The 72,089-nt window shown below is 40.7% G+C and overlaps 2 protein-coding genes and 1 pseudogene across 4 annotated transcripts; 2 read left to right on the forward strand and 1 right to left on the reverse strand.

Moving 5' to 3' along the window:
* The first annotated feature begins 34,200 nt into the window (after positions 1 to 34,200).
* LOC122912648 (olfactory receptor 52I2-like) lies at positions 34,201 to 35,202 on the forward strand. The gene has a single exon (XM_044258676.1). The coding sequence runs from the start codon at positions 34,228 to 34,230 to the stop codon at positions 35,200 to 35,202; it is 975 nt and encodes a 324-aa protein (XP_044114611.1). The 5' UTR covers positions 34,201 to 34,227.
* A 994-nt stretch (positions 35,203 to 36,196) lies between these two features.
* On the reverse strand, positions 36,197 to 48,243 carry TRIM68 (tripartite motif containing 68). Of its 3 annotated transcripts, none has more exons than XM_044258674.1 (7): positions 48,195 to 48,243; positions 44,863 to 45,336; positions 43,133 to 43,228; positions 42,038 to 42,292; positions 41,622 to 41,644; positions 40,955 to 41,055; positions 36,197 to 40,757 (listed from the first exon to the last, which is right to left on the reverse strand). In XM_044258674.1, exons 2-7 carry the CDS (start codon positions 45,286 to 45,288, stop codon positions 40,207 to 40,209), a joined length of 1,452 nt encoding a protein of 483 aa, XP_044114609.1. In that variant the 5' UTR covers positions 45,289 to 45,336; positions 48,195 to 48,243; the 3' UTR covers positions 36,197 to 40,206. The 3 variants fall into 3 exon arrangements, with proteins under 3 accessions (XP_044114609.1, XP_044114608.1, XP_044114610.1); XM_044258673.1 differs by having other exon boundaries at positions 42,038 to 42,298; XM_044258675.1 differs by lacking the exon at positions 48,195 to 48,243 and having other exon boundaries at positions 42,038 to 42,298; positions 43,162 to 43,228; positions 44,863 to 44,948.
* A 1,762-nt stretch (positions 48,244 to 50,005) lies between these two features.
* Positions 50,006 to 54,826, forward strand: LOC122913504 (annotated as a pseudogene).
* The last annotated feature ends 17,263 nt before the right edge of the window (positions 54,827 to 72,089 follow it).

Raw genomic sequence — 72,089 nt, forward strand, 5'->3', positions numbered from 1 at the left:
GAGCCACCCAGGCACCCCTGAAAATATTTTTCAAAGTTCTACAGCGCAGTATCACACACAAGTACCTCCAACATGAAGTCGAAGGCTAACCCAATTAGCACCACAGGGGTAATTGTGAAAGATTAAGACTGAGCCTCCTGAGCATCTGAGAAGGTCTTTCCAGGTGTGAGGTCCACAGGGCTCTTAATCTTAAATGGTAGACCAGTATAACTGCTGGCTGCTTTCCAAGATCAATCTCAAAGGTTTCTACCCTAAATGGGAAACTAAGACAGAAATTGAAATTCTGGGGGAGGTTGGGATGGGAAAGAACCAGCAGGTTGGGGACAGTAACTTTGGCCTGAGATAGAAGAGAGACCTCCAAGCATGGCTGTGGGAAAATGCAATCAATAACAGACAGCGGGATCTTGGGTCTTGTTCTTCCCCTGCATTGCCTTGGAATAAGCAGTGTCTAGTTAACACTTGTTTGTGTGGACTCCGTTGTCCTCAGAAGTCCCATCATAGAGCAGCTCTGTGCTGATGAGGTCACATGAGAAACAGGTAGGGTACAACTAACCTCAAGTACCTGCATCCCTACCCTCTGACATTCTCAAAATTGACAAGTTACCCAAGGAGACTTCTCCTTTAAGTCTTCTCCCTAGGGAACACAGAAGGTTTAGACTTTTGTGGGAAAGGACAAGATTTACTATCTAAATTTGGCACCTTGGGCACTTGTTTTGGGGCTTATACACCTGCTCATTGGTGCTGGGAATCTGCAGTGCCATGTGAATCACATATTGTTTGATAGTAGCCAATACTACCAGGGAAGTGAACTCACAGGGCAGATGTTGTTTAAGAAACAACTAATCCAGTAGGTAAACAACCCACTGAAGTAGGATTAGGGCAGATGAACCATTACTAGCAGCAGTCACACACACTTGGATTAGTATCTTCATAAGGCAAAATAAATTTTAACCTGGCATAAAGCAGCTCACCATGCTCAATCCCACTGGTACATTCTATATCTGCAGCTTCTTGGATCCCACATACCCACAGGGGTATGAAGAGTTGTTAAGGATGATGCTGAAACGTTATATTCCATCTTGGTATAGATCACAGCATAGATTTCCTATGAGAGTCTTGTTATTTCAGCTATACACATCCAAGACCAGTCTCTCAGGCCCCCCCAAGTCCAGGTATAGTCTCAGACAGCAGACTCCTAAAGAAGACCATGAGCTCTTTGTACACAATATTTTCTTAACTCAATAAGGTCACTTACTGAAAGGAGGGCTATTCAATTAGTCCAGCTGGGGAAAAAATCATTTACATAGAAAGTAAATTTTTTCCATATGTAAAAATATGACTACTTTATTCCATATGTAAAAATACTACTTTATTCCATATGTAAAAATAAGCTCCACATATTAAGGATTTATATATGAAAATAACATTTCAATTCTTGGTAATGAAATATGTATAAGTTTCAGGCCTTGGGATCGATGAACTTTTCAAAAAAGATCTACAAGAAAGTTAGAACTTCTGACTAAATTCTCAAGAACTGCCTTAAATTGAGAGGTTACAAATGGAAACTCAGGATATACACAAATGACTTATAAAGAACTACCATGAAGAATCAATATCAAGAGACAAAAATGACAAGTTATTTCACAGAGAAGAAAATCTTTAAATACATGAGAAGTGACTCATGCTCAGAAATATACATCAAAATTGTAGTGAATTAGTTTTTGAAAATTAAAGGTCTAAAATTAAAAGTTGGAGAGGATGTTGGTTCAGAGTTTCCTCCTATGGTGTAAGTTAATGCAAGGACTTTGGCTGATGGTTTGGTATTGTCTCCTGAGACTGATTTTGTTTACGCTATACCTTGACTTCTAAGAGTGCCAAGAGGCCAACATGTATGGTAGTAGACATGTAAAGATGCTCATGGCTGCACTTTTCAGCTAATACTTGTCTCCATGTTGCAAATCTACTTCTCATTCTGAAGATAGAAATTTTTCCTTTGGATAAAGGCAATTAAGCACAGGTGGCTATCTCAACCACCAGGTGAATTTAGGATGAGGCGGCCAGAAGTGCTATTAAGTTCTTCATTATTGTCTATCTTGATAGCCAAGTAGATATACCCATTACATGCATGCTAAGTGTATAGTATTTCTGTATTTGTAATCTCTAGTAATTTGTAATCTCTAGTAATTTGTAATTTCTGTCTTTGTAATCATGACTGTTGCTTGTCATGTGCATCACATGCTAGTATTTATTCAGAACTTCTCTCTTCTACCTTTGTAGAGAGGTTCTGTTGCCAGGACATTGTGTTTTTCTGTTTTCCTGAGACTTCAAAGCAGAGTTGCAGCTAGACAATACAAAGCCTCAGAATCCTAGCTGCAGGATGCTAAATTTATGGGTATCTCCGATTCTTATGGGTAGCTCATATTCTTCAACCAGAATCTCTCAGACTAAGTTTAGTTATAAGGAAGACTTTCCCAGTTTGGAATGGGTTTAATGTTATCCATGAAAGATAACTTATCTGACATTAGGAAATGCTCTGATCCAATCTGGCAGTGACCCATTTTATTTATATTGGATTGCAAGGAGTTCTGGGAGATGGTATTGTAATTGGATCACTTGTTTCAGGGTCATACAACCTCTTTCACAGAATTAAGCAAGCATCTCCTGCCATAATAAATGTTATTAGTTTGTAAAGTACTCTGAATATTGCATTGGAACAAATTTGATTTAAATTACTTGACTTCCAGCCCCTGATTTTTTTTTAGACTCAGATTATGTAGTAGACCCGTGTTTCATTAAGGCTCTTGGCAAAATGCCACCTTTCTTGGTTTTAGTAGGTTTTTTGTTTTGTTTTGTTTTAACTTGACTCCCACCCTCATTACAGTCTAGAGCTTTGAAAACGCTATGGAGGACAATTTCAAGTGCAGCTTAAAGCACTCCAAAGACCTGTATGCTAGTTGCCCCACGGTTACCTAGAGATTGTGGAATTGTGAACAATGTGCCTCTCACAGGAGGACTTAAGCCATTAAAAAAAAATAAGTAGAACAAACAAGTGTGCTAAAGAGCAGCAGAGAGAGAATCCTCAAGCACACTTCTCCCTGCCCCCTGAGTATGGAACCCAAAGTGGGACTTGATCCGAGGTCCCTGAGATCATGACCTGAGCTGCAATCAGGAGTTGGATGCTTAAGTGACTTAAACACCTAGGCACCCCAACATTTATTTTAAATACCTTATCTGTGCTCCTTAGCACAATGTGTTTACATAGGAGTTCCAAGTCTTACCCTGTATGAATTCTGCAGACTACAGCAAATAGATAGCTTGTCAGAATTGACAATTGCAATCAATGCACATTTAGTTCACATGTCAGTGTTACCCAACTGAAGGAACTAAGAGGATATTCTTTTTTTTTTTCCAATTTATTTATTTTCAGAAAAACAGTATTCATTATTTTTTCACCACACTCAGTGCTCCATGCAAGCTGTGCCCTCTATAATACCCACCACCTGGTACCCCAACCTCCCACCCCCCCACCACTTCAAACCCCTCAGACTGTTTTTCAGAGTCCATAGTCTCTCATGGTTCATCTCCCCTTCCAATTTACCCAAAAGCACATACCCTCCCCAATGTCCATAACCTTCCCCCCTTCTCCCAACCCCCCTCCCCCCAGCAACCCACAGTGTGTTTCGTGAGATTAAGAGTCACTTATGGTTTGTCTCCCTCCCTATCCCATCTTGTTTCATGGATTCTTCTCCTACCCACTTAAGCCCCCATGTTGCATCACCACTCCCTCATATCAGGGAGATCATATAATAGTTGTCTTTCTCCGCTTGACTTATTTCGCTAAGCATGATACGCTCTAGTTCCATCCATGTTGTCGCAAATGGCAAGATTTCGTTTCTTTTGATGGCTGCATAGTATTCCATTGTGTATATATACCACATCTTCTTGATCCATTCATCTGTTGATGGACATCTAGGTTCTTTCCATAGTTTGGCTATTGTGGACATTGCTGCTATAAACATTCGGGTGCACGTGCCCCTTTGGATCACTACGTTTGTATCTTTAGGGTAAATTCCCAGTAGTGCAATTGCTGGGTCATAGGGCAGTTCTATTTTCAACATTTTGAGGAATCTCCATGCTGTTTTCCAGAGTGGTTGCACCAGCTTGCATTCCCACCAACAGTGTAGGAGGGTTCCCCTTTCTCCGCATCCTCGCCAGCATCTGTCATTTCCTGGCTTGTTGATTTTAGCCATTCTGACTGGTGTGAGGTGATATCTCATTGTGGTTTTGATTTGTATTTCCCTGATGCCGAGTGATATGGAGCACTTTTTCATGTGTCTGTTGGCCATCTGGATGTCTTCTTGGCAGAAACGTCTGTTCATGTCCTCTGCCCATTTCTTGATTGGATTATTTGTTCTTTGGGTGTTGAGTTTGTTAAGTTCTTTATAGATTTTGGACACTAGTCCTTTATCTGATATGTCGTTTGCAAATATCTTCTCCCATTCTGTCAGTTGTCTTTTGGTTTTGTTAACTGTTTCCTTTGCTGTGCAAAAGCTTTTGATTTTGATGAAATCCCAAAAGTTCATTTTTGCCCTTGCTTCCCTTGCCTTTGGCGATATTCCTAGGAAGATGTTGCTGCGGCTGAGGTCGGAGAGGTTGCTGCCTGTGTTCTCCTCAAGGATTTTGATGGATTCCTTTCTCACATTGAGGTCCTTCATCCATTTTGAATCTATTTTTGTGTGTGGTGTAAGGAAATGGTCCAATTTCATTTTTCTGCATGTGGCTGTCCAATTTTCCCAACACCATTTATTGAAGAGGCTGTCTTTTTTCCATTGGACATTCTTTCCTGCTTTGTCGAAGATTAGTTGACCATAGAGTTGAGGGTCTATTTCTGGGCTCTCTATTCTGTTTCATTGGTCTATGTGTCTGTTTTTGTGCCAGTACCATGCTGTCTTGATGATGACAGCTTTGTAATAAAGCTTGAAGTCCGGAATTGTGATGCCACCAACTTTGGCTTTGTTTTTCAATATCCCTTTGGCTATTCGAGGTCTTTTCTGGTTCCATATAAATTTTAAAATTATTTGTTCCATTTCTTTGAAAAAGATGGATGGTACTTTGATAGGAATTGCATTAAATGTGTAGATTGCTTTAGGTAGCATAGACATTTTCACAATATTTATTCTTCCAATCCAGGAGCATGGAACATTTTTCCATTTCTTTGTGTCTTCCTCAATTTCTTTCATGAGTACTTTATAGTTTTCTGAGTATAGATTCTTAGCCTCTTTGGTTAGGTTTATTCCTAGGTATCTTATGGTTTGGGGTGCAATTGTAAATGGGGTTGACTCCTTAATTTCTCTTTCTTCTGTCTTGTTGTTGGTGTAGAGAAGTGCAACTGATTTCTGTGCATTGATCTTATATCCTGACACTTTACTGAATTCCTGTATAAGTTCTAGCAGTTTTGGAGTGGAGTCTTTTGGGTTTTCCACATAGAGTATCATATCATCTGCGAAGAGTGATAATTTGACTTCTTCTTTGCCGATTTGGATGCCTTTAATTTCCTTTTGTTGTCTGATTGCTGAGGCTAGGACTTCTAGTACTATGTTGAATAGCAGTGGTGATAATGGACATCCCTGCCGTGTTCCTGACCTTAGTGGAAAAGCTTTCAGTTTTTCTCCATTGAGAATGATATTTGCAGTGGGTTTTTCATAGATGGCTTTGATGATATTGAGGTATGTGCCCCTAAGAGGATATTCTTATATTCCAAGTAGTTAAAGCTGTATGTTCAGTTAATTAGCAAATATACATTTGGAGGACTAGTTATGCAGTTAGTATTTTGGTCAAGATTCAGCTCACATACTAGCTAATATGTATGTACTGGTACATATAGTGGGTTTCTTTGTGTTAAGCAGGTTTAGAAGTATGCAAACCTGTTATTTCAGATCCTGGCAGGGAGATTATGGCTTTGCCTAATTATACACCCAAACACGACTCCAGGAGACAAACAGTAATTTCCATATCCTTAAAGTTTCTTTTTCTAGAAAGCTAGAAGTTAGTGATACATTCCATATTTAGAGGAGAATACTGGGGCTCAATTGATCTCTTGTCAGAAAACCAGAATTTTTAAAACTAGTTTTAGAAGACTTGCTTCCTCCATAAGCAACTTTACACAACTGCATTCTTTATAGGAGTTTGTGTTAAAAGCAGAGTTTGGAACATTGGATGTTAATATCACTTGTTAAAGTATAACTTCTGTTTATAAGAAAACCAAAATACCAAAAGCCTAGAATATCAAATTAACTGTAGCTCTTGTGTTGCTTATCATGGCTGTGAACTGTAAACACTTCAAGGAAGAAGTGAGTGTATCCTTTTCACTTGGAGCAGATCCCAGACTTGACTATACATACTCAGTAAACCTATTGAAAGTACAAGTTGAACCCTATTGAGCTCGCTTAGGGGAGTCTTACATGGGTTGAGAAAAAAATCAATGTTTACTATAGATGCCATAGGTGATATTGGCCTAGCTGGTCTAGTTTTTGGTAATCAAAACTCATTTTCAAAGAAGGATACATATTTTTACAGTTCAGGTAGAAAACGCTTTCAGGAAGTAGCCATATTTGACCCTTTAAAAATGGCAAATACTTTTAAATGCATTTCAGTAATGGGGTGCCTGGGTGGCTCAGTCTGTTAAGCAATGGACTCTTGATGTCAGGTCCTGAGACTGAGCTCCCTGATCACACTCAGCACAGTGCCTGCTGGAGATTCCCCTCCCCCCTTCCTCTCCCTCTGCTCACATCTAAATAAAATCTTTAAAATGCACTTCAGTAAAAAGCTCACAGAGGCCTTCATGTTGACTAAATGAAAGCAAAATAATCCTTTTAAACTTACCTTATTACATGTGTTTAACAATAGCTAGATTTCAAATTCGGCTAAAAATTTAACTTGAGAATCTTTGAGTATGAGATTTCACAGCCAGTTCCACATAATTCAAAAACTCCCGGTTAGAATGGCCAAAATTAGCAAGACAGGAAATAACATGTGTTGGAGAGGATGTGGAGAAAGGGGAACCCTCTTCCACTGTTGGTGGGAATGCAAGTTGGTGCAGCCTCTTTGGAGAACAGTGTGGAGATTCCTCAAGAAATTAAAAATAGAACTTCCCTATGACCCTGCCATTGCACTCCTGGGTATTTACCCCAAAGATACAGATGGAGTGAAAAGAAGGGCCATCTGTACCCCAATGTTTATAGAAGCAATGGCCACGGTCACCAAACTGTGGAAAGAACCAAGATGCCCTTCAACGGACGAATGGATAAGGAAGATGTGGTCCATATACACTATGGAGTATTATGCCTCCATCAGAAAGGATGAATACCCAACTTTTGTAGCAACATGGACGGGACTGGAAGAGATTATGCTGAATGAAATAAGTCAAGCAGAGAGAGTCAATTATCATATGGTTTCACTTATTTGTGGAGCATAACAAAAAGCATGGAGGACATGGGGAGTTAGAGAGAAGGGGGTTGGGGTAAATTGGAAGGGGAGGTGAATCATGAGAGACTATGGACTGAAAAACAATCTGAGGGGTTTGAAGTGGCGGGGGTGTGGGAGGTCGGGGTACCAGGTGGTGGGTATTATAGAGGGCACGGATTGCATGGAGCACTGGTAATGATACTGTTATGCTGATAATAAATAAATTTTTAAAAAAGCAAAAAAAAAAGCTCTCGTTTTAGAAAAATTCTAAGAAATTATTCTAATTTCTTAGAATAAATTCTAAGAAATGAGTGAAGAATTAATTACCCAAATCGAGGGCCTGCCTATCCTCTGAGCTCTAGGCAAGCCATGCCTATGTCTTTGTTTACCAGGTGAGGGAGGCGGGATGGGGGGACATTTTGGACCTCACTTGATAATGTGGCTTAGGGTCGGGTTTTGGATCACACTTATCTTGATCTCAAGAGGGACAGGAGACTGAATTTGGTCACATGAGCAGTCAGTCTGATCTATGTGACCAAGCTCTAATAAAATCTCTGGACACAAGTTTCCGGGAAGTACCCCTGTATAGTCACATTGTTCCCACGAAAGTTAGTGCTGTCTCATTCCACTGGAGGGGGCAACTGGAAGCTCTGTGGGTAGCCTCTGTGCATGTAATTATAATTCTAGGTTAGAGGACAGCACTGAACCATCATTAGGTAACAGAATATCCTGGCTTTGTCCCCAGAAACTCAGCAACTGTACTTCAAGTGTCTTGGTTAACTTCATGGGGGATGAAGGTAAAGAAGTTACCCTTAACTTGTAGGGAGAGGGAGAGTGTGGAGGAAGAAAGCATATCCTGGGGTCAGAATCCTCTCTTCTTCAGACCTTGGATTGAATGGGCAGTCATACTTTCCTAGGGCCTTGAGTCCCACATGGAGTGTAGGAGCCTAAAAACTTCAGTACATCTGTTTTAAGGATTGGCAGAAGGATTTTTGCCAACAGCATAGTTCTCCTTACCGCTTTTAAGCCAGGATTGCATTTTCAAACAAAACATTTTAAAACATTTTAAACAAAACAAAAAAATCAACTGAGTTTCATGTGCTCTAGAAATCAATGGTGTATGGGACTCCAAGTTTCTAGAGCTATGCACAAGTAGGCAGTATTATATTAATTGGTCCAAGTTGTTTATTGATTTGAGAGGCTTTTTAGGAACAAAGGAATCAAACATCACAAGTTTGAATACATAAAAATAGTTGTTTAGGAAGTAAACTACTACTAAACAATTAAACAAGTTGTTTAGTATATATTTATTTATATAATATTTATATATAAAATATTTATATAATATATTTAGAATATATAAAAATAGTTGTTTAGGAAGTAAACAACTACTAAACAACTAAACAAGTTGTTTAGTAAGTCACATTAGAAATAGGAGTATCCGATTACCCAGCTGGTAATCCTAGTCCCTTCTAGAGAGAAATAAAATGGAACAATTGTTATTAAGCTCAGTAGTTGGAAAAACAAACGGTTTTGGTCAGGAGAGCAGGAAGAAACCCCTGTTGCCTGTCTTTTGTGCTTTCTCCCATGAGGGTTTCTTTCCCAGAAATGAACACTTTTGCTCCTTCTTGGACTTATTCCTTCCCAAGAGGAAAATATTTGATTGTATGTTAATAAAGCTGATGCTCTATTCTGATCTGGTTGCTTGTGCTGATTCCATTGTCAATGACAACCTCTGGAAGGAGAGGTTTTGTGTTCTGGGAGGGCTGATAACCTCTATTCCCACCTGTTTAAGGAGTTACTCTGTGCAACATCATGAAGTCTGCTCAGCTGTTTGATTTCATCTGTTCCTTTCAGATTATGGAACACAGAGAGCTTAGAATGGCAAAGACGCTGATTTGCTCCATTCTTATGTGGCAGGAATCACAGGATCCTAGATATGCTTGATGAAGGGCCATCACAGCCCGACACAGAAGATTTCATTTGAGTTACTCTGGATCCAGAGAAGTTTGCCAAAGGAAGGTAGCTACAGGTGAGGACAATCTAACCCTGCTGGGTCAACAGTCTCCGGAAGTGTAGAAAGCCATTTGTGAGCTGCTGTATTTAGGGATGAGGGGGTTCTGGAATTTCTTAACAAAATACAGTTATGAATCTGTTCCGGAATTTGAGTCTGATGACCTAGGTCAACCTGTAGGGGCCTACTTAGCCAGAGCGACTCCATCTCGGTTAAACAGCCATTTTGTTGTTTGTGCAGTAAAACTTAAACTGACCCTGCCCCCCTCCCCCCAGATGAACTTACTTAAAAGCAAGTCTGGGAAACCAGTAAAATATGCTCGACCAGTCCCTGATAACAGAGCCCAAATACAAGGACAGGTCAGGTCAGGTGGAGATAACAAAGCCCAGAATGTAAGGACAAGTCAGGCCAAGTGGAGACAATCTCATTGGCCAGGCTTGACCACATGGCCTTTGCTCTATAAAAGCTAGTCTGTGAAGCTGGGGGTGGTCGCCGTCTCTGTAAGAGACGGCCTCGGCCGGTTTTTGATTCTTGGTGCTGGTGCAAAATAAAGCCTTGCTTGACCTTTGCTTCGTATCAGTCTAGCTCCTTGGATCACGGGCCCCTCAAACCCTTAAATATTCAGGAAGAATTAACTTTTCATGTGCTTCAAGGAAAACTACTTAGGACCTTGTTGCTAGGAGAGAACCCATAATCAGATGGGAAGGCTGAAGAGCATGATGCCAATTTGGGTGTATAACTAAATTCCTTAATCATTTCATTTCTCCTGATCAATTAACCCTATAAACTTTAGCTAACTAGTTTAGTTCAGTACTACAAGGTGGTTTGATTTTCCCAGACTCCCTACTAAATTACAGATGTTGTAGTTTGAGTTGCCTCCTGAGGGGGAAATAATTCTTGGAAACATAGGCTTTTAAGCCTCAACTACTGTATCACACTCTCAACAGCATAACATAGCCCTTTCCCCAAGAGACAGAGTGGTTGTATCTCAGACCTTCCCGGACCTTCCCCTCCTATCCCAAACTCTGTGCTGCCCCACTATCCCATTAAACAAGGTATCATTCTTGACCTCTCATTTCTGGTCTTGTGGTGAGATACTCCTGCATTCGTTTTCACACAGACAATATATTGAAATATATTCTGCCACTACAAGGTTTCAGCTATTGGTCATATAGAGGTGAACATATCTCACAATAGGAATTAGTCTAGCAGGAGAAAGGGCCTCAAAAAGACATGCTTCAAGCAAGGTTTCTTCAAGTGATAGCTGAAGGCTAAGTGATAGAAGACAAAATTACACCTATTAAGAAATCTTCCAGGGATGCCTGGGGGCTCAGTTGGTTAAGCAGCTGCCTTCAGCTCAGGTCATGATCCCAGAGTCCTGGGATCAAGTCCCACATAGGGCTCCTTGCTCGGCAGGGAGCCTGCTTCTCCCTCTGCCTGCCATTCTGCCTGCCTGTGCTCGCTCTCTCCCCCTCTCTCTCTCTGATAAATAAAATCTTTAAAAAAAAGAAAAAAAAAGAAAAAAAAAGAAGAAATCTTCCAGACTGAAGAAACTGGAAGTGTGAAGATATGGAGAAGGACAGAGCTTGGTATTTCCCAGGAAACAGAGTTGGTGTGGATAAACTATAGAAGAGCCGGGGTTCCCAAGTGATAGTTACATTCCTTCTCCTATAGGTGCTTAAACAATTAGCAGCTGTGAACCAATATTTTAGTGCCTCCTATCATTTAGATACTCTAAGCTCTTTATATCCATTTACTCCCTTGGTTTTCATGACCATCTTGTAGTCTCAGTATTATCACCCTGTTTCACAGGCACTGAGGAGCAGAGGTTAGTTTCAGAGGACACACAAGTAGGAGAGCTGTGAATCAAGCCCAGATAGTCTGGCACCAGCATCCAGGCTTCTAACAAACAATTGCCTCACCATAAGAACTGAAGTATTGGTTTGATGGATTCAACTGAATTGGAGTATGGGAACAAGACCTAAAGCCATTCACTACCCGTCTGCTTCTCAATCCAAAAGGATAGTTTAGCGGGCTGAGCAAAACACTAGTCCACTTCGTGAAGAAGTCCTTTTAAAAAAAAAATATTTATTTATTTGACAGACAGATCACAAATAGGCAGAGAGGCAGGAAGAGAGAGAGAGAGGAGGAAGCCGGCTCCCTGCTAAGTAGAGAGCCTGATGTGGGGCTCAATCCCAGAATCCTGGGATCATGACCTGAGCCGAAGGCAGAGGCTTTAACACACTGAGCCACCCAGGTGCCCCAAGAAGTCCCCTTTTATTGCAGGCTACAGATGGCACCACAATTAGATGTAATGGCTTAGAACAGTGTGGACCAGTACTTGGCTTTTGCCATCTCCATGAAGCTGATGGATTGATAAGCATCCCTTGTGAAAGGGCCAGTGTGGTGGAGAGGAGTCACAGGTGGTTTCCAGTGCTGCTCCCTTCATGGGGGTGAAGAGGTCAGACTTCAGGGACATGGTGATTAAGTGGTCATCTTTTCATTGATCCAGCAGTGGAGGCAAGCAAGAATGGGATTCCCGTAGTACACCAGAGTTTGTGCATTCAGAAGACTAGAGACTTAAGCAAAATTCCAATTTCAGGAACCACATGCAAAGTTCTAAGAGAACCTCATTAAGTCTGAAGATGATTTTTGTGGCCAAGGATAAGAAATGTTTTGAACATTAGGCGTCCATCACTGATGAAAGGACTGCTTATAAGAGCTACTGTTAAAAGGATGGGTGTTTGTGTCTTGTGATTTGACAATGTGATAGAGAATATGCATTATTAAAGTAATTGCAGGATTACAAATATGACAAAGCAACAAGTAACAGCAGCTGGAAGGAAAAAAAATGTACTACATTTGTATTATGTTCCCACCAACACATCCTTCATGGTTGTTAATGCCACCAGCTCTATAAAAACTTGGAGTAAAGCACATAATCACAAGTCTGCTTTTAGGAACAGAGAGGAGAAAAATAACTTGCATTATGAGTTTTTCTCCTATGCTAGTTGAATATAGCCTGAAATCAAGCATTTTTGAAGGTGAGAAGAATGGGTTCAAAGATACATGTACTGCAGTCATTAGTAAGGGCTACAGGAAATTCAGGTATCTCACTGCAGAAAGGCCTTTAGTGTAGGTCTGTGAAGGGAATCTGGGCTTTCCTGTTTCCAGAAGGACTGCTTCCTATCTCCATCTACTCAAGCGAAGTCTTAGTACAAATGCAGGATATGCAAACCCTGGGGAGCCTTTGAATGGGACTTGGGATTGTCCATGACAGAACACAGCAATGACAGCTGAAGGAAGATGCGGTCACCATGGCCATGTTTTCTGAAACTGACCATTCACCTTGCCCTGACCTTGACTGTTGTCATAAGACCAAACAGCCCAGGTATAAGAGTGCTTTAAAAAGCATCCTAGGGGCACCTGGGTGGCTCAGTGGGTTAAAGCCTCTGCCTTTGGCTCAGGTCATGATCTCAGGGTCCTGGGATCGAGCCCCACATCGGGCTCTCTGCTCGGCAGGGAGCCTACTTCCTCCCTCTTTCTCTCTCTCTGCCTGCCTCTCTGCCTACTTGTGATCTGTCAAATAAATAAAAATATTTAAAAAAAAAGCATCCTAAACTGAATCCAGCTCAGGAGCCATCAAGTCAGAACTATAAACAAAAAACTCCCCAGGGGACTGGAATAATTTTCAGCTGAAGACCTTACTCAGGTACAGAAATCTAGTGAACCATCAATTGGACCATCAACCTTCAGTTCGTAAGGGGGAAAAAAAAAATCCTATGGTAAGACCAAAGCAATACTGGGAACCAGTGCGGAAACAGGAAGATCTCCACTGGGATGTAATGTCTCTAAGTGTCAGCACTAGGATGTGTTGGGTTGAGCAGCAATTCCAGGAGCCCTGCTGCATTTCCCCAAGGGAATCCTTGAGACACTGACAGCCATGGTGCCCCACTACCAGGAACACCTCCTGGAGCCAGCAGGGTTGTCCCCACCCTTGTCTTCCCTGCTCCAAACTCCTTCAACATTTGATCCAGGTTTTTAACACCTTCCTTCCCCGCCAAAGGTCAGCTCGCACTTTCTACCACTCTAATTGCCATTGTTAGGGGGTAGTTTGTCTGCTGTAGGACATCTTTAGATCCAAACCTCTGACAATTACTAGGAAATAGATCCTAAGATATTTCTATCATGAGTCACAAAACAGGAATTTTCATTTTACACTGAATCAGCATAAGCTCTTCAGGGAAGCAGCCACAGTGAGGTGATCCAACTCTGCTGGGTTGTCTTGTTAATGAGTGATGAACAGCATCCGAGTTTCTGAATTAAGGACACAGCTCATCCCTCAGACAGGAGTAAGTGCTTGTATACTTCAAGGAAAAAATAACCTTAAAATGCCCTATAAAGGACAAAAGATTTCTTCTATAGGAAAGGGCCCTTAGAGTTCACCCCTCAATAGGTTCTCAATACATTTCATGGCTACTTCTGCTTGTATCAGGATTCATGCCCTGTGTACAGAAGTAGCATGAGGGAACGAGAAAAGTTTTAGGATCAGCATCACAATCCCATCTCCTGGTTCAGTTCCATCACCTCTACAGCTCATAAACGTTATGGGAATCTTGTTGCTTAAATCAGTGTTAAGTGGAGACCCTTTAGGCTGAGCAATGTCTGAATACAAAGCCCTAGGAGAAAATGGAGTTCTCAGGCAGATTTTTGAAGTATCTGTAGGTTCAACATGAGGAAGTAGGAAAGGGAACTCTTGGGTCTAGGATCCCACAAAAACACTGAAGACTGGACTTTAAAGGACTGTTATGATCTACTGTCATCTAAACCCCAAGGGCAGGAAAGATTGGAATGAGGCCACTTGAGACGGAAATAAAAGCTCAAGGACTAGAACAGCTAGGGGCCCAGGAAATACACAAGAGGGACCATATACTTTTATGAGGACAAAATAAATACCAAGTCAGGAGCTTCAAAGAAAGGGAGAACTGAACAGGAGTAGAACTAGGTCCCAGTAAAAGCCATTCATTTAGAGCCTGCCTCTCAAATTCCAGCAAGATGAATCAGAACCTAAGTGAACACCAAAGTGTTTCTCTGGTTTCAAGCTACCTGATTGAGAGGAAATATAGAATTAAGGAATGTTCAAACAGTCCAGGGGTCCTGAGGAAAGGATTTGTAAAAGATCTCAGACAAGGCAGTTATCCTATAGCTTTCTCTAGACATTATGAATCATTCCTCAAAGAAGATTAGGATGGCTTGGAGACAGAAAGTAGCTATAAAGCCAGCCTACTGAAAGCACCAGGAGGATAATGGGCTACAGGTAAAGCGATCTTCTGACGTGAGATATTTTAAGTCAGAATAGGAAAGATAACAGCCAGTAACACTATCAAGAATGAGGGAGGGTCGCTTTAAGAGATTATGCCAGAGTTAGAACCAAAGATTGAAACAACTAAAGAAAGTCCTTCATGCAACCTTGCATTGTAAAACACAGTAAATCTAGGAGTTAGAAATACATCTTCCTAATAAAAGGGGGGGTTCTCTTATCCCAACCGGTAGCTAGCATCAACCTCCAATGTTCTTTAGACACTGTTCCCTGTCCCAGGTTTTCCAGCAACCCCATAACAGCAAAGTAAAGGAAGCCTGGATAGGAAAATGAGCTCCATCTGGTCTAAAATGGTTTCTAGTATTTGATAAGCTCAAAGCGCTTCTCTCAACTCAATACCAAATTTTGCTCCGATGTTAGTGAAAATAAAGTACTGTTTACTGCTTAGTTCTCAACTAAATTTTGTGATTTAGTGAGATAAAGGGAATTGAGTCTAGGTGTCTCGTCCATCTTGCTTGTCTTTCCCACAGGAAATTAGACAGCAGGAAATTCCCGGTCTCTTAAGGCAGAAAGAGAAAAGCAGAGAGAAAGACACTAACAGAAAAGAAACTAACTGATAGATCCAGTCACCCACATCCAATCTTCACCTTAGTTAGCAGCACAAAGACCCTAGTGGACTCCGGAAGTCTCACTTAAATAGAAGGTGAAAGGACATGATTGGGCAGAGTTGGAAGCTGGACATGATTAGTCAGGCTGGAGCCAATGAGCTTCCTGTGTATTTTTAGCCTGTGTCTTTTTTTTTAAATTGGGATACTCCCCTCAGTATGTACACCTGAAAGATAATTAACTCTCCAGCATTTATTCTCAGGATTCACATGGGGGTAAAAATGCTGCAACTATCAGAAATAGGATTGAATCTGAAATTTGGTAGTAAAGAAAATAAACTCAATAAATAGTGATAGGACTCTATTCCACATGAAAAACAATAAATATTTTTTCCTTATTACTACAGATGACCCAAGTCATATAACTTTCTGTGTAAACAGAGACCACTGCCAACACCTTTTTAAAGTCTTTTCTTTTCTTTTTTTTTTTTTTAAAGATTTATTTATTTATTTATTTGACAGAGAGAGATCACAAGTAGGCAGAGAGGCAGGCAGAGAGAGAGGAGGAAGCAGGCTCCCTGCTGAGCAGAGAGCCCGATGTGGGACTCGATCCCAGGACCCTGAGATCATGACCCGAGCCGAAGGCAGCGGCTTAACCCACTGAGCCACCCAGGCGCCCCTTTAAAGTCTTTTCTAAGAAGACTAAACTTCTTCCTCCAGAAACATATTTGGACAAAACAAGAATGTGGAAGTAGTGGCCATCCAGTCACTTTGCGGTCTCAAGCAGATGGCTTCTCTTGATATCAAAACCTACTTTTCATGTCTGAGACTTTCTCAACAATAAATCCACGTCCTCAGCACTGAACTTAGGAAAATTGGTGAAATCTCTAAGGAAGGCAGCAGGAGTACAATTATTATCTGTACTTATTCATGCAATTCATTTTTCTAAGTATTCTTGGCAGGTTTCAGACAAGAATAAAGAGATCTCAGGTGTGGTTACTATATGGTTATTTTAAATCTATGATTTATTTTTCCTAGGTTGCAGAAAGTTATCAGAGGTTAGGTGTCCACCCAGAGAAGACGTAGATGCATCTTATTTCAAAAGGTTTCTGTGGGGGGGGGGGTTCACAGCTGCCAGGGATCCTACTAGCAATACTTAAAATTCCCCATATATGGAAGCTTAAACCTTGTTGCACCTGCCCTCTTAGATTGGGGAATTATGTCACCACTCAAGAAAAGTTTAAAGGGGCATCTGGGTGGCTCAGTGGGTTAAAGCCTCTGCCTTTGGCTCAGGTCATGATCTCAGGGTTGGGCTCTCTGCTCAGCAGGGAGCCTGCTTCTCCCTCTCTCTCTGCCTGCCTCTCTGCCTGCTTATGGTCTCTATCTGTCAAATAAATAAATAAAATCTTAAAAAAAGAGAAAAGTTTAAAAAGTAACAAGCACGAATTTTATGTGTGTCCTACAAGGGAATGTTCACAGGCATCAGCTCCTCTGTCTTCTTGAACCAAACTCCATGCGAATTAGGTAAAATTTTCATTCATGGGTAGAAAGCAGAATGAGTGCCCATGAATTTTTTTTTTGCCTGAATCTTTAAATAACATTTCCACCTCCAGCTTCTTTAATTCTTAAAATATCATTTCCTTTCAATTATGTTAATAGAATTAACACAAAATTACTATTTCTTTCAGTTATTTAACACATGTTTAACTGTCTATTACTTGATAAGAATGTCACTGAGGAAAAAGGGGGCAAACCAGAAAGACACAGTACCTGCCTGTATAGAGGACAATTCTAGAGTAGAAGCTTAAGAAAAGTGTTTTTGCCTGGGTTCCACTGGAAGGAAAGCCCGAGACATTAGCATATTTACTAGTGCTTTATTGAGGGTTGTAATTTCAGGCAAGCAGGAGAGACAGAAAGGGGAAATGATTAGACAAAATAGACAAGTCCGTGTAATGTTTTACCAAGCTGGTTACCATTTTGAAACAAGTGTGACTGAATGTTACCATCATGGTACCATCTTGTCATTTTAGAAAACCTACTCAGAGTAAGGAGAGAGGGAGGAGAATTTATCTGCTAGCTTCCATATCTTGTTAAAAAATAAAGGTTGGTTGTTTTAGGAGTTAACAGGTCCTGCTTCTGCATTGTCCCTCTATGAGCACCAAGCAGATTTTATAGGATCTTACGACTTAGTGTCAGTAAGAAAAATCAGAGATGAGAAGTGAGAGATAGGTTCTTTTGGGCAAGAACTATCTGCTAGTGTACACATGAACTTGATCAGGCTCCACATGGAGAAGCTGCTACAGCTGGAGCTGGAAGGAAACAAGCAGACAAATTTCCATGGGACAGCTGATGATGAGAGGATCCAAAATGGTGTGTACAAAGAGTTAGGTATGTTGCACTCCTTGCACCATGCATATCTACCCATGCCCCATGATATCCAGCTCCTCTACCACAGTGAGTACAACAGTTATGTAGGAGAATGTCCTTATGCTTAGGAGATGCACGTTGGAGTAAAGGTACACTGTCCTCATATGTGTATCAAGCGTATGTGTAAGATATGGTTTATATATAAATATACTCATACACCTATCCATGTGTGCATTTAAAACAAATATGGCAAAATGTTAATTTAATCTAGGTGGGGGGTTTACTGATATTCATTGTACTATTTCAATGATTATGCATATTTAAAATGTTTTATGGAGTTGAAAAAATTGTTCTACCACTCCATCAACTTTGCTTTCATGCTGGTTTGAAAAAGTGGCGAGGTGGTGGGAGGTTGGGGTACCAGGTGGTGGGTATTATAGAGGGCACGGCTTGCATGGAGCACTGGGTGTGGTGAAAAAATAATGAATAATGTTTTTCTGAAAATAAATAAATTGAAAAAAATGAGGATAAAAAAAATGTCAATTATATGCAAAACTTAAATACCACCTTCTTGAATCATTAAAAAAATGAATACTAATGAAACATTGAACACCACATCAAAAACTAATGATGTACTATATGTTGGCTAATTGAACTTAATAAAAAATACATAAAACATTCAAAAAGAAAATGAATGACACTATTTTTAGAGACAGATGTCTTTGAAGTCAACTTGTGAGGAAATACAGTACTCAGTTATCCACTACTATCCTAACCCCAAAGCCATGTCCTTTTTATATGATTCCAAACATACAATTTATCACTAGATTCTGGGGCTCTATGCTTAGCACTTGATTTGGAAAGGCTCATATTAATAGGACGAGGGGAAATTATACCGTAAGAAGTATCAACCCTCTGTTTTAGTTACCTATTGCTGTATAACTAACGACCCCATATAAATATAATGTTTATTCTGAATTGAAATCAAGATCTTCAAGTTATATCAGCACCCTTTTGTACACTGCAGCACTATTCACAATAGTAAAGATATGGAAACAACCCACATGTCCATCAACAGCTGAAAGGAAGAAGAAAATATGTATATACATAGAATAGAATGTTATTCTGCCTTAAAAAGAAGGAAATACTACCATTTGTGATAACATGGATCAACCTAGAGAACATTACGCCAAGTGAAATAAGAGAAGGCATAGAAGGATAAATACTGCATAATTTCACTTATATGAGGTATCTAAAATAGGCAAACTCACAGAAGCAGAGAATAGAATGGTGGTTACCAGGAACTGGGGGGAGGAGAAATGGAGAATTGGTGTTGGATAGATATACAATTTCAGTTCTGCATATTGAAAAAGTTTTAGAAATTTGCTGTACAGTATAATACTCATAGTTAACAATGAAGTATATATCCCTTTAATGCATGTTAAGAGAATAGTTCCATGTTAAGTGATTTTTACCACAAACATATAGATATAGGGAAATTTCTGGAGGTGGTGGATATGTTTAGTATTTTGATTGTGATGATGGTATCACAGGTATATGTACATATCCAAACTGAAGAAAATGTATACATTAAATAGATATAAATTTTTGTTTGTCAATTATAGCTCACTGAAGCTTTAAAATTATAGGTTTAGTAGCTTAAAACAAATGTTTATCATGTCACAGCAGTCAGAAATCTGGACATGACTGAGCTGGATGGTCTGCAGTCAAGGTGTCATCCAGGCCTTAGTCATCTCAAGGCTCAGCTAAGGGAGGATCCGTTTCTAAGCTCACTCATCTAGCTCAGCCTCAGGTCCTCTCTGGCTGCTTGCTGAAGACATCAGTTCCTTGCCACATGAACATCTCCATAGGGCTTCTCAAAACATGGAAGTTTGACTTGATTCGCCATAAAAGAGGCTCTGAGAGGGAGAAAATAAGAAGGTCAGAAAGACGGAAATCAGTTTTTTGGTAACCTCATTTTCAAAATCAATTTCAATGCTTTTGGCACATTCTACTTGTTAGAAATAAGTCACTAGGTATTTTCACTCTCAAGGAGAAGTAATTACACAAGAGCATGAATACCAGGGGAGTAGGGATCACTGGCCCCCATTTTAGAGGCTGCCTACCACATTCTCCTGCTTAAACCCTAATGTCCATGGTCAGATTTAAAACCAACTCAGAATAAAGACACACAACTCATATTAGTTAACTTTTATTTCTTTTTTTTTAGTAGGTTCTATGCCCAGCATGGAGCCCACTGAGGGGCTTGAACTCATTACCTGAGATCAAGACCTGAACTGAGCTAAGAGTCAGATGCTTAACAAACTGAGCCACCCAGGCACCCCCATATAATTAAAAAGTTAATTTTTAATTAACTTTTCCTACTCTTAAAATAAGTACTTTTTAATATAGAAAGAGAAGAAGAAAAGGGAAGCATATTGTGCCATATATTAAGAGCTCCAACTGGAATAGTGCCCAGGCCAGCTGAGAGGGCAGTCTGTGGGCCTTGTTTTCAGCCTGCCAGCTTGTAATCCCAGTTGAATCTACTTTCTATGGCTATTCTTGCCATCAACCGTCTTGGACTCTGAGGTTTTTCATGCCCAAAGTTTTTCATGGAATATGCTCAGGATGAACACCTGGTGTGAACTATGCAGACAGAAGGTGAATTACAACAGTTTCCCCAGACTTCTCAGCTGATCCTATGAGGTAGTTTGGAATGGAGATAGCCCTGTACACTTGTCTTGATTGGGTAAGGGGGACAAATCCTTATACCTAGGATCAAGCAGACATTGGATATAGTCATTGCATTAGGAGGGTGCATAATTTAAGGTGATCCTCTGGCTGAAGGTAATTCCTGGAAAGGAATGCAGCTGTGAGCCTTCAGTGGTCAACACTCCTAGCTACTGAGTGAAATGCTTCAACCCTGCAGGGGGATCTGTGTGTTGCTCTGCAGTCTAGAACTAGGGAATGTTCATAACTAAGTAGTCTTCTGAGGGGACTTGGAGGTGGGTGAGGAAATAAACCCTTAAAAGTTTTCCTGGTTGGAGAATGGATTCTTCTACTGTTGCTTCTGTGCTTAATATCATATTTCTTCTTGGTTAAGAAATCATGAAATAGATACCATAAAAGTGAAAACAGTTTTTAAAGATATTATTAAGACCAAACAAATAGACAAAAATCCCAGAGAAAGAATGTAAACAGACATTATAACAAAAATACACCCACCTCAATTTTGATTGTTACTTTTAAGATACAAATAAATGAGATATAACTATTACAACTAAAATATGAGAAACGCATAAGTTCAGAAAATAAAATCAAATAATTTCTTTTGTATTTATTGGTTAACTTTCTTTTGTTTTAATTTAAATGAAAGATTGTGGGCTCTGAGAAATAAATTGAGGATTTTGGAGGGGAGGAGAGAGGGGATTAGGTTAGCCTGGTGGTGGGTATTAAGGAGGGCATATATTGAATGGAGCATTGGGTGTGGTGCATAAACAATGAATCTTGGAACAGTGAAAAAATTAAGAAAAAGATTTTGTATGATAATATTCACTTAAAATTAATAAATTTTGTCAAAAAAATTAAATTCAATTATCCAACATACATCATTAGTTTCAGATGTAGTGTTCAAGAATTCATCAGTGTATAACACCCAGTGCTCATCACATCACATGACCTCTTTAATGCTCATCACCCAATTGCCCCATGCCCCCACCCACCTCTCCTTCCACAACTCTTTTTCCAGAATCAAGAGTCCTTCATGGTTTGTCTCCCTCTCTAATTTCTTCCCATTTGGTTTTCCCTCCTTTCCCCTATGATTCTTTCTGCACCATTTCTTATATTCCACATAAGTGAAACCATATCATAATTGTCTTTCTCTGCTTGAGTTATTTCACTTAGCATAAGAGTCTCCAGTTCCATCCACGTCAAAGTAAATGGTAGGCTTTCATCCTTTTTGATGGCTGATAATATTCTACTGTATATATAAACCATATCTTCTTTATCCATTCATGTCTTGAAGGACATGTCGGCTTCTTCCACAATTTGGTTCTTGTGGACATTGTTGCTATGAACTAGGGGTGCAGGTGCCCCTTCTTCTCACTTATCTGTATCTTTGGGGTAAATACCAAGTAGTGCAATTCCTGGGTCATAGGGTAACTCTATTTTTAACTTTCTGAGGAACCTCCAAACTGTTTTCCAAAGTGGATGTACCAACTTGCATTCCCACCAACAGTGTAAGAGGTTTCTCCTCTCTCCATATCCTTGCCCACATTTGTTGTTTCCTGTCCTGTTAATTTTAGCCATTCTGACTGGAGTGCAGTGGTATGTCATTGTGGTTTTGATTTGTATTTCCCTGATGCCAAGTGACGTTGAGCATTTCTTCACATGTCTGTTGGCCATTTGTATGTCTTCTTTATAGAAATGTTTGTTTATGTCTTTTGCCCATTTCTGGACAGGATTGTTTGATTTTGGGGTGTTGAGTTTGAGAAGTTCTTTATAGATGTTGGGTACCAGCCCTTTATCTGATATATCCTTTGCAAATATCTTCTCCCATTCTGTAGGTTGTCTTTTAGTTTTGCTGACTGTTTCCTTTGCTGTGCATAAGCTTTTTACTTTGATGAAGTCACAACAGTTCATTTTTGCTTTTGTTTCCTTGCCTTTAGAGATGTCTCTACCAAGAAGTTGCTCCAGCTGAGGTTAAAGTGGTTGCTGTCTGTGTTCTCCTCTAGGATTTTGATGGATTTCTCACATTGAGGTCTTTTATCCATTTTAAGTTTTTCTTTGTGTATGGTATAAGAGAATGGTCCAGTGAGAAGCAAGACGGTCGAGGAGTAGGAAACTGAAATAGCATTAGGTCCTGGGATTTCAGCTAGCTAGTTATCAAACCATTCTGAACACCTACAAACTCAACAGGAGATAAAAGAGAAGAGCAGCAATTCTAGGAAAAGAAAATCGACCACTAAAAGAAGTCCTAGCCTCAGCAATCAGACAAAAAAAGAAATAAAAGGCATCTGAATTAGCAAAGAAGAATTCAAACTCTCACTCTTTGCAGATGATATGATACTTTATGTGGAAAACCAAAAAGACTCCACTCCAAAACTGCTAGAACTCATACAGGAATTCAGTAAAGTGTCAGGATATAAAATCAGTGCACAGAAATCAGTTGTATTTCTATACACCAATAACAAGACAGAAGAAAGAGAAATTAAGGAGTGGATCCCATTTAAAATTGCACCCCAAAACACAAGATACCTAGGAATAAACCTAACCAAAGAGGTAAAGGATCTATACTCAGAAAACTATCAAGTACTCATGAAAGAAATTGAGGAAGACACGAAGAAATAGAAAAACGTTCCATGCTCATGGACTAGAAGAACAAATCTCGTGAAAATGTCTATGCTACCTAAAGCAACCTACACATTTAATGCAATCCCTATCAAAACACCATCAGTTTTTTTTTCAAAGAAATGGAATAAATAATCCTAAAATGTATATGGAACCAGAAAAGACCCCAAATAGCCAGAGGAAGGTTGAAAAAGAAAACCAAAGTTGGCAGCATCAATTTCAGACTTTAAGCTTTGTTACAAAGCTGTACTCATCAAAACAGTAGGGTACTGGCACAAAAACGGACACATAGATCAATGGGACAGACTAGAGAACTCAGAAATAGACCCTCACCACTATGATCAACTCATCTTCAACAAAGCAGGAAAGAATGTCCAATGGAAAAAAGAAAGTCTCTTCAGCAAATGCTGTTGGGAAAATTGGACAGCCACATGCAGAAGAATGAAACTGGACCATTTCCTTACACCACACACAGAAATAGACTCAAAATGGATGAAAGACCTCAATGTGAGAAAGGAATCCATCAAAATCCTTGAGAAGGACACAGGCAGCAACCTTCTTGACCTCAGCCACAGTAACTTCTTCCTAGAAACATTGCCAAAGGCAAGGGAAGCAAGGGCAAAGATGAACTATTGGGATTTCACATTTGTTGTTTCCTGTCTTGTTAATTTTAGCCAACAAAACCAAAAGACATCTGACAGAATGGGAGAAGATCATTGCAAATGACATATCAGATAAAGGGCTAGTATCCAAAATCTAGAAAGCACTTACCAAAACTCAACACCCCAAGAATAATCCAACCAAGAAATGGGGAGAAGACATGAACTAAGATTTCTGCCAAGAAGACGTCCAAATGGCCAACAGACATATGAAAAAGTGCTCAACATCACTGGGCATCAAGGAAATCCAAATCAAAACCATGGAGATAATACCTCACACCATTCAGAATGACTAAAATTAACCAGTCAGGAAACAACAGATGTTTGCGAGGATGCAGAGAAAGGGGAACCCACCTACACTGTTGGCAGGATTGCAAGCTGGTGCAGCCACTCTAGAAAACAGCATGGAGGTCCTCAAAAAACTGAAAATACAGCTAACCTATGACCCAGCAATCGTACTACTGGGTATTTACGCTCAAGATACAAATGTAGTGATCCAAAGGGTTATGTGTACCCAAATGTTTATAGCAGCAATGTCCACGATAGCCAAACTATGGAATGAACCTATATTTCCATCAACAGTTGAGTGGATAAAGTGGATAAAGAAGATGTGGTATATTATATACATATATATGTATATGTAGATATATTATATAGATATCTACATATATTATATATGTAGATATAGATATATAGATATCTATATCTAGGACTGTATATCTATATATCTATAATATTATATATCTATAATATATCTATATATTATATATATAGATATAGATATCTATATAGATATCTTCACCAAAACTGTCTCTTTGTATAGAAAATGAAGAAGAATTAGAATAGATATCTATTATATCTATATATATAAAATGTAGCCATTAAAAGAAATGAAGTCTTGCCATTTGCAATGACATGGATGATACTGGAGGGTATTATGCTGAGTGAAATAAGTCAACCAGAGAAAGACAATTATCATATGACTTCTCTATAGGAGGAATTTGGGAGGCAGGGAACGGGCTTGTGGGGGGTACAGAATGAAAAATATGAAACAAGATGGATCAGGAGAGAGATAAACCATGAGATTCTTAATCTCACAAAACAAACAGGGTTGCTGGGGGTTGTGGGGTAGGGATAGCATGGCTGGGTTATGGACATTGTGGAGGGTATGGGCTACAGTGAGTGCTGTGAAATCTGTAAGCCTGATGATTCAAAGACCTGTACCCCTAGGGCAAATAATACATTATATGTTAATAAAAATAATTTAAAAAAAAGAATGGTCCAGTGTCATTCTTCTGCATGTGGCTGTCCATTTTTCCCAGAACAATTTATTGAAGAAACTGTCTTTTTTTCCATTATATATTCTTTCCTGCTTTGTTGAAGATCAGCTGACCAAAAAATCAATGGAACAGAATAGAGAATCCAAAAACAGACCCTCCATTCTGTGGTCAACTATTGGTTAACTTTCTAGCAATGGAAACCTTAGGGAGGGATCCATATAGAGAGCTGGAAATAACAGATTCTCATAGCAGGAGCCAAAGATCTTTAGTAATTGATGTCTCTAACTGCACCCTGACCTCAAGAGACTGATTAAACTGATCCAACTCTAAGGAGGATTATTTTGCTGTTTGGAAAATTCTGCTGCATTTTCTATACAAAGAGACAGTTTTGGTGAAGAAACAACTGAAATCTTCATTAGGTGGTATTGTGGTTGGCTCCTAATGCCACAAACTGAAATTCCTCCCTTGGAAGGTAAAACAGGGTCCTAATGAATAGTATCTCCAGCAAAAAGGGCTGTGTGATTGAAATGGGATTGTGTATCAGTACTTATTTGTCAGTATACACATATGCACACACAAACACTCCTGCACATATACACCTGACATTTGCCCTTATGCCTAGGTTTTATGTCCAAAGCTTTGACCTAATGAACTGTAGACAAAATTTCCTAGTTCCTCCAACATAACTTCTGAGGTTCAATGCCTGCAGTCCGTGAAGATTCCCACTACTGCCTAAAATCCATCCACCTGTTGACTAAACCCTCTCTTCCTTTCACATTCTACTTTCTTATTTTATGTGTCCTAGGCCAGTTAAGTGTTAGATTTTTATTTTTAAAAAGACCATAGAGTAATACTCCATTGTATATATACCACATCCTTATCCATTCATCTACTGATGGACACTTGGGCTGCTTCCATAATTTGGCTATTGTAAATAATGGTACAATAAACATAGGGGTTCATATATCTTTTTAAATTAATAATTTCATTTTTGTTAGTTAAATATCCAGTAGTGTGATATTACTGGATGACATGGAAATGCTATTTTTAATATTTTGAGGAAACTCCATACTCTTTTCCACAGTGGCTATAGAGTTTGCACTCCCGCCAACAGAGCACGAGTGTTCCCTTTTTCCTATGACCTTGCCAACACTTGGTATTTCTTAGGTTTTTGATTGTAGCCATTTTAAAAAATTATTAGCTAAATCATTAGCCTCTACATTCTCCTTCCTGGCTGCACTCTGGGACTTAAAGCCATACCCCTGATGTGATTTTTATTTTTTAAATATTTTATATATTTATTTCAAAGAGGGAGAGAGAGAGCACAAAGGAAGAATGAGAGGGAGAAGCAGACACTCCGCTGAGCAGAGAGCTGGATGCAGAGCTCCATCCCAGGCCTCTGAGATCATGACCCAAGCCAAAGACAGACATCCAACTGACTGAGCCACTCAGGCACCCTGATGAGATTTTTCAAAAGAGTGGTCCATACTAGAGCTTCTCAAATGTTAATATGCATGTAAATCACCTGGAAGGTCTTGTTAAAATGTAGACTCTGATTAAATGAGTCTGAAGTGAGGATGCCTGTGTGGCTTAGTTGGTTAAGTATCTACTTCAGCTCAGGTCATGATCCTGGAATCCCAGGATTGAGTTCCATGTTGGGTTCCCTTCTCAGTGAGAAGAAGTCTGCTACTCCCTCTGTCCCTCATCCTGCTCTCATGCTCAAATAAATAAATAAAATCTTAAAAAAATAAAATTAAAAAAAAAACGAGTCTGAAGTGGAAGACAAAATTTTGTATTTTTAACAAGCTCCCAGGTAATTGTACTACTTGACTAAGGATCATACTTTGAGTAGCAAGAGTTTAATAGACCCTGATCATTTCTTATAGTATAAAGACTCTTCTACCAGGAAATTTAAAAACTCCTTATTAAACAACTCTGGGTGGAAAGGAAGAACTAAACAAATGTAGAATTTCAAAAAAAAAAGGTATATACTTAAGATACTTCACATTAGAATATATGTGATAAAATAAAAGCAGAAGTCAAAGAAAAAAGCTTCACTTTTTAAAAAAATTTTATTTTCTTTAGACACAGAGAGTGAGACAAAGGGAAAGAGATAGGGGCAGAGGGAGAGTGAGAGAATCTTAAGCAGGCTCCACACCCAGTGCAGAGCCTGACAAAGGGCTCAATCTTACTACCGTGAGATCATTACCTGAGCTGAAATCAAGAGTCAGACACTTTATCAACTATGGTGCCCAGATGCCCCAAATATGCATTTTAATAAAATAAGAAAATGAAATTTATAAGGTTAGAACAAATTAAGCTAAAATAAACCAAAAAGAATAAAGATTAGTGAATAAGTAAATACATATAGTTTAAAAACAATAATAAATAGAATACATAAAAATCCTAGTTATGTAATACAGTGAACACAGCAGAATAAACTAGCTGAAATAGGGACACTGAAGGACTCCATTAAAAAGTCTGTGTTTTTCTTCTTTTCCTGCTTCTGTTCTTGCTAGGACCTGCATCCCTACTTTACACATACAAGCAATGTATATCCTCCTTGTAAGAGACAAAGAGTTGATGATTTCTTTGGAATCTTCCAGCACAATAGATAACATCCAAAGATGACCATCATATGCATATTCCAGACCACTGGCACTAGACATCTTGATGTTCAGACCCCCTGGCTCCAAGGAAATAAATGACTTATGAAAGACACCTGGACCATTGTTCTTGCTGTAACTGATTTCTGGAAGCCTGAGAGGACACACACAGCAGACCACCATCCTCAAAAAAAAAAAAAACCCCAGACCCCAAGCAAAGATGAGACTTTTTCCTTTCTGAGTCTCTTAGGTGCTCTGTCTGGGTCTACACTCTCTCTATATCTTCAGTAAACTCTGCTCTTACTCCGTCTGGGCTCATGTTTGATTTCTACCCTGTATGTAGCCCAAGGATTCTCTTAGCGGGTTCTGTGGGACCCCCTCTGGGTCCTTGGACTCAGCCTGCCCACATCATAGCTAATCAAATCAAGGATAAAAGGGATATCCCAAAATATAAAATAAAAAAAGGACAAGAGGAAATAACCACTGAAGCTGATTAAAGAAAATAAAAATGACTAGAGAACATTTTGCACAATTCTATGCACATAAATTAGAAAACCTAAATGAAAATGATATAGTATAATGCAGTACATTCTATCAAAATTGATCTCAGTAGGGGTGCCTGGGTGGCTCAATGGGTTAAGCCTCTGCCTTTGGCTCAGGTCATGATCCCAGGGTCCTGGAATCGAGCCCCGCATTGGGCTCTCTGCTCAGCAGAGAGCCTGCTTCCTCCTCTCTCTCTCTCTCTGCCTGCCTCTCTGCCTCCTTCTGATCTCTCTCTGCCAAATAAATAAATAAAATCTTTTAAAAAAATGATCTCAGTTGAAAGCACAAATCTGCACTTAAAAAAAAAAAAAGTTAAGAATTACTCCTGATATCGAACTGAGCCCTTGGGCTCTCTAAACAACGGAAATTGGTAAGAGACCAAATGGGAGTTTCAGGCAAGGCTTTTTTGGGTTTATGCTAGCACACAAGGGAGGCAGCACAAAGGAAAGAATCCTGAGACTGACTGCCCAAGGAGAGGTAAGGGAGAGTTTTTTCAAGAAACACGGGTGGTAAAAGGATGATGTTAAGTCTGGAGAGGTGGGTATTTCTTAGCACCTATGCACTTAAATGTCATGCTTCCTCATGTGCTGCATGTCTAATTAATATGTTAAATCTCCACACCTGGGCATGATGTTTAGTGTTAAAATGATGGGAAAGCGTTGGTGATAGTTCAGCAGTGGGGTCCATCTTGGAGGAGATTCATTTGGTCAGGTCTTCACCAGTCTTTGTAGTCTAGTCTCTCCTTTCTGTAAGCCTGCTCCTTTCAGTAAGCATGGTGCCCCACATTCCTGAAACATATGCTATGTAAGAGCATGGAGTTTTAGCTATTCTGGAAGATCTATTACTTGGGACATACAGCTTCAGCTACCAAGGATTGCTGGACTTGGTGGTTAGGGTTGAGAGGACAAGAGTCCAGTCCCTGCTCTCATTTCCACAAAACAAAAACAAAACACAAAACCCCACTAGATTCAGACAATTTTATAGGAGACTAGCAGAAAAAGAGAGAGAGAGAAATTGTAGAGAAATAAAAACAGTCATATTTTTCCTTACAAAGTATTACACTGATGGCTGTACCTGATAAAAGCTGCACAAAAAAAGGGAAACTAAAGACTAACTTCCTTACAAGTACTGATATAAAATTCTATTATCAGCAATGCAGAATTCTTGTACCACACCTTTATTCCTTTATTCCTTTTCAGGCTATGTGTGATAGCTTTGTCCAATAATTAGTGGTATAAAAAGCTGGGTATCCTTCCATATTATGCAGGCTATGACATTCTGAAAGGAGAAAAAAAAAAGATGCTGAAAAGTCTTGCTTCTACATAGAATACCTTTCCTTTATCATTATTCCCTTGGGTCTTTGCCCTTTTGGGAGTGCCTTTTCTTCCTCTTGGAACTCTTCTGCGTGGGTCTGGGTGTGGTGACCTAAAAGCCACCTCTTGTTTGTGAGAATCCACCACTGCCACTTATGCCTCTGCAGGGGCCAGGGTGAACCCCAGGGGAAAGCAGTCCATCTGTCCCGATTGGCACTGTTGCAGCTTAGCTGCCTCATCTCACATTGGGGCTACTTGGGTTAGCAGTCCTTTTGTCTCCTGCATTTCACTGCCTGCCTGCTTTTCCTACCTGTATTCCACATTGTTGTTTAGGTTTACAATCTGGCCTGTTCTCTGAATTATCCTGTAGACAATAGGGACCCACAAGTTTTAAACTTTTTAGCACAGCAGTTTTGGGGATTAATTCTCTTGCTGGACCTTCTAATAGATGCTAAACCTAGTAAATTGAACTTAAACCACCCTGTGTCATCATTAGGAATATGCTGTCAGGCTGAGAAAGACATGAAGCACCCTTCCTCCTGTCAAAGGCAACAGAATGCCTTCACCATTCACATCACTGAGAACTCTGTCTCTGATGAGGAATTAGGGAGCTGGGAGCATGCAGCATTGTCTCTTGATTTTTTTTTTTTTTTTTTTTTGTATTTCCAACATCTCTATATCCTTTTCCACTAAAAAAAGAGAAATTTTAACTTGTGCTGGTTGGGCTTCTCTTTTTGTCTTCTTTCTTCTCATTCCTGCCCCATCATGATGCCTAGGCAGAAGTCACAGCCTTTAAAATGTGGTCCATTCAATCCTCTAGCCTCATCTACTGTCATTCTCTTTTAAGTACCCTACATTCTATCTTCTCTGGTTTATTCTCTGCTTGGAGAATATTTTGTCTTTTTGTGCTGAGGTCCATGCCCTTCCCCCAGTTTGAAAAGCTTATCTTCCTTGGTCTACCTTATACTCTTTCCCTTCTCTGTCAAATAAGATTTTATAACACAATGAGGTGATATATATTTAGCCTAACCTAAAAGTCCAGGCAGAACTGAGGAACAGTGAAATGAACTTTGAGAGATTAAGTATACTATCAGCATGAAAAATTCTACAACAAAGTAAAACGAATTATGACTACAGAATTTGAATCCTGATTCTCTGACTTAGAAGCTTCATGACCTTCTATGCACTTCAGTGTCATCTATAAAATGTTGATGTGATGATCATTTAGAGGGTTGTGAAAATGCAACAAGAGATCACCTTTGTAAGTCGTTAGCAGGGCACTTGGCACAAAGCAGGCTTTAATAAATCTAACTCATTGTGGGCCTTTTGTTTTCTTTTCAGGGATCACTCTATATTCTCTTAGGTATCTTCTGAGCACTTGAAAAAAAAAAAGACTTTTCATCCACTAATCATCTGCTTCCTTCTGTAATCTGGAAAGTCCCAGAGGCCAGAACACAGAGGGAAAAAACAAAAAACAAAAAAACAGTCTCTGGAGGAGTTGCAGTATTTGGCTGTTGGCAGAGGCCAAGAGAAGTGGGGGTGTCTAGGTGGAAAGCAGGATGATAGAGATTCTAAAGGGGAAAAGAGGACTCCAGTGGGAGATCTTTGAAAGTGATAACACTCCTCATTGTGACTCTGCTGTTCATCTTTGATTTTATGTGGCTCTTCCTGCTCCCCCTGAAGGGTACTGAATAAATCCCTCTTCTTTTGAGTGAAAAGAAATGTGGACACATCAGAGGAAGCTGAATAGAGAATACAACAGCAATGTGGGTAACTGACCTGGGGACTTGGTGTGGGGCTGATGGGAGTTTAAAGACCAGGATCAACCTACAAAGGAAGATATAAGTCCTCCATCACACTGTAAAGGGCTGGCCAGGTCTGGGGGGTGGTGTTGATATGAAGATCACCACTTGGAAATGGTGAGAGGGTGGAAGGAGAAAGAAGGAACGGGGAACACTTTGCTTTGCTTCAAAACTGAGAAAGGAAGGAGTAAGTCCAAACTTTAGATAAGGGAGAGCTGGTTTTCAGAGTCCAAGGGGGAGTTTTGAGAAAAGAAACTGAGCCGTAGGACTGATTGGGTGCACATTTATTTGGCTGTAGAGGGGAGGCACAGGGTTATTATAAACACAAAGGCTCCATTCAAGTAAGTTATGCATTATTGCTTTTTTCTTTAAGACAATTTAGATTTGAACTGTGTATTTCTGACACTTTAAATAGGAATGAATAATCCCATGTATCTTGTGATTTAGTTATTGAAGTTGACTTGTGTAAACTTTTCTTTAGTGATTGGCCCTCCAGGTTTTCACGTAAATGTCTACAGGATTGAAGGAAGAGGCAGATTCTGAGTTAGAAAAGTCTTAGAAGAGCTTGACTAAAGCTTTCTTTTTTTTTTTTTTTTTTTTTTAAAGATTTTATTCATTCATTTGACAGAGAGAAATCACAAGTAGATGGAGAGGCAGGCAGAGAGAGAGAGGGAAGCAGGCTCCCCGCCGAGCAGAGAGCCCGATGCGGGCCTCGATCTCAGGACCCTGAGATCATGACCTGAGCCGAAGGCAGCGGCTCAACCCAATGAGCCACCCAGGCGCCCTTGACTAAAGCTTTCTTAACAGTACACCTCAACAATCAGGAAGCAATTTTATCTGAATGTTGCTCTAGGTAGTAGCTATGTGGGTGTGTTCATGTGCTAACTTTATAAAAATCTATCAAACTGTACACCTGAATCTGTATACTTTACAGTATGTACGTTATACTTCAAACAAAAATTTAACAAACTTGGGAACAAACAGTAATGTTAAATGTTTTGGATAGGGCAAGTAAAATAAATAATGAAAAGAAACTACTAGATCGGCCACACATCATTGATGGGGACCACCACTGATTTTAGCAAGAAAATTTTCAGTAGGAATAAAAAATGAAATAGAAATGAAAAGACGACTAACCTGTCCTGTCATTTGAAAAGATTAATAAATTATATATAAACCTCCAGCTGTTCTAATTAAGATGTAAAACATATGAGGACAAAAAACCCTCAAGGGAATGAAAGGTATGCCCAGCAAGAAGTTGCCAGGGCTGGATAAAGGAGGGATGAGCAAGGAAAGCTGGGACAGCCCTCAGAAGAAAGGTGGATATAGGACAGTGCCAGAGGAGGAAAATCCTGGATCAGAGGTGAGTGGGATGGTGGGGGAGGCATTCTTGTCCCTCAGGTTCCTCTTCAGCTCTTTAAGCAATGATGGGTCAACTGAGTTTGTGGCATCCAGAAAACACATGACAGTCTTAAGGATATGATGAATTATTTTTCCCCCCATTCTTTACTATCATCCAACTTCAAAAAGCTTTCCACTGTCTTCTCATTGTCTATCACTGACAATGTCTCACCCAGTGGCTATACACAGCAAAGTTTTTCTAATATGACCATGAAGCAGAGCTCAGTTAGGGATTTTTGTTGTTGGTGGTGCTGGTTTGTCGGTTTCAATAAAGACCAGTTTGTAATCATCCTAGAAATTTGGATTTTTAGAAAACTTCTGAGGACTCCCATCAAGCCTCTTGGTATCTGTGTGTGAAGTCAATTAGTGCTAGCGGCTAAATAGAAGGAGCAAATATATGTTCTATGGTTAGGATTGGGAAACAGGAAGAGTGTCTAGTTGGTTAACAGAGAACATGTCTATTGTAGTCTGGGATCCTGGGGCAGTCCTTTCCATCAATCTGACATAACCAATTATTTAGGAATATACTCATGATGAAAAATTAAAAGGGAAAGTGGGGATCATAAATATTTCTGGACAGTTTATTATCTCCCACAGAAAGCACTAATATTGTTCTCTTCCTGAATCCATCAATTTATTTCTTCAAGGATGCTTTATTCATCTATTGTCAAGGCACTGTACTGAAGACACAAATGTGATGTGTTCAATCTTAAGAAGTTCATTGTTTCATTCAATAATTAAGGATCAGAAACTTAACATAAAAAGTTAGAAGACAAACTCCTCTGTTTTCTCATTCATTCTATGGAAACTGTTTGCTATGATCTTTTTTTTTTTTTTTTTAATAGACTTGTGTATCACAGCTATGGGTCACACACTTGGTATAAGGCCATGAATAAGACACACATAGTTAACAATACAATAAAGTCATAGGTAGAGTATTAGGATTTTCAGTTTACGTCCTTCAGAGGTCAACATGGGAGATTCCATGAAAGCTCAGAAAAAGATACCTAATTGAGCCTCAGCATGGGATGGGGAATGAAGTAGAGAAGACTCCTCAAAGAGATAAGCCATGAGCCAATACTTGAATAATAAACAGAAATTAGGAAGGTGAAGAATACTAAGATGGAAGGAGGAACAGGATAAATTGTCAGATTTCAGTTTTCTGATCTTGTAGTCCACTGAGTTGAAAATGCCACCAGGTGGTGGCGCCTGGGTGGCTCAGTCGGTTAAAGCCTCTGCCCTTGGCTCGGGTCATGATCTCAGGGTCTTGGGATCGAGCCCCGCATCGGGCTCTCTGCTCTGCTCTCTGCTTCCTCCTCTCTCTCTCTGCATGCCTCTCTGCCTATTTGTGATCTCTGTCTGTCAAATAAATAAATAAAATCTTAAAAAAAAATAAAATGCCACCAGTTGTCCCTAGCACTATACAATGGGGAACAAGTCTTACAGAACTACATCCATTTCTTACATTGTTTTATGTGTTAATAGGAAAGCAGTTTCATCTGTGATGCTGGGGATACCAAATAACCACACAATGGAAAACCCTGACACCTTCTTCCTTGTGGGCATCCCAGGTTTGCAGTCTTCACATCTTTGGCTGGCTATTTCACTGAGTGCCATGTATGTCATTTCTCTGTTAGGAAACGTACTCATAATGACTGTAATCTGGATGGATTTCACTTTACAAGAGCCCATGTATTGCTTTCTGTATATTCTGGCTGCTATGGACATTGTTATGGCCTCCTCCGTGGTACCCAAGATGGTGAGCATCTTCTTCTCAGGAGACGGTTCCATCAGCTTTAGTGCTTGTTTCACTCAGATGTATATTGTCCATGCAGCCACATCTGTGGAGACAGGGCTATTGCTGGCCATGGCTTTTGACCGCTATATAGCCATCTGTAAGCCCCTACACTACAAGAGAATTCTCACACCTCAACTGATGCTGGTAATGAGTGTGGCCATCATTGTCAGAGCTGTCATATTTATGACTCCATTGAGTTGGATGTTAAGTCATCTGCCTTTCTGTGGCTCCAATGTGGTTCTCCATTCCTACTGTGAGCACATAGCTGTAGCCAAGTTGTCATGTGCTGACCCTATGCCCAGTAGTCTCTACAGTGTGATTGGTTCATCCATTATTGTGGGTTCTGATGTGGCCTTCATTGCTGCCTCCTATCACCTGATTCTCCAGGCAGTATGTGGTCTTGCCTCAAAGAATGCTCAGCTGAAAGCATTAAGCACATGTGGCTCTCATGTGGGGGTTATGGCTCTGTACTACCTACCTGGGATGGCATCCATCTACGTGGCCTGGCTAGGGAAGGATACAGTGCCCCTCCACACTCAAGTGCTGTTAGCTGATTTGTACCTGGTCATCCCACCCACCTTAAACCCCATCATTTATGGCCTGAGGACCAAACAAATACGGAAGCGAACATGGAGTTTGCTAATGCACTGCCTCTTAGACCACTCCAAATTGGGTTCATAAACACACATTCTGTTCAGATCTCGAGCAATCAAGATGACTCAAGATCAAGCATTCAAAGATGTCTTAGAAATCTGTAGAGCTGGTTTGGTGTGCCTAGCACCATAAAGAGTTCTAAGATGAAGCTATAAAGTGTATTCTCGTCCAATTATCCGACTTCTAGCAAGAATGCGTATGAAATGATTAATTTTCTGACATTTTTAATGATTTCAATCAACTAGTATCTGTGTGTAAGTCTGGGCAGAGAATATAGATTTGGGGTTTTTCTTTCCTTAGCTTTTGACCCTTATTTTCAAATGAGTATCAGTTGAACCAACTCTTTGGCCCCTCACACCTGACTGATTTTTATCAGGATTATTAATTTACTCATGTGATTATTAATATGTAATATTAATGCCTTCTGGCCCAGTTATGAATCCACTCAATCTGGGTCTACTTGGGTCATGTGCTTATACATGGACCAGAGTCCTCTAGTCAAACTGAGTCCCAGTTTATCTGAGGAGATATAAACTTGGGATCACTGACTACGGTCATTTTCTAACCCGTGAACTTGGGAAGAGAAACATGTTCCACAGCAAGGTAAGCAGATTAGCAAGATGAGATGAAGAAATGGGAGTCTCTGGTTCTCTGATTCCAATTCATTTTGGGCACCTAGGTGCATCCCTGTTATTAAATTCTGTAAGATACTTCTATATTCTTTCAATTTATCCCTACTGTTAAGCTAGTCGGAGTCAGGATACTAATCACCAGCTTTTTGCTTTGAAGTAACAGAAGCTAAGGCAATGTGAGTTTGATTGTGGACATCTTTCTCTTTGCTTCCCAGTCTGGTTCTGTATAACTTAACTGCAAGGCATAAAAGAAAGGGATCAAATATAATATACGTCTTTTTTCAACTGGACACCACTATGGAAGTATGCTCTGGGATGAGATGGTTAATAGAATACAGTATCAGTAACGAAGCTGAAAGGTCCCTATTCTTTTCTACATTCCAGACATGTATTTGGTCTTTGTTTTTATTTTTCCCTTTCAGAAAGTCTTAAAGTGAATAACCAGTGTATATTAAAAGAAAAAGATTTCAAATGTAAAAGATACATATATTTGACTGGTACATGTGAAAATCTTAATAAAACATAATTTCCTAGTAGTGTTGATAACAAGTTATTATATCTGAGTCTTACTATTTCCTTGCTATTGGTGGAGGATACAATGTTAATTCAAACATAGTAAAGATTAAAGAAATGATTGATAGAAACCATATAACACAACATCTGACATATTGTCTGTACTTAAAAATACACCAAATAAATTTCTAATTCCATACTTTTAAGGAGTAGTTCAAGGCACTATTGAAAGTGTATTCCTGTGTAGGTCAACACTCATGTGATAGCTGTTCCAAACAATCTGCTTAACAACTTGGCATCCATACCTTTTGCCAGTACTAAAATTACTTGCCTACCTAGAATGTATTCTATTTCTGAATACCAGTGAAGTAGGAATCAGCTTCTAAAAACCTGGTAGTGATGCACTGAATTCCCAAAGAGTATGAAAATGAAACTCCTCCTCAATGTAAAAACAAATCAATATCATGAGGTGGTTAAATGCATTTGATAAGATTTCTATTTTGAAAAGTCACACTGTTGTTTCCCTATAAGCAACCCAAAGAACTGCTGTTTTCCTATAAGCAACCCAAACAACTATGTTCATCAAATACAGGAATATTAGAATGTGATGTAGAGCAACAAAGGCATAGTTCAACCTGCACTCAAAACAGTAATTTCTCCCCAGCATTTCCCTCAGAAGTCTGCCCTGCTTTGTGTTTCATTCACACTGGTATTCCCTGAAACTAACTGGGACCCACTGTTGGTGCTCAGATATTGAACTACATACTTCCAAAGTGGACTAGTTTCCTGCCATGGCTACCCCCAAACAGGAAATCCTGTGCTTCTCCTAACAGATCAGCTATGACACCTGTCCTCTCACACTAATCAATATATGCCATTTAACTAGTGCCTAGGACCCACAAAGAGTCTCAGTGTTTAGATCTTGAGAGATTAAAATACATCCTGCTTGAAAAATGGGAGACTGGATTTCCTGTAGGGAGTCCAAGAATTCTCCCTGTCTCTCTGCAGGACTATTTCCCCCTTTCAGTCTTTTGCCTCAAGGCTCATTGCACCCCTTGTTTCTCTGCTAGTAGAATAAGGATGGGCAAAGCTTATCCCTGCCTTGCAGTGAACGATCTCACCTAGATGGAGGAGATATCCTAGACATTCAAGGGAGTGGCACAGACACTCTTCTCTACATGAACCCCTGCTTCCTCCTTTTCTGGGCCACTTTTGTGATTATCTATTGAATCATGTTTTTTTTCAACAGAATTATAATTAAATACCATATAGTTGTTCACATCCCTAGGACACAAAAGCTTACTTTTGTTTTGATTCTAGGCATATGAATGAAAGTTCCCTCATTTAAATATTTACACACCCCCCCCCCCCGCCACAGAGTGCTAGACTGGGCTAAAATTGTGAACCAGACAAATAAGGTTCTTGTCTTCATGGCGTTCTTAGAAAGGAAGTATAAGCAGTTATCCTAGAGAAAAGGGTTTTCATATACTTAAGAGTCAAGATTCTTGCCTGGTCTTAAAAATCAGACAATATGAAATAAACAATGTGTTTAACCTTGTACTTCTCACAGGTAATCATAGTCCCCAAATCAGCTTATAAAAGTAAAACAACAACAAAAAAACCCTTCCCAAAACAGCATGTTAACAATGAAGTCATTCCACTACTCAATTCACTCTACTTTTAAATGATTTTATCAGCTAAAAATCCTTTTTCTAAGAGACTTTCAGGATTAGTCCTAATAAAACCACTGTAAAAGAACAACACTGGTTTGTTTCCTAGCTTCTTCTGCTAAGCGTCCATGGACATAACTGAAAGAACTTCCTAAAAATTGATTTCTCAAGTTTATAAACAATTCCCCAGGGAGTCTCCCTATACAAAGACATATGGTCCCTTTAATGTAGGTCAGCTCAATCCTTTGCCAAGACCAGGTCTGTGACCTACCAGTTCATTCCTCTCCAAGCGGGGAACCAAGCAGGGAATGGAAACTTCTCCCCTTCTGCTAATGCTTGAGGAGTGACTTAGAAGCATAGTGGGCAGAATGAGTTTATTTCTTCATTTTAGTCTGTTTTACCTCTTCCATATGTGAACAACCAACACAATTAAAGTAGAAAGACAATATTTACTCTTCTTTATTACAGGAATTACTTTGCTTCTGCCTATACCTGACCTGGTAATTATTTTGCTGCCCAATCCTGATTCAACAGTCACTACTTTCAAGCTTCCACTACATCAGAAGTTGTGTTCCACAGTACCATGGCGACAGTGTTGATGTACACATCAGAGCCCCTTGCAACAGGCAAGGCCAATGGTTTCCACATGCTTGCCTTGCAATTTATCTCCAGGCACAAGCACTCCCACATCATACTCTTAATCCCTGTAATGTATTAGTTTTGGCACGTATAACCATCACCCTAAGGTCAACAGCCCAGATACATAGTTTTACTTCCCTTTCATTATAACGTATGGCTCCTAAGTTGGCTTTTCATGCCCTTTCCTTCTTCTGTCATAGATTTAGAGAAGAGAAAGGCAGACTATTATGTAGTTACCAGATCCATGAAGAGTCCGTTGGTGACAAAAAGATCCAAACTTTAGCCCAACTAGCTTGTGGGTGAGCCTTCTTTCCAGTGCATCTGTTTTAAATTTTTCTTTTTATTATTTCCATTCTCTACCCTGATGTCACAGTCCCCATTCTAATCCAAACAATAACACATACAATAGATGCACAGCATATCACGGTGGCCCAGAATCTGCCATTGGCAAGAGACCTTTCTGTCTAACTGGCTGAGATTATCAGGAGAGGCTCTATGAAACAAAGGCACTGCTGTATGGATGCTGGCTCTAAGCAGGCAAGGCAGGAAGGCTCCTGCAGGCAAAATCCATGGCCTGCCTTTCTCCACGCCTGAGAAAGGAAAAATACAGGATGGATCTGAGATCTTCAAAACAACCCTGTGAGGTAGGAGAGTCTGCAATTTCTATACCCATTTTTCCATTGAGGACGCCTAAAACCCTTCCAACACTGGGATGTTTCAGACCCAACTGTAATGAATGATATGCAGACAGGTGACCTGAGAAGCAAGTCTGTCCATCTTGTTTCATTTGAATGTGGGAAATACTTTATAAGCTTTACAACCGTTTTGTGAGAAGTAATTTACTGCATTTAAGGCCACTTCAGTTTTTTCATCCTTAAAATGAACACAAGAACAAAGCTCACAGGTTTTCTGATCCTGACGCTTGGAGAAAAGGCAGGACCAGGACACAGATCTCCTTAGGTCTGAGACAGAGTGACTTTCCCGGCTTATGCTCAGAGAGAGGTTATGCATATTGGGGTGGCCTGTGCAATGCTGCAAGGCACTTCTCTAGTTAGGGAGTCAGAGAGTTGGGGTCAAATATGGGTTACTCAGTAACAGGAAACCTCAGGCAAAGCATCCTCTACTAGTATCAGCACTGCAACCAGCTCTGGACATGAACAAGTATCTTTTGGCTTTTTGGCAAACCCTATGCAAAGGGTTTCCTCTAGGTTGGATCAACTTCATCATCCTTGCTGACTTAATTATGGCACCTACAGGGACTGGGGAAGAGGAACATGAGCTACAGAAAGAACAGAGTCCTGACTCTCACAGCAACACATTACCTTACAACTGCTCAGATCCTTGCTCTTAGCCCTGTCATGCTTCCCTCACTGGGGTGCCATGCTCATTTGACTGCACCTCAGCTTTTTTATAGGAGTAGGTTAGTGAGAGACCTTGGCCCAGTAGCAACAGACTACTGGGTCAGGCGGAGGGCTCCCTGGATCTTAGACTCAGCATAGTTCAAGGGGATCCTTTTGGTGGTGGACCCTCCAAAACCAGGTGACACTCCAAGGCCTCTGGCTAGGATGGTGGCGCTCTTAGTCCTCCCCGTCTAGGGAGCAGATGGCCAGAGGAGCCGTGTTGTTCGCTCCAATGCTGTAGCAAGGACTAAAGTAGGGCAGGAGACGCCCGGGGAAGGGATAGTGGGGGAAAGTGAAAATATGGGAGCCATTGTCAGTCACATTGTAGAAAGAGATATCATGGGCCTCATAATCCAGGAAGACCCCCACCCGGCGGGGAGGGACAGGCAAGGACAGGAGTGGGTATTCATCGGTGCCTGCTCGGTACTCATTTCCCTTCCGCAACCTGATCACCCAGAATCCATAGTGGGGGGATAAATAGACCACCTCCTTCCGGTCTACATTTTCCTTACACACTCCCAAGCCCCATTCCGACCTGTCTCCCACTTCCACCTCCCAGTAGTGCCGGCCTGAGGAGATGCACTGGCTTCCCAGGACGATATTGTAGCGGTAAAATCTCTCAGGATTGTCAGGCAGTTTCTGCTTGGTGTCTCCATAGCGCACACATTTTCTGTCCTCAGACACAATGAGGCGAGAATAGGCGGTGTCTGGATCCAGGCGCACGTCAGCTGGGAATAAAGATCCTGGTTGGAGACACTGACATGCAGCAGAGGGTGTGGGCATGGTCTGATAAACACAGCCACAGGTTTCTCAGAGACGAGCAGGATGGGGGAGAGCGGGGGCATCCAGAAGGCACTGAACCATTTTCATTCTCTAGGAGGGGTCCCTCCCACTGCCCACCATAACCTCTCCTAGCATTCGTTACCTGCATAGGTCTTCAAAATCTCTCTTAGCCCCAGCACACGACAGTCTGTCTTTAGCTCCAGGGAGACTGGTTCTGGCCTCCGCAGACTCCAAGACTTGCTCCTGGCAGAGAAAAGGTAAACTTTGGGGCCAGAAGTCCTGCTTTGCTATATGGGCCTTCCTTACTATAGGAAAGACAGGCTTGGCCAGAGATAGTCAGTGGGGTGCCCCTCCCCAGCAACACCAGGCAAAGCAGAGATGTGATTATTTGACTGAGCCTGAACGGTTGGTGGCACAGAGAGAACCCTGGCATCCCTGTGCTGGGGGGAGAGGCAGATGTGCCTCTGGCACTGGGAGAGGAAGCAGTGTGCCACAAAGGAGGAAGGCGGATACTCAGGCTGGAGCACAACTGGAGACATCTGTGGTCTTTGTTCCTTTTTTGGGCAATCCACCTGAGACTGCGTAATTTATAACTTTGTCTGAAATTCTTAACACTTGAAATGAATTTGACTGAGTACAAAGGAAAAAGAATGAGGAACAAAGCTTCTTTAGCAAATATAATGAAAGATGATGCCTATGCACCACTCTTCTGTGGGTACTGGGTCTATGTTCCTTTCCCACTTCTGCCTCTGGCCCGGGCCCATTATCCCCTTATAGGGCTGCTTAGGGGCTCCAAGGATGGAACATACCTGTTTAAGACTTCCTGAATACCCTAGAAGGAAGGACAAAAAAAGCAGCATATGAGTATGTGTTATTCCTCAGATGGACCAGACAGCAATGAGCTCTGGGAGGGGGTTTCTCTGAGGGAAAGGGAGGTAGAGAGCAAGGCTGGACTTCTTAACTTCAGGCTCCACCTTGGTTCCCAGGCCAGAGGGTAGGGGTGGGTATTATGCCAGAGCTGCCCAAGTGCTGTCCCACCTACCAGGCGACAAGAGGCCATGCCAGGGGTAGAGCAGCAGCATAGTGGAGGGGGCGGTATACGACGGGATCCACGTCTGGTGGGCACAGTGCTGACAGGTCCCACTGAAGACTAGCTAATCCTATCCTAGAGCCCCACACCATCTTCAGCTCTCTTTTAGAGTGCCCAGAAAAATCCGCCACTCACCTGCAGCATCCAGCGGACAGGCCTCTGAGACCTCTCTTCCAGTTCTGCAATCATCCTCCACAGCACCTGGCTCTGCTGGATGAGCTCATTATGATTCTGCTCCAGTTTTTGCACAGTCTCCGCCTCTTCCTGCTCTAGGCTGGCCAGAGCTGCGGCTGCTTCCACCTCCAGCCGCCGACCTGGAGGCTGTGTTTTTTTTAGTAATCGCCGGTATTTCTCAAACTCCCACATGATACTCTGCTTTCGGGTTTCCACCTGTATCTGGAGGGCCAGGCAGGACCAGAAATCAGCACTGATTCTGATAGGACGCCCCAGGACTGAGGGTATTGGCACATGCATATACACACACACACTCTGGAATGTGTGGGTACCATGTATCAGGCACTGCAAAAGCCACAAGAAAGGAGACTGTTTTACCTACTTCTCTGTTCCCAGAGCTCCAGCACATGCTTCTGGGTCCCTATCACTACTCTTACTAGGCCTAGTAGGGCCTAGAATATTATTTTGGTACTATATGCTCTACACTATTTTCTAGTCTCAGAATAATATATTCCATTTTCAGAATAATGACCAGAGGGATTGCACTTAGACCTCTAAGGCAGTGTAACTTAACTACACTGTGAGCTTCACTCCTTACTGATACCCTATCAGTTCACTATGCTTTCTTAGGCAGGCTGAGTGTTACCCTTTGTGGATAAAACGTTCTTGTCCTCAAATTTATTACAGGGATGATTTTCTAATATTTTAATAACTTTTAGTAAAAATGCTCTACCTGGGAAAGTGAAACAGAAACCAGGCTTTACTAAGCATTATATAATTCTTACCACTGTGAACTAACAACACATACCTGAGTCCCATGGTTTTCCTTTTTCACATACGCAGACATAAACCCAGAGATTATCCCTTTATCACTCCCAAGAAACTGGAATTGGGAGGGTACATGGCCTGCCTAAGGTAGAGCATGCTGGTGGAGACCCCCAGGCTCTCTGACTTCAACGCCACATTCTGCCTCAGAGACCAGGAAGAAGCGACCACAGGCCAGCTCCCAGACAATACAGCGACCATCCAGCCTTCCTTCCCCAGGTGGCAACCTGCCTTCCAGGTGGCAGTACGTTTCCTCTCACCAACTTCCAGCTTCCAGGCCTCATCTTGCTCTTTCCTCAGATGTTCCAGAGCCTCGTGGAGTTTCCACTGAAAGAAGTAAAAACCTTGTGAGGACACATCAGGCAGCCCAGGTTGATGATGAGGCTTCCTAGTGTTGGCAGGTGATCGGAAAACAAGCATCCCTTGGGCAATGGGCCAGAATGAATGTCATAGGGGGAGTGATTCCTGCCCAGTTGACGTCCAGGGCAATTTTCCAACCCACAATCATGTCAACTCCTACAGTTTCTAAGTTTCTGTGAAGTAGAAGAAAAGCCATCTCCAACCTTAGACATTCCTATCCATGCTTATTTTTATCCATAGCTGCCTTGTTATCTCAAGGCATCTTAAAACCTTGTTATTCAAAGTGTGGTCCAAGAGGGTTAGCAGTAACCACATTACCACAGAGCTTGCCAGAAATGCAGAACCCCAGCCTCACCCCAGGACTACTGAATTAGAACCTGAATTCTAGCAAGATTTTCAGGTGGATTGCATGCAAATTATAGGAAAGAAACACTATCCTAAAATACTGCAACAGTAGTATATTGCTGGAAACCATAAAGTGTTCTGATAAAAATATTAACCATTTTATTAAAGATTTACCAGGTGCCATATGTGGCTTCAGCACTAAACCTACATTTAGTACTCATGACCCTTTAAGTATTATTCCTATTTTATAGATAAGAAAACTGAGGCTTACTGAGTGAACTACCCAAAGTCATTCAGCTAATAAATGGTTGGGCTGGGATTTAACCTAGTTCTCTAACTGCTACGCCTATATCTCATTGCCTCCTTGTTTTAAAACTCAAAGTAAAATGAGTGAGTAAATACTTGTAATTTTTTAGAAATTATTCATGCATAGGAAAACACCTAATTCAGGGGATTTGTCATACACTCTTACCTTCTAACCTTAACTTCAGGAAAAAGAATTAAGACCAGTACTAGATCAATGGATCACAGTCACTGGAATAATGAATCTGATAAAGACATGTCAGCATGGACATCTGGAAGCTGATGAAGGTAACAACAGAAACGGAGTAGCAGGTGTGACAGAAATGACCCCTGCCCCCCAAAAAAGGAAGGGTAGGGAGAGGAGAAAGAACACTGGCTGAAGAGCAAGACCTGAGTCCCGGCCCTTGATCTTCCTTTACTTAATTTAACTTAAAGTCAGAGGCATCTTATAAAGTTAGATTATTCCCATTCAGTCCTAAATAATTCAGCCACAGTCCCTTCCAGCTCTAAAATCAATGACCATGCCCTCAAATTTCTAAGCCTCAGTTTTGTTGATAAAAGAGGGAATTGAAGTGACTGCCAAATGACTATTGGTGGTAGAGTGAGGAGTCTGTGGGTTCTGTAGGTTGCAGCCTTGACTATCTCATGCCCAAACTCCTTCAAGGCACTTGGGGGGAGCTAACCCAAATTGGCCTCCTTCAAATTCTCGGGATTGAAAGTATGCTTGGATTAGGCATTAGCCATGCTGGGATCAGGGAAGGGGTGTGGACATGGGAGATTCCCATGCAAGGAGAGGTGTGGCTCAATTGCATCAGGGCCCCAGGATCTGTCGGTGGGAGGAGCCAAAGGAATCAGCTTTCATTTAGTCTCTGGGGCTCCTGGTCAAGTTCTAGATCTGGAGACAGGGAAGAAGGGGCAGGGAGAGACTGGATGGCTGGCCTCCCATCTCCCACCTTATATTCCCAGGTGACATCCTCCATGGGTACGACACTGTGGCCCTCATGCTCAGGAGACTGGCTGCAGGCCTCACAAACGATCAGTCCATCCTCTTTGCAGAACATCTTTAGCTGTTCCTTATGGAGCTCACACACATCACCCTTCAGTCCCATTCCTGGATGCAGCCCCAGCAGACGAACTTTTTCTACAACATTGGCCAGCTGCCAATTGGGTCGCAGGTTCCTTGGCTGGACCGGAGCCCGGCAGAGGGGACAGGTGTAACCCCAGTTCTGGGATTCTCCTGGGACCTCCCACAGTCCAGAGAGACAGCCATGGCAGAAGCTGTGGCCACAGTCGATGCTCACAGGCTCCCTCAGGAAGGTCATGCAGATAGGACAGGCCACTTCTTCCACCATGGCTTCCACCAGTGCTGCAGGATCCATGGCTCCTTCTCACTCTGTCCTCAGACAGCCAGGTAGAAGTAGTCAAGGCTGAGAAGAAGAAAAAGAAGAAAGAAATAAGATAAAAATGTTCTTCTGTTAAAGAGCACAGGGATCAGCAAAAGGGAGAATTAGTGACTGAGAAAAAAAAACAAAACCCAACAACCCAACAACTTCCTCCTTTGGGTCCTTTATTGACCTTGGTTAACATAAGTGGTGGCCTTCCCAACTGAAGTTCCGACTGGGTCACGTTACCCATACCACTGTAGAGACATCTGGGGATGCCTAAGTGAGTGGATATTGGGAGTTTTCCGTTTTCATTCATTTGGACATCTCCGAATCTCCTCTCAGTTTGCTCACCAGACCATTTCCACCCTACTTCAATCACACTCTCCAAATCAGTGTTGTTTCTCTTGAGCTTGGGAAAGGTCCCACAAAATGTGGTGTTTTAGTATTCAAAATAATGCCAGAAATACCCCTAGCCTTACTCTCTAGTTTGTTTATATGTATATAAACATATATTTCATACATATATGTATATATATATATGTATATATATTTCAAGGTGCAGAAGAGGTAATACGCTGGAAGACCATTGCCTATATGCTCCCTTTGTTCTCCTGTGTTGCACACTTGAGTATAAAGAATATAAAATATATGTAAATTTCTCCACAGCCTCTAAACCCCTGCCCATTTCTCTAGAGCATTCACTAAGTTGCCAAGACACTCTCCTTCACCTTCAGTGATATTTTTAGAAGCAGTGATGAAATAACACCCAATGGAAGATAAAAATACAGCTCATTTGATGATAGTCAAACCCATATTGATGGAAGTCACTACCTCAGCAAGAAACCTGAGATTTCTGTCTGGACCAGATATGAGATATGGAACTTGAATGATCAATGGCAGGCTCTTGGCTCAGTAGACAGTATTTCTTTGTTTACTATCCAAGTTTGTGCTATTGGCTAGAATCTATAAAGGGAAGAACCCTGTAGCTTAGTCATGGCTGTGTCCTACACAGTTAAACAGTGCCTGCCATGCTGCTGTTATTGAATAAATAAACTAGCCAGACAGGAAATAGCTCCTAGACCTAAACTTTTTATAATTTGTTAGGTAATTGAAAGCATATAATACAGTAAAAATAATAGCAAACACTCCTCAAGCACTTACACTGTGTGCCAGGCAATATTCTGAGCCCTTTACACAGATTAACTCAGTTTATCTCACAACCCTAAATCAAAACCATTATTCTATTATTTTCATTTTACAGATACTTGGTCCTAGGGCCCACCATTCTATATTGGGCAAATTACTTAACCTCTCTACCTTCGAGGTAGAATAAAAATTCAAGAGAGAGAAACTGGGTGCCTGGGTGGCTCAAGTGCTTAAGCCTTTGGCTCATGTCACCTCAGGGTCCTCAGGGATCAAGTCCTGCATCAGGCACCCTGTTTAGCAGGAAGTATGCTTCTCCTTCTCCCCCTCCCCCCTGCTTGTGTGCATTCTCTCTCTCCTAATAAGATCTTTTTTTAAAAAGAGAGAGAGAGTGAAATCACTGTGATTTAGGGTAGCCCAGTAGGCTTCCTGAAGAACCTGGAGTAGTATGCAGATTTTGCAGGACTCTCTGTTACAGGCTAGCAGCAGGCCACGCCTTCTCATTGGACTCTGTGCCTCCTGACTGTCCACCTCCCACTATCACTGCCAAAATGCAGGACCCAGTATCCTCAAACCTAGTTTTGTGAAATCCCTAACCTATGGAGGTCCTCTCCTGGTTCCCCACCCTCAGTCCAATAGGGAAGCTCTCTCTTTAACCCTGAAACAGCAATTGTGCCCAGTTAAGCAAAGAGAGAAACTTTCACTTTCTTACAGACCCCATGTCCATTTATTCTACCTCACTTGGGTCCCTGCTGTTTTCACAGCTTGGAATGACTTCTCCATGATCCTACTCTTAACATCATCTGATACGCCCACGTTTATCATCTTACTTTCCACACTGGAAGCTTGACAAGGATAGGGATATTCTCTTACTTTGTTCCCCACTATATCCCCAACATAAAGGAGAGTGCCTCAAACATTTTTTGAATATGAAAGAATTAAGTATAAACTTTGAGGTCTGATAGTAGGTTGGGAGTGGAAGTATCAATATCCAGTGGGGCACTAAGAGCTACCACCTAAGGGTGACACGAAAAGTTGAGATCTATGATTTAAAGCCACAAAGATCAACAGGAGAACACCAACAGAAATCGAAAATTGAGATGGTGGCAGTAGGAAGGTGAGGTAAAGAAATATCAAAACGATACATCAAGAAATGAGGCAAAAGCATATTTTAGATTTCTGAGTCACAAAAATTTAAACGTGAAAAAGTTCAAAGTTGGTGGCCTCCGCAAGAAGGACTTAGGGTCACGTAGCTACTTTTGCTCTTCCATATAACACCGACTTTATTGATTTGTTTTTTATTACACATTAATTGCTTTGACAAAATTTTAATTATTAAACGTTTGATTGCTTCGACCTTGCCTTTACCAGGGTGGGGAGCCAGTGTGAGAAACACATTTCAGGGCGGGAACCAGAGCGTGGAAAAGCCTGGGGAGGAGAGGCCAGAGTGAAGCGAGGGGCGAGGGCGGCCCTGACCTCCGGGGAGTTCTGGAGCAGAGGGGGATGGTAACCTCCCGGCCACGAGAAGGCGGAGCAGGGCTCGCGGACAGCCGGACAGCCGGACAGCCGAGGGGTGCGGACGGAAGAAAGTGAGCCTGCAGGACTTCCGACTTTAGAACAAGCACAGCTGTCCACCCACCTCCCTCCTCAGCCGGTCTAGCGCCCCGTGGCGGAAACCGAACGTGGAGACTCCCGGTTGCCACCGCCGAGCACTCCCCGGCGGCACAAGCGCCAGGTCAAGCCACCACAGCACTTACCGCCCGTGGAAGATGAAGGCCCCACAACGCCCGGTTCCTCTGCTCCCGCAGGGCTCCCAGGCCCCGCCCACAGGCCCGGAGCCAATGAGCGGCGGGCAGGGCCCGTTCGCCGGATCGCACGCCGCCGGCGTCTTTGTGGGAACAGCCAATCACAGACAGGGATCCAGACAACTCTGGCCAATCGGAGATAGGCTCTCGGCGTGCCGGTGTTTTTTCTCTGCTACGTCGTTTTTTCTGGCTCCTTCCACTCCCAGTCATTTAAACTGTGAAGGGGCTCGGGAGTCATTCCCACGTCAGGGGTAGGAGTGTCGGCTCCCGAACGAGGCCGCTGGAGCCCAGCCTTAACAGAGGCCCCGCTGACTCTCGACCCACGGGACACACTCAGTCTCACGCTTCTGCTCTGACGACAGAGCGAGCCTTGTTCCTTCCAGGTAATAGCACCGGAGACCTAACGCTACTCCTTTCCCAGTTTTCTGTGTTAAACTCAGCAGCCTGTGAGGTCAGTCGCGTCTGGTTCTGTGACCCCCAATTTAGCGCGGGGCTGAGCGCTCAAGTGCAGTTTCTTGTAAGATGAGCGACCTCTCCTGGCTCCAACTGCAGATACTGGGTTCTTAGTGAAAAAACACCCCCCCCCCCAAAGCCCTCCTACGTTTTCCTGGCAAACTCTTGTCCTTTGATATTTAAGCAGGCAGCTTCTTATTATTGCCACAATCCACTTTAAAGTTACAAACAGAGATGGGGGTTAAGGAGTGCACTTTTCTGATGAGCATCCCGTGCTGTATGGAACGGTTGAATCACTGTCTGACACCTGAAGCAATAACATTGTATGCTAACTAACTGGAAGTGAAATAAAAACTTAAAAAAGATTAAAAAAAAAAGAAACATACTGGGATCTGGTAGAGTCGAAGTGGAATCCCTGGTTATAAATTGCCATCATTATTACTATTTTGTAAATTTTAAATGACTGCCCCCCCCCCCCCCCGCGCACCCAGAGACATAGAATCGGTCACGTGCACACACAAACTGCTACTTAAGGCAGTGATTTGGGTTTTTCTTTGCACTTACAGCACCTTGTCCTCCTGATATTTAGGTGTTTACTGAATAAGCAAATAAGGGCATATGGTGTGGGCACGGACTATAACCAGGAAATGCTGCAACTGAAGCCCAGTTCCAGATGATTTCATTGTTGGGACTCCTTGGATCCTCATGCCAATGTCCGGACTCAGACCATAGTTAAAATTCTGAAGAGTGAGGACCAGAAAATTCCTGAAACAAATGGGGCCATGAGCAAAAAAACAAAAAGAAGAGGTAACTGATGTCTCAGTTGGATCATCTTATTCACCAGGATGTGGACGAATTGCTGCCATAACAGAAGAGTCAGTGGGTTGAGTTTACCAAGCCTCTTTAAACATTTATTGAGCACCATCTTTTTGTAACATTTTGTACTGGGTGCTGGTATTATAACTATGAGCCACATAGTCTCTGTTCTTCAGGAACTCAGGATCAAGTTGGTTGTATTTTGAACATTCTGTGAAGTTAAAATAGTTAAGGGGGAGATCATTTTCATTTGTAACTTGCAATTGTCCATGAGCATGACTGACTCTCAAGGGCCCAGACAAAGGGGCACCTTAGGATTGCTGGGGGAGAGGGCTTGTGTTCACCAAGGGAAGGCTGGACAGAGAGCTTTTGAAGGCATATCAGCCCATCACCCCTCCAGAGAAGCTGTCCTTCCCAACCTCACTCAGGGTGCCTTGTTTGCTGTGAAAGGCAGACATGTGTTTGCAGGCGAGGCTCCGTTTCAGAGATATTCCATGGCTGTAAGTGCAGACCACAACCCTCTGCCTGAATCCAACACAGACCAGTACAACAAGGTGAGTGGCTAGCTGTGAGATGTTGTCTGTGCTGTGGGTGAGGAATGTTACCATAAAAAAAGTAAAGACTGAGAACTGACTGGGGGGCAAGGAAGAAGGTGAGGGCACTGAGGAAGTAGGGCTGAGGAAGTGGGGCTGAGGAAGGGGTAGGAAGCCAGTGCAAACCCTGGGGCCTCAATAAGCTTCATGCAGACTTAGGCTTGAACTTCAGAAGAGAGCTGCCCATGATAGTGGCACAGCAGTCAGAAGAAAAACCTGTGAGGGGTGGAGGCTAAGTGGAGGCTAAGAGGAGTGCAACCCAGACAATGGTTAGTTGCCCCACTCTACCTCGAAAGTCTCTTTCTAGACCTTTTATAATAGAATAAAGCCTCCTGTTCTTCCAGTATTCTAGATTGTCTTTGGTTTCCAAAGTATCAGCAAGGCTGATACTTCTTCAGAGTCCCAAGGAGGGGAAGTTAGGTCTTCTTCCCCCACCCACTCAATGTTAGCCCAGGCTAAGAGAGAAGTCCCAGCTCAGAGCAGCAAAGCTGCAGACCTTTGTTAATACTCTCACTTAGGCAGGGAAAGAGCCTAGAAGCTAAAACCTAGAATTCTGTCTAGAGGACATGAAGAGCCTTTCTGGAAGTGCTCCTGAGTCACTGAGGGCCTCTGAAACTGACTGAGGAATCATTGAGAGTGTATATTAGTTATCCCAAGATACTGAGAACAGGGAGTAGAGAGAAGGGAGCAGCTCTAGAGGCAAAGGAAAGGAGCAATAGTATGAAGAAGACCTACTTCAATGTGAGATGCCATGGCTGGGAATTCAGGAGTATGGATGTGTGTGTGAGATGTTCTCAAAAATAAATATGTATTTCTATTTTTTTATTTATAGTTACTGAAATATGTTTATATCTTTGTTGTCTATATATGAGAATATAACTATATATTACAATGGCAACTGTTAATATAACAATATATACAAATGACAAGGTGTTTGGATGGTTGGCTGAAGAACGAGCCAGACAAATACTGTTCTTGGTTTTGATATCAGTGTTATGTTGGATTACAAAAAAGAAGAAATAGCTTTACATTCATTGTATTGGTATTTATTTAGATTTCTTTCAACTTTAATTTGTTTTAGTAAGTTATTATCTTCAAAATGTCAGTGTTTCCATAATTTATGAGTGTGTAATTATACAAAGTTGTGATATTATGGTTTATAATAAGAAATACATATTTGGTCTTCTTCCCTGCATTTGGCACAGAGCTCCTGAAACCCTTGTTTTGTGTGTAATGAGAGCCTTAAAGGTGTCTTTTGTTATGTTAACGAGAAGACTTTTGGACCTCACCAAAGGATTGAGGGGGGCTTGTAGCTAGGAGAACTCATGTTATGATTAGAGGGTTGTGACTTTTAGTCATACCCTCCCCACTACCTCTGATATCCAGGGGAGGAGAAAGGGGTTGGAGGTTGAATCAGTCACCAATGGCCAATGATTTGATCAGTCATGCCTACATAATGAAGCCTCCATAAAAATCCAAGAGGACAGGGTTGGGAGAGCTTCTGGTTTGGTAACTGTGGAGGTCCTGGGAGAGTGGCATGCCTAGAGAGGTCATGGGGGCTCTGCACCCCTTCCTGTACCTTGCCCTCTGCATTTCTTTCACATGGCTGTTCCTGAGTTATATGCTTTAATAATAAACCAGTAATCTAGTAATGGTTCCCTAAGTTTTGTGAGCTGCTCTAGCAAATTAATTGAACCCAAAGAGGAATCTGTGGTTTATAGCCAGTAGGTAGAAGTACAGGTAACAACCTGTGTGTAGGTGGTGGTGGGGGGGCAGTCTTGTAGGACTGATCCCTTAACCTGTGGATCTGATGCTATTTTCAGGTAGACAGTGTCAGAATTGAGTTGAATTTTCACCCTGCTCATGTCTGGGAATTGATTGTTCCCGTGGAAAAATGACCCCCACTCCTTCAGAGGTTGAAATTGGGTCCAGCAATCTAAATTAAAATAACTTTTATTTTTCTCTATTTCTAGGCTTTTTTTGATTATGATCTCTAATAGTATGTGCTTACCACTACTTTTTTTTCTCCCAAGAGACTTATGTTTATTGCCAAATGTCTGTTTAATTTATGTTTATTCAGGGTACCTGTTAATTTATGGTTATTTTAACTTGCTTTTTTTCCTGATTTCATCCCTATTGTATTTTCCTTTTTTTTTTAACTTTTGCTCATTCTCCTCCCCCCCCTTGCTTCTTGCATTACTTTTTATTTATTGGAGAGTGTAAAGTTTTCTCTAAATTAATGTCAGACTATATTTCATACATTTAATGATGTATTCATTGTCATTAAGTAAACTGTAACTACAATTTTGAATTTAGTTTTCTCCAGAAATTGTTGAATTAGGTATTGTTTTTTAAAACTGAATATAGTTGACACACAATGTTACATTGATTTCAGGTGTGTAACAGTGATTTGACAAGTCTTTATATTATGTTATGGTCACCATAAGTGAGGTTTTGTTTTTTTTAAAGGTTGTATTTATTTATTTGACAGAGACACACATAGCAAGAGAGGGAGCACAAGCAGGGGGAGTGGGAGAAGGAGAAACAGACCTCCCGCTGAGCAGGGAGCCCGATGCGGGGCTTGATACCAGGACCCTGGGAACATGACTTGAGCTGAAGGCAGATGCTTAATGACTGACAAGTGAAGTTTTAATTATATAAATACAGCTGACCCTTGAACAACACAGGTTTGAACTGTGTGGGTTACTTATACACAGATTTTGTAAAGTACAGTAATGTAAATGTATTTTCTTTTCCTTATGATTTACTTATAACATTTCTTTTTTTTTTTAGCTTACTTAATTGTAAGAATGAAGTATATAATACATATAACATACAAAACGTGTTAATTGACAATTTATGTTATTAGCAAGGCTTCTAATTAACAGGAGGATATTAGTAGTTAAATTTGCGGGGAGTCAAAAGCTAAATGTGGATTTTTTTTTCCAATTTATTTATTTTCAGAAAAACATTATTCATTATTTTTTCACCACACCCAGTGCTCCATGCAAGCCGTGCCCTCTATAATACCCACCACCTGGTACCCCAACCTCCCACCCCCCCGCCACTTCAAACCCCTCAGACTGTTTTTCAGAGTCCATAGTCTGTCATGGTTCCCCTCCCCTTCCAATTTACCCAAATTCCCTACTCCTCTCTAACGCCCCTTGTCCTCCATGCTATTTGTTAGGCTCTAAATGTGGATTTTTTTAAAGATTTTATTTATTTATTTGTCAGACAGAGATCACAAGTAGGCATAGAGGCAGGCAGAGAGAGAGAGAGAAAGAGAGGAGGAAGCAGACTCCCTGCTGAGCAGAGAGCCCGATGTGGGGCTCGATCCCAGGACTCTGGGATCATGACCTGAGCCAAAGGCAGAGGCTTTAACCCACTGAGCCACCCAGGTGCCCCTAAATGTGGATTTTTGACTGTACAGGGTATATGTGGGGTGGCTAGTGCCCTTAACCTCCATATTATTCAAGGGCGACCTGTAATTTTTTTAGATTGGCTCTTATTTTGTGACCCCATGGCATAAAAATTTATTTTTAAAATGCCCTTACAACCTGCCTTTGGGAAAATATTTTATGGCCAACCATATAAATATAGTATTATTCAGTAGGTTTTGGAAAAGGAAGTATATTTCTACAGTAGAAAAGATTAAATTGATATAGTCTCTTTATCAGAGTGTGATAGTGTTTAGAAGTATCTGGCCAAACTCATTGCCTTGGATGTGGATAGTGGAAGACTGAATCAGGAGCCAGCCAGCAAAATGCTGACTAATAACAAGAGTTTAAAGTTCCAGGAATGTATTTTAATCAGAAAAAGGACTTACTAAGGAATATTAGGTAGCTCATGGATGATGCAGGCAGGAACACCATCAAATTACTCTGTAGGTTCACTTTGGTAGAGATGTCACTACTACCTCCATGGTGTGTGGTTAACTTGGATGTCACTCTCAAACATGGGCACTAGAAGCTGTCACTGTGATAGCTTCAGGTGAAGTTAATCTGAGGGGAAGCAAACAGAAAACTGGAGGTTTTGGTGGTGTGCAACAGAGGAACATTGCTCAAGAAACTAAGCAAAGCCAAGTGCCTCTGCTTTGTTCTGCTGGCTGCGGATTTTATGGAAACCGTTGTACAAAGGGCATGTGTTCAGTGTGCTCTAAAGGACATCCTCAAAGATGGAATAGCACTAATGGTAGAATAAGCCCACCCACAGCTTCTGTCAGTAGTCTGCCTGAATTTTTACCCATCCCAGTGCACGGATGGCAGTGTCCCCTATGCTCAGTCTCTGCTAGAATCCACATCTGCATCTGTGCAGCCAAGTGCTGTATCAAATCAGTCACCTTTATCAGAATCTGCAGCATCTTCCCAGGTGGACAGTGCATCTGCGGACAAAACAGTACCTGAAACAGAAGACCTACAAGCATCAGTGTCAGATACGGCAAAGCGACCATCTAAAAAGCAAAGCAAGGCTCTTGAAAAACCAAAACAAAAATAGAATCACTGTTTCATGTATAGGAAGAAAGTGCAACTTACTGGGTTTCAATGCAGGTGTGGAAATGCTCAGTGGGGCGTACACCGTGACTCCGGTGTACACAGTTGCTCTTACAAAGCTGTTGCTGTGGAGAAAACCAGAAAAGAACATCCAGTAGTTGTTGCTAAAAAGATCCAGAGAATTTCAACTTCTACTGGAATACAAAATCCTTTGATCATCTGCAAACTAAAAATTGACTTAAGGTTTTTTCCCCCTGGTCTTTACGAATGTAGAGCAGTGTATCTTGCATAGACATTTTAATCATGCATGTCATCAGAAGAATAGATCTTTGTTTTTGTTTTGAAAATGACTCGACATTTATTTCTATTGCAGTTTCTGTGGCTAAAAAGACTTAAGTAAACTTTACAAGTATTATCCTTTAAAGATCATTTTAATTTTAGTTGAGTGCGGAGTGCTTTTATAAGAAACATGGAGAAATTTTGGAAGGCCATGATTTTTCCAGTATTAAACATACATGCATTGATCTTGCTGTTTATTTTCTGGTTGTGTGTGTACATAGATTTTTTCCCACAACACAATCTCTGTTGATGGTGCCCCTTTAGGGCACAACTAGTTATGAATCACTGAACATATCTTCATCCTATGGCTGCTTCTGGGTTTTCATTAACAGAGGTTCTACATGTATCTGTTAGCCACGTGTGTGTCTTTTTGGAGAAGTGTCTGTTCATGTGTTCTGCTCATCTTTTGACTTGACTTTTTTTTTTTTTTTTTTGGGTGTTGAGTCTGAGACGTCCTTTATAGATCTTGGATATTAGCACTTTATCTGTAATATTAGTCAGCCATCAGAAAAGATGAATACCCAACTTTTGCATTAACATGGATGGGACAAGAGGAGATTATGCTAAGCAAAATATGTCAAGCTGAGAAAGTCAATTATCATACAGTTTAATTTATTAGTGGAACATAAAAAGACTAACATGGAGGACCTTAGGAGAAGGAAGGGAAAAATGAAGAGGGGGAAGTTAGAGGGGGAAACAAACTGAGGTTTTTATTTAATTTTTAAATTTAATTTTATTATTATTTTTTAAGATTTTATTTATCTCAGAGAGAGAGAGCGTGAGAGAGGGGAGGGTCAGAGGGAGAAGTAGACTCCCTGCTGAGCAGGGAGCACAGTACGGGACTCAATTCCAGGACTCCAGGGTCATGACCTGAGCCAAAAGCAGTTGCTTAAGCAACTGAGCCTCCCAGGTGCCCCCAAACTGAAGGTTTTAGAGGGGAGGATGGCAGGAGGATGGGTGAGCCTGGTGACAGGTATTAAGGAGAGCATGTATTGGATGGAGCACTGGGTGTTATACACAAATAATGAATCATGGAACACTACATAAAACACTAATGAGGTACTGTATGGTAAGTAACATAACATAATAAAAAAAAGAAAAGTAAAAAAAAAAAACCCAAAGGTTCTACATATGTTAGCATATGGTTTCTTTGCACCCATTATTTATGTCTGAATCATTTGTCACAGGAGAGTATGTGCTGAGTATGTTCTAAGTTTGTGCATTTTTAAATTTTTTTGAGTGGGGGAAGGAAAATCTGTATACATTTCATTGCCAACTGCATGTTTCTTTCTGATTATGTTCATTGGCCTGTGTATATACAATGCGAAGAATGATCTGAATTAATTGTGCTATATTTATGTTTATCCACCAGTCTTTGATTAGATAAAAAGGGAAACCACAAAAAAGAAGCTGTCACTATAATCTCTACCTCTGCTTTCTCTAGAAGATGGAGTCTTCTTTTTTATTTTTATTTTTTTAAATTTTTAATTTTTAAATTAACATATAATGTATTATTAGCCCCAGGGGTACAGGTCTGTGAATCGCTAGGTTTACACGCTTCACAGCACTCACCATAGCACATACCTTCCCCAATGTCCATAACCCAACCACTCTCTCCCTCCCCACCCCCTGCGACCTTCAGTTTGTTTTGTTAGATTATAGTTTATCTCCCTCCTGATCCCATCTTGTTTCATTTATTCCTTTCCTACCCCTATTGCCCCCATGTTGCCTCTCAACTTCCTCATATCAGAGAGATCATATGATAATTGTCATTCTCTGATTGACTTATTCACTAAGCATAATACCCTCTAGTTCCATCCACATCATCGCAAATGGCAAGATTTCATTTATTTTGATGGCTGCATAGTATTCTAATATATCTATATCTAGATCTATATATATCTATATATATATATATCCCACATCTTCTTTGTCCATTCATCTTTTGATGGACATCTAGGTTCTTTCTATAGTTTGGCAATTGTGGACATTGCTGCTATAAACATTCAGGTGCACGTGCACTTTGGATCACTACATTTGTATCTTTAGGGTAAATACCCAGTAGTGCGATTGCTGGGTCATAGGGTAGCTCTATTTTCAACTTTTTGAGGAACCTCCAAACTGTTTTCCAGAGTGGTTGCACTAGCTTGCATTCCCACCAACAGTGTAGGAGGGTTCTCCTTTCTCTGCATCCTCGCCAGCATCTGTCATTTCCTGACTTGTTAATTTTAGCCATGCTGACTGGTGTGAGGTGGTATCTCATTGTGGTTTTAATTTGTATTTCCCTGATGCCGAGTGATGTGGAGCACTTTTTTATGTGTTTGTTGGCCATCTGGATGTCTTCTTTGCAGAAATGCCTGTTTAAGACCTCTGCCCATTTCTTGACTGGATTATTTGTTCTTTGGGTGTTGAGTTTGATAAGTTCTTTATAGATTTTGGATACTAACCCTTTATTTGATATGTCCTTTGCAAATATCTTTTCCCATTCTGTCAGTTGTCTTTTGGTTTTGTTGACATTTTCCTTTGCTGTGCAAAAGCTTTTGATCTTGATGAAATCCCAATAGTTCATTTTTGCCCTTGCTTCTCTTGCCTTTGGTGATGTTCCTAGGAAGAAGTTGCTGCAATTGAGGTCAAAGAGGTTGCTGCCTGTGTTCTCCTCAAGAATTTTGATGGATTCCTTTCTCACATTGAGGTCCTTCATCCATTTTGAGTCTATTTTCGTGTGTGGTGTACGGAAACGTTCCAGTTTCATTCTTCTGCATGTGGCTGTCCAATTTTCCCAACAGCATTTGTTGAAGAGACTGTCTTTTTTCCATTGGACATTATTTCCTGCTTTGTCAAAGATTAGTTGACCATAGAGTTGAGGGTCTATTTCTGGGCTTTCTATTCTGTTCCATTGATCTATGTGTCCATACTGTCTTGATGATGACAGCTTTGTAACAGAGCTTGAAGTCTGGAATTATGATGCCACCAACTCTGGCTTTCTTTTTCAACATTCCTCTGACTATATGAAGTCTTTTCTGGTTCCATATAAATTTTAGGATTATTTGTTCCATTTCTTTGAAAAAAAGTTGATGGTATTTTGATAGGGATTGCATTAAACGTGTAGATTGCTTTAGGTGGCATAGATATTTTCACAATATTTGTTCTTCCAATTCATGAGCTTGGAACATTTTTCCATTTCTTTGTGTCTTCCTCAATTTCTTTCATGAGTACTTTATAGTTTTCTGAGTACAGATTCTTTGCCTCTTTGATTAGGTTTATTTCTAGGTATCTTATGGTTTTGGGTGCAGTTGTAAATGGGATCCACTCCTTAATTTCTCTTTCTTCTGTCTTCTTGGTATATAGAAATGCAACTGATTTCTGTGCATTGATTTTATATCCTGACACTTTACGGAATTCCTGTACAAGTTCTAGCAGATTTGGGGTGGAGTCTTTTTGGTTTTCCACATAAAGTATCATATCATCTGCCAAGAGTGATAGTTTGACTTCTTCTTTGCTGATTTGGATGCCTTTAATTCCTTTTTGTTGTCTGATTGCTGAGGCTAGGACTTCTAGTACTATGTTGAAGAGCAGTGGTAATAGTGGACATCCCTGCCGAGTTCCTGACCTTAGGGGAAAAGCTTTCAGTTATCCTGCATTGAGAATGATATTTGCTGTGTGTTTTTCATAGATGGCTTTGATGCTATTGAGGTATGTACCCTCTATACTGTGAAAAGTTTTGATCAAGAAGGGGTGTGGTACTTTGTCAAATGCTTTTTCAGCATCTATGGAGAGTATCATATGGTTTTTGTTCTTTCTTTTATTAATGTATTATATCACATTGATTGATTTGCAGAAATTGAACCAACCTTGCAGCCCTGGAATAAATCCCACTTGATCATGGTGAATAATTCTTTTAATATACTGTTGGATCTTATTGGCTAGTATTTTGGTGAGAATCTTCACATCTGTGTTCATCAAGGATATTGGTCTGTAGTTCTCTTTTTTGATGGGATCCTTGTCTGGTTTTGGGACCAAGGTGATGCTGGCCTCATAAAATGAGTTTGGAAGTTTTCCTTCCATTTCTATTTTTGGAAAAGTTTCAGGAGAATAGGAAATAATTCTTCTTTAAATGTTTGGTAGAATTTCCCTGGGAAGCCATCTGGCCCTGGGCTCTTGTTTGTTGGGAAATTTTTGATGACTGCTTCAATCTCCTTACTGGTTATGTGTCTATTCAGGTTTTCTATTTCTATTCCTAGTTCAGTTGTGGTAGTTTATATGTCTCAAGGAATGCATCCATTTATTTCAGATTGTCAAATGTGCTGGTATAGTTGCTCATAATGTGTTCTTATAATTGTTTGTATTTCTTTGGTGTTGGTAGTGATCTCTCCTCTTTCAGTATATATTTTCTTCTCAGGACTGCCTTTGCTGTGTCCCACAGATTTTGAACTGTTGTGTTTTCATTATCATTTGTTTCCATGAATTTTTTCAATTCTTTAATTTCCTGGTTGACCCATTCATTCTTTAGAAGGATGCTCTTTAGCCTCCATGTATTTGGGTTCTTTCCAAATTTCCTCTTGTGATTGAGTTCTAGCTTCAGAGCATTGTGGTCTGAAGATGTGCAGGGAATGATCCCAGTCTTTTGATACTGGTTGAGATCTGATTTGTGACCCAGGATGTGATCTATTCTGGAGAATGTTCTGTGTGCACTAGAGAAGAATGTGTATTCTGTTGCTTTGGGATGGAATGTTCTGAATATATCTGTGATGTCCATCTGGTCCAGTGTGTCATTTAAGGCCTTTATTTCCTTGTTGATCTTTTGCTTGGATGATCTGTCCATTTCAGTTGGGGGGGTAGTTTAAAGTCCCCTACTATTATTATATTATTGTTGATGTGTTTCTTTGATTTTGTTATTAATTGGTTTATGTAGTTGGCTGCTCCCATATTAGGGGTATAGATATTTAAAATTGTTAGATCTTCTTGTTGGACAGACCCTTTGAGTTTGACATAGTGTCCTTCCTCATCTCTTATTATAGTCTTTGGCTTAAAATCTAATTTATCTGATAGAAGAATTGCCACCCCAGCTTTCTTTTGATGTCCATTAGAATGGTAAATTGTTTTCCACCCCCTAACGTTAAATCTGGAGGTGTCTTTGGGTCTAAAATGAGTTTCTTGTACACAACATATTGATTTTTTTAAAATTCATTCTGATACCTGTGTCTTTTGATTGGGGGCATTTAACCCATTTACATTCAGGGTAACTATTGAGAGATATGAATTTAATGCCATTGTATTGCCTGTAATGTGACTGTTACTGTATATTGTCACTGTTCCTTTCTGGTCTACTACTTTTAGACTTTCTTGTTGCTTAGAGGACCCCTTTCAATATTTCCTGTAGAGCTGATTTGGTGTTTACAAATTCTTTCAGTTTTTGTTTGTCCTGGAAGCTTTTTATCTCTCCTTTTTATTTTCAATGATAGCCTAGCTGGATATAGTATTCTTGGCTGCATGTTTTTCTCATTTAGTGCTCTGAATATATCATGAAAATTCTTTCTGGTCTGCCAGGTCTCTGTGGATAAGTCTGTTACCAATCTAATATTTTTACCATTGTATGTTACAGACTTCTTGTCCTGGGCTGCTTTTAGGATTTTCTCTTTGTTGCTAAGACTTGTAAATTTTGCTATTAGATGATGAGGTGTGGACCTATTTTTATTGAATTTGAGGGGAGGTGTGAGGACCTATTTTTATTGAATTTGAGGGGGGTTTTCTGTGCCTCCTGATTTTGATGCTTGTTCCCTTCGCCATATTAGGGAAATTCTCTACAATAATTCGCTCCAATATACCTTCTGCTCCCCTCTCTTTCTTCTTTTTCTGTGTAACTGACCCTCAGAACAATGTGTTACTTAAAGTATAACTCATGAGAAATTATACTAGTTACCAAGCATGTTTAGATATAGCCTTAAGAAAAACATATACTGGCAACAGGCCTCTGGGGGAGAGGACGATATACGTCCTTGAAGCCAAGCAGGTGGGGATGCCTGGCTCACTCAGGGCAGAATACCGCCTGCTTCATGGAAGCCAAGCAGCTGGGAACGCCCGGCCCACTCAGGGTGGAATGCTGTCTGCTTCATTTTTCCGTTATTTTCCCTTCCCCCCTGCTTCATTTTTCCATTATTTCCCCTTCCCCCGAGAGCACCTGTGGCTAATTAGATGAGCCCTTTGAATGTGCTTTCTCAACTGTAAACTTTATACTGCTTGACCAGATATATTTTGCCTTCCTTCTTGCTTATCTACAAGGCATATGATTAATGTTTAGCCTTCTTCAGCTCCTTTAGTGATTACTGTCTATATCTAATAAATATGGGACTAAGGAGTTGTTCGGGTCAACAGTCTTTCCTACTGTTGTCCCCTCCTTCCTTTCTCTTGCAGGTGACTTGTTTGTGCCTCATTCTTCTCCTGTGCACTGTCAGGAAGTGGCATTCTGGAATTCCAATTATTCTAATGTTGTTTCATCTTATGGTATCACTTATCTCTTGAATTCTCCCCTCGTGGTCCAGTAGTTGTTCATCTTTTTTGCTCAGCTTCTTTATTATCTGTCATTTGGTCTTCTATATCACTAATTCTCTCTTCTGTCTCATTTATCCTAGCAGTAAGAACCTCCATTTTTCATTGCACTTCATTAATAGCTGTTTTGATTTCAGCTTGGTTAGATTTCAGTTCTTTTATTTCTCCAGAAATATCTTTTATTTCTCCAAACAGGGTTTCTCTAATATCTTCCATGCCTTTTTTGAGCCCAGCTAGCACCTTGAGAATTTTCATTCTGAACTCTAGATCTGACATGTTACCAATGTCTGTATTGATTAGGACCCTAGCCTTTGGTACTACCTCTTGTGGTTTTTTTTTTTTTGTGGTAAGTTTTTCTGCCTTGTCATTTTTTTCCAGATAAGAATATATGAAGAAGAGAATAAAACACTAAAAGGGTGGCAAAGACCCCAGAAAAATGTGCATTAACCAAGTCATAAGAGACCCCATATCATGGGGGGAACAAAGGGGATAAAAAGAAGTTAAAAAAATTTTAAAAAAGGAAAAAAATAAAATTTATATATTAGACTGGTGGATAGAACAGAGCCACTAACTTAATTTTGGGAGTATTTTGTTCTCTTAGAAGAAACTACCTCCAAAAATTTTAAAGGAAGAAAAAAAAATACACACACACACACACACACACACACACAATAAGGGTAAACTTAATGAGGGGAAGTCATATTCTGACTGTAAGGATGAGAATTTTTAAAAAATTCTAAAAAAGGAGTTGATAAGTTGGCTGGGAAAAGAAAGAAGAAAGTGGAGATAATTTGTTTAGGCTGGAGACTAGAACAAAGCCCTGTGCTAGATTTAAGGTATATTTTGCTATATTAGAAGAAGTTGTATCCCAAAATTTTTTAGAAGAAAGAACCCTATGTGTGTACAAAAAATAAGGTTAGATACAATGAAGGATAAAATATGACTATAATAATGAAGGTTCAAAAAGATTTTTTTAATGAAAGGTATTGCTAAGATAAACTAGTTAAAAACATTAGAAGAAGAAAGAGTAAAATTAGAATAAGAAAAAAAAATTAGAAATTAGAATAAAAAAATTAGAATAAGAAAAAAATAAAAAACAATTAATTAACTTTGCAAGACTAAATAATCATGGGGAGAAAGCCATGAATTCCATGCTTTGCTTTCTCCTCCATTGGAATTCTGCTGTTCTCCTTGATAAGTGAGCTTGGTCTTGGCTGGATTTCTTGCTGATCTTCTGGGGGAGGGACCTGTTGAAGTGATTCTCAAGTGTCTTTGCCCGAGGTGGAATTGCACCGCCCTTGCCAGGGGCTGAGCCAAGTAATCTGCTCGGTTCCTCTTGGGAGCTTTTGTTCCCTGAACACTTTCTGTAGAGTTCTGAAGGCCAGGAATGACAATGGCAGCCTCCCAATCTCCAGCCCAGAGGAGCCAAGAGCTCAGGGCCCTACGCCTCAGTGCACCCTCTGAGAAGAGTACTCGATCACTCTCACATCCCTGCGCACGCCAAGCTCACCAGCCTGTGACCGAGCATCTCTGTCTCTGGCACACAGCCCTACCTGGAGTCTCCAAACCCAGCAGATCCCTGCCACTCTTCCAGGGCAGTCTCCCTGGATCTGCCACTTGTGGGATCCCTGCTCAAAGAGCAGTGGTCTGACTGTGCCACAGATCATAGTTTAAGGTAACCCCGAGTTGAGAGCTCACTCCTCAGCTCTGTCTCTGTAGCTGGCTTCCCCGCTCTAATACCTGCAAGCTCTGCTACACTCAGACACCCCCAATCCTTGTGTGATCCTGTGGGACCTGAGCCCATGCTATCTCCAGAGGCTCCAACTCCACTTAGCCTCTGGAGTGATGCCCTTCAGTGGAGTAGACTTTGAAAAGTTCTGATTTTGTGCCCTCTTGCTCCACTGCTTGCTGGGAGCTGGCCCCTCACCTTGTAGTCTATCTTCCCGTCACTTCCCTTCACTTCTTTGCAGGTCCTACCTTTCAGAAAGTGGTCAATTTTCTGTTTTTAGAATTGCTGCTCTTCTTCTCTTCAATCTCCTGTTGGATTTGTAGGTTTTCAGAATGGTTTGATAAACTATTTAGCTGATCTCCTGCTACCTGATGTCATCTCAGCCTGCTACTCCTCCGCCATCTTGACTCCTCCCAAAGATGGAGTCTTCTATTAATGATTTTTACCAGCACAATTCAATGTAGCATCTGCTTTTTTATGTTCTTAGCTTCCAAGTCTGCTTCTTGCAAGTTTACATGATTGACAGCACTAGGTCACATGCTTTCACCCATGGTAGTAGATTCGATTATTGTTCTCATCGATTTTCTTGTAAGGGCAATATACAACCCCATCCATGGCCTTATGACCCAGAGTGCCTCTATATAGGTGGAGAATACTTCCCCAGGCCATTATCAGACTTGGCTATATGACTGTCTTGGATCATTGGAATGAGAGGTAAGGGTGTGTTTCAGTTTCCTACAGAAGAATTATGAGACATGCATGCCTTCTTCATATTTTCGCTCTGCCACTGTAAAGACAAGTCTCAAAGAAGAGCTTCTCCTTCAGCTAGGGTCCTAGATGAGAAGACCTATGGATCAGAGTCCCAATAGTCTACCTGCAGCTGAGGACGACAGATGAATGAAAAATGTTTGTTGTAAGCCCCTCTGATTTTGGAGTTTTTATCATGGTAGGAAAATTGATTATAGAGCCAGGAAGTTGAGTTTATGGCTTCCATTTTGGAGGGATGTAGAATCATAAGGAGGGAAATTCCTCAAAGAGGAAGACCAGTCCAAATGCTGAGTGGCTACAGTGAATGACAAATATCCACTACATATACCAACTCTACATTCATAAAAATCAGAAAACACACATAAGTTCTCAGAACAAAATGTGGCCACCACATTGTATAATAGTATTTCTTTTGTCAAAGGATGTTCACATGAATGTTGCCATTACCAGCCATAGTCCTTACAGAGAAATATAATGTCATCTATGGAGGGGGCAGAAAGGAAAAACAAAGGATTGATGGTTTCACGATTTTGAAATTGTTTTTTGTCAACCAGTGCCCATTGTTTGGTGTATATAGCCAGACTCAGGAGTGTCCCTAATTAAGAAGTTAGAAGAGTGATGCTATGATTTTCACACAACATGAAACAAACAAACACTCACTCACTTACTTAAACAATTTTCTTTTGAGAATGGTTTATGAAAAACTTCTCAATTTAGGAATTTTCAATGTTCCATTCTTCCCTTAGGTTTTATTATGTGTATTATAAAACCTCTATATTTTCCTATCTCTTCTTTGTCCCCATACTTTCCAAGCATCCCAGCTGCAGAATGGAGAGTATGCTTTTTCTGAGGATACAACATCTACTTTCTTTTGAGCAGGATGCATAACATTCAACAAAAACAAATTTCAGTCAAAGTTAAGACCCAACATTTTCCACAATCCTGATTAACTGCTTTTATTTATTTATTTTTTGTATTTCTCTGTAGCTACTGTAGGATTACAAGGACTCCAGCTCTCACCAAAGTGGCTAGTGTGCTGCTGGACTTCCTTAGATTTGTGAGTTTGGCTTTCTTGTGTGGTTCCCCATTATTGTTTATATTCATATGCATATTCATGACCAGCTCATTCCTGAACCAGAGCTGCTGTTTTCTTCCAGAGTAAGTCTTCAGGGACCCAGAATGGCTTATCTTGGTCTAGCTATGTCTTCCTGTATTCTTACTTTTTCTCACTGAGCTCTTATATTTTCCAGAACGTCTGTAAATGTTGTTACCTCTTCCTGGTTAGTAAGATATGACTCTATTCCCCCGCCCCACTTTTCCCCTCACTTGCTTTTTTAACTCAATTCCAAAGGAGGATCCTCTCCTCCTTCAAATTATGACACACCCTTACTTTGTCTATTATCACTTCTAAAGTTCACAGGTATCCCTCTATCTCATCATTAATATATATACCATCATTATTTTACCTGCTGTGATGAGCATATAACTGACACTGTAGTTTCTATGCCAATCTGATTACCAAAGCAATGACATTCTTGTTATAGATTTTCTTTAATTATTTATTGACTTGAGGATTTATAATGATTTTATTCACACCTCTTGCCCTCCAGGAATTTAAAATGAGGCTGCTTCTTATCTGCTTATTAATGACGTTTATTATTCTTGGAACCACATTCCAGGTCTCTGAAATCAATAGCTTTGATCAGGGCTTAACTAATAAATGAAACCAAATATGATTTTTGATACATAGACAATGCCCAGAGACAGATTTTGGACAAGATACACAGTTCCTTAAAAGTTAGTCCTACCTTAATCCTAGATATAGTTTAAAGAAGAAAACAACCAAAATTTGGGGAATAATTCATAGTAGAAACATCCTAGAGACCTAAAATGACCTCACTAAATCAAAACTGACTTTGGGATTAATTCATTCTTAGCCTACTTAGAGTTATTCCATTCTTACAATCTGATCTAATGAAAAAGTTTCCTGCCTTCCAAGGTGATTTCCTGGCTCCACAACCCTGCATCCAGGAAGGTTTGGGGAAGATGGAAACTTAACTTTGATTTCTGCTTTCTAATTTCGTGTGTCCAGAAGTTCAACTAAGAGGATAAAATTTATCAAGAATTTACAGTCTTGTCATGCAAAAGAGAGAAAAATTCATTCTCAAATTTGTTAATTTTGTGAATCTATTGAGAATAAGATAGAGGGAAAGCTGTCATGAAACCATACAAGGAGTCCCTCACTTCAGAGTCTCCAGTATTTGGCACTTGTGGAAAGAACTCTGACTCATGTCCCTATGGGTCTTAGAGTATTGGTGGCCAGATCACCTGAGATGTTCCTCATAACCCTCCTAGAAAGAAACCCAATCTACATTCACTGAAAATGCAGAACATTATGAGAATATATGTCAGCTATGAAGAGTGATTTGTCAAACCATCATTCATAACCAGGAATACAAAGCTAGGAATGTGGAAGAATATCAGAGTTTGAAAAAAAAGAGAACAGACATGAGAAATCAAACTAAATAACCCAGTAAAAAACAGGGAAGCAGTGAGAGAAACTTAAAAGATGAAAGCATAACATTAATGAGAGGTGATAATATCCTATTGTCTTAAACCAAGAAGATGACTACAGAAGAAAAGCAATGTGCAAACAATAGCAAATTATTAGAAATCATAACAACAAAGTATAGTGTGCAAATTTTGTGGGGAATGTTTGGTTGTTTTGAACCAAGAAAGAGAAGAGATAGGAACATTTTCTTAAACCCCTGAAACTCCAAGGTGTAAATTAAAGAGAGAGAGAGAGAGAGAGAGAAAGTGAATAGAAACAGAATAGCCATTGTCTTTTGGCACTGTGTTTTGGGAAAAATCTCTCAAATTGATCATGCATAGTTCTTTGTTTTTCAGTGAATATATAGACTTGAGAAAGAAAAGAGAAAAGACATGGAGGGCAAATATAGGCATTCCAGAAGGAAAGAAAGGCAGAGATGGAGATGGAATGAAATAAATAATCAAAGAAATAACTAGGAAAAAAATTCTATAAAGACTGAAGCCTTAAGATGCTTTCTCACTCATAAAATGAAAGCTCCATATCTAGATAATTTCAGATAAAATTTCTGAGATCTAAGAAAAGAAGACTATTTGGCATACATTTAGACAGATATATCTACAAAGTAATGCTAAGTCATAGTGGGTAGTGTGTGAGCTCCACAAAAGCATTTATTTGTTCTGTTCACTGATATATTTTCATCAATGATATGAGTGCCTGTCACATACAAATAAATATTCATGAATGAATTAGCCGGCATTAAAAAATCAATATTTACCTGAGGCCATGGAAATACCCTTTTGTATTACTTTGGAAAGTTTAATTGCTTTGCTTTTTATAGTTCTACTTATAACTTATGAAGGATTCATACTTGTGAGTGGTATGAGTTTGAGCTCGAATTTCATTTTTTCCCTATGGATATTCAGCAGTTCCAGTATCATTTATTAAAAATATCCTTTTCTCATTGCTCTGTTGTGCTACCATTGTCATATAACAACTGGTTGTTGGGGTGCCTGGGTGGCACAGTTAGTTAAGTGTCTGACTCTTGATTTAGGCTCAGGTCATGATCTCCATATCTGCAGTTGAGCCCCGTGTTGGGCTCTGCACTCAGTGCAGAGCTGGCTTGAAATTCTCCCCGTCCCTCTGCCCCCCACCCTGGCTTTTGTGCTTTCCTACACTCTCTCGAATAAAGAAATAAATCTTAAAAAACAAAAAAACCCAACTGGCCTTAAATGGGGTTTTATTTCTGTTCATTGGCCCAGTTGTCTGGGCACCAATATCACACTTTTGTAATTGCTGTAGCTTTATAATGTCTTGCTATTTGATATATCACATTTCCTCATGTTGGTTCCATTCTTCAAGAGTGTTGTGGCTATTTTCAACCATTTATATTTTGCTATAAATTTTTAATTAAGCTTATCAAGTTCTACAAAAATGAGCTGTTAGGATATTATTAAGATTGCATTGAATTTGTAGAAAAATTTTGGGGAGATAATTAAATTTTTCACATTTTTGAGTTTTCCTATAAAAGAACATAGTTTTTTCTTCTGTTTTATTCTTCAGTTTCTCTTAAAGATGCCTTCTGGTTTTCTGTATAGAAGGTCCTCTGTATCCTTTGTTAGATTTACTCTTAGACATGTGATTTTTCTATGCCATTGTAAGTGTTTTAAAAAAAATCATGTGTATTTTATAAAGAAATATGGTAGAATTTTGTACATTGACTTTGTTTTTAGCAACTTTTATATATTTACTTATTAATTCAAATTATCAGTATTCAGCAAACTTTATATATTTTCTTATTAATTTAAGTTACTTATCAATGGATTCTTTTGGATTTTTATACATATAAAATCATTAATTCACAAATAATGACTAATTTTTTTCCTAAATCTCATAGCATACCTTTCTTTCTCTTGCCTTATTACAGGTTGTTAACACAAGAAATCATTTTTATCTTCAGGTAAAACCATGCTTTCCTTTCATGGTGGGTGTTTGTGGCTTTGTATTTACACATCCATTAATATATTCTAATGAAAGACAATGGCATTATTCATCTACAAATGGAATTTGGATACCCTTGGAAATAAGAGAACATTCTTTTTTAAAGATTTTGTTTATTTTTTTAGAGAGAGAGAGAGAGAGAGAGAGACAAAGATAGTGTGCACCCACGTACATAAGCGGGGGGGTGGGAGAGGGAGAAGCAGGCTCCCCACTGAGCAGGGACCCTGATGTGGGATTCAATCCCAGGACCATGGAATCATGACCTGAGCCAAAGGCAGACACTTTACTGACAGAGCCACTCACGCACCCAAGAGAACATTTTCTTACAGGAGAGGTTTCCTTCTAGAAGCAGCACCTAAAATGGAGTGGTTACTACTGGGTAACAGAGTCATTTTGTGACAGGCAACAGAAAACATAGATTGGAGGCATAGACATAGACTGGGGATCAGAGATAATGTGCTTAGCTGGAGGCACTGAGTTTGAGGTGCCTGAGGAGCACCAAAATGGTGATTTCCAGTAGAAAATATGCAGTTCAGAATATTAGGCCTGTTTTGGTAAAGAAGCTATGAGCACAGGTAAGATTTTTCATTGTTACTCTATAGAGGCTGAAGGGCCATAGCCTTAAAGATCCCCACCAGGAATGTTAAGGGCAGGGAGCTTCCCTACCAAGTCCATATACTTGTGTTCAATCTCCTGTAGGTCAAATACACATTTAAAAAATCCTTAGAGCTATCAGTGTTTGACATAGTTTCCATTTCATTCCTTCTCTTCACATGCAGACTTATTCCAGGAGTTGTCTACATCCACTTTCTCCCTTTCTTCCCAACCCCCTTACTCCTCACTTGCTGCATTCAAGATTCTTTTCCCATAAGACTTTCTCAAGGTAACAAGTGATCTTTTATTTTCAGTCCTTATAGTGCTTGATCTCTCAGCTGCCTTCTGTACTACTGTCCATTCTTCCTCCCCAATGTGCTTTCTTCCTCTGGTTGTTGTAGCACTATCTCAACTGAATTTCTTACTTCTTTTGTTCTTCCAGTTGTTTTGAGTAATAATAATGAACACAGACATTCACTGGAGAATTGCAAATATCTCATTTTATTTTTCACATCAAACTGAGGCTAAAGGTGGCCACACCATGAGCAAGTGGTTGTACTCCAATTTGGACACAACTGTTTCCTGACAGAGCCCCACATTTAAATAGCCTGTGTACACTGTCCCATTTGTGGTGTGACAGGTAAGCTATGATTAATGGCTTAAGGAGGAAAGAGTTGGCCTGAGAGGGAAGGTGAGCCAAGGGGCAGCATACTGCAATGGAAGGAGTTCAAATTCAAGACCACTGAGTTAGGTCCTTGGGCATCCTTAGAGCTATGGCCTGGTGACCATGAAGCTGTAGCTTTCTGGTATGACCATAAGAGGGCAGCATCAAGAAGCATTAGGCTGTCAAGGAGCACTGTCGGGATCCACTTGGATAGTGCCTTTGGGAGTGTGATTTGAAGTATCCATCGCTGTGCACTTTCTAGTACACACCCACACCTCCATTCAGGGCTCCTTTTCTTCCAGCAGGTCATCCCTCTTCTCTCTGTCCAATGGCACTCGCCTTTCTCTAGTCTTCTGAAACTTAGAACAGTAACAGCACAGCCACTTTGGGTAGGAGTGCCTGAGTGAAGTGTAGGTCCCAGGGAGCCCGGGCTAATTTACTCTTCATTATCCTTCTCACTCCCTAGGGTCAGGAAGAAGCTATAAACTTGCTGTGGCTTTGGGTGGAGGCTCTGTGTTGAGTGAGCCAGGCTCAGCCCCGGGGAGGGGAGACTCGACAGGGAGTCTTGGCCACAGATCCAGGCAGGAAGCACTGCAGGAGGAAACCTGGCCTCTGCTCTGTTCTCTTGGTTTCTTGGAGAAGTCTGTCTGCGAGTGCACTTCCAGACTACAGTGCCTGGGATCCCAGCCCTTGTTCAGCAATCAGCCAAAGAGGAGTTTCTTCAAACATTGTGAGGTCCATTCCAAACTATGTCTCTCCCTTGAGCCAGGAAGGACTCCCCAGTTCCAGCCTCCTACCCTTCACCTAAGAAACAAGGCAAGGGAAATGAATTTATCCAGGGAAATTACATGTGGGGGACAAATAGATGTGTGGTGGTGGTAGCGGTGGTGGGTGATCCATAATGAAAAAGGACACTGAGAAGCTGGGCTTTATGAGACTGACGCGCTACCTACTGCGCTAACGAGGCACCTAGAAGCTGGGCTTTAAAGTTAAGTATGAACCACCTTATGAAGGACCTTGAATGCGGACCACACGGTTTCAACTTTGAGCACTATGGGAGTCAACAGTAACTTGCTAGACAGGAGCGTGACATGTCGAGTTTTGCTGTTTAGATAGCAGTGATGCAGAAGTTGCACTGAAATATGTGGGTTTGGAGGCAGGGAGGTGAATTAGGAAGCTCCTTTCATAATCAGAGCAGAATGGATAATATAATGAGGTTGGGAAGAAACTGCCCTGACCTAGATGACTTGGGTGAGTGGGTGGTACCGTTTGGAAGGGGTTCCTTTTGGGGCAAGATAAGTGTGAGGTCCATAGGCTATCCAAGAAGTACGAAGAGGCAGCAGCTTATAGGGTTGGATCTCAGGACAGAAGCTTAGAACAGAGTGTATGTGAGCTGAAGGAAGTTGAGCCTGGTGGTTATGTGATCACCAGGGAGAGTGGTGGTGGAAGGGGGGCATGCCTGTGGATATCACAAAGTACCAGCTTCAGTATGGACTGCTTTTCTCTCCATGTCTCAGGTGTATGTCCTTTCCATGTCACACTGTAGCCAAGCCACAGTCTGGGACTGACTCTCATGCAGCTTTCCAGAGATCTGATGCAAAATTCTGTTCTATTCTTCATTGGGGGCTAGAAATTATAATCTTTCTTCATCCCCATCTCTCTACCTCCCAGAACACCAGAACTGCTTTTCACAAATTTCTCTGATTAAAAACAAAAATCACCTGGGGAAAAGGGAATTACTGTTTTTAACCAGACTCCTGGACGCCCCTGCCCTGGAAATTCTGATTCTCTGGGCCTGGAATCAGACCTTGGGTATAGGGTTTTCAAGAACTACTTCAAATGAATCTATCAGGTAAGTTTGGGAAATGCTCTTCAGGCTTAAACGCAAACCTGTCTCTTGACACCCCATACCAGACCAAACTCCTGCTTTTTGCCCTAAATCAGATTAGAGTGGAACTTAAAGGCAATCACAGACTGAGCCTTAGGCTTGGGACCCAAATGAACTTTAACCTTATATGCACCAGCAGAGCTTGGGTCAGTGTGGAACATTCTGTTGGAGGAGGAGTACATAGTGTACATGTCCACTATGTTGGAGAAGTGGTTAAGAGCAGTGCCTTGTCCACAGCTTTAGCTCTGGAAAGAAGAAGAGCTGTTGCATGTTTTCTGAGTGGATTGTCACACACTGAGATTAATGGGACCTCTAGGAAATGTGTATAAGGGGACACAGAGCATAGAGAGACTGGAGTTCAGAATTACAAGTACTTAATCTTCTGTTTGCTACTGTCATCACGACTCCAGTGTCCTTT

This window comes from Neovison vison, chromosome 7 (genome assembly GCF_020171115.1).
Source record: "Neovison vison isolate M4711 chromosome 7, ASM_NN_V1, whole genome shotgun sequence".
Classification (NCBI taxonomy): Eukaryota; Metazoa; Chordata; class Mammalia; order Carnivora; family Mustelidae; genus Neogale; species Neogale vison.

Excerpts from the sequence above, each read along its gene's own strand:
- LOC122912648 (XM_044258676.1), top strand. The coding sequence starts at position 34,228 with ATGCTGGGGATACCAAATAACCACACAATGGAAAACCCTGACACCTTC.
- TRIM68 (XM_044258673.1), bottom strand. The coding sequence starts at position 45,288 with ATGGATCCTGCAGCACTGGTGGAAGCCATGGTGGAAGAAGTGGCCTGT. Across the intron at positions 42,299-43,132 it reads AACGTACTGCCACCTGGAAG|ATACAGGTGGAAACCCGAAA; the intron begins GCAGGTTGCCAC and ends CTGGCCCTCCAG. Across the intron at positions 41,056-41,621 it reads ATTCAGGAAGTCTTAAACAG|GAGCAAGTCTTGGAGTCTGC; the intron begins GTATGTTCCATC and ends TTTCTCTGCCAG.